The sequence below is a fragment of the Nelumbo nucifera genome, chromosome 1, assembly GCF_055504915.1.
Source record: "Nelumbo nucifera cultivar China Antique chromosome 1, China Antique-T2T, whole genome shotgun sequence".
In the NCBI taxonomy this organism is placed as follows: domain Eukaryota; kingdom Viridiplantae; phylum Streptophyta; class Magnoliopsida; order Proteales; family Nelumbonaceae; genus Nelumbo; species Nelumbo nucifera.
This window is the reverse complement of record NC_142649.1, coordinates 195,001,213-195,073,301: the sequence shown is the minus strand read 5'-3', so window position 1 is coordinate 195,073,301 and position 72,089 is coordinate 195,001,213. Positions and strand designations below refer to the sequence as shown.

General features: G+C 40.5%; 1 protein-coding gene, 2 non-coding genes and 1 pseudogene across 4 annotated transcripts; 1 reads left to right on the top strand and 3 right to left on the bottom strand.

The window, feature by feature from the left end:
- Positions 1-38,537: 38,537 nt before the first annotated feature.
- Positions 38,538-38,644, bottom strand: LOC148804316 (small nucleolar RNA R71). The gene has a single exon (XR_016081533.1). It is a non-coding gene; the product is annotated as a small nucleolar RNA R71 (small nucleolar RNA).
- Positions 38,645-48,480: 9,836 nt separating this feature from the next.
- Positions 48,481-51,299, bottom strand: LOC104590925 (subtilisin-like protease SBT1.3 pseudogene; annotated as a pseudogene). The gene has a single exon (XR_016080858.1). The product of XR_016080858.1 is annotated as a subtilisin-like protease SBT1.3 pseudogene (transcript).
- A 6,701-nt stretch (positions 51,300-58,000) lies between these two features.
- Positions 58,001-60,767, bottom strand: LOC148804315 (uncharacterized). Its single transcript, XM_088900533.1, has 3 exons — positions 59,977-60,767; positions 59,770-59,911; positions 58,001-59,500 (listed from the first exon to the last, which is right to left on the bottom strand). Exons 1-3 carry the CDS (start codon positions 60,765-60,767, stop codon positions 58,001-58,003), a joined length of 2,433 nt encoding a protein of 810 aa, XP_088756659.1.
- An 8,603-nt stretch (positions 60,768-69,370) lies between these two features.
- LOC148804314 (small nucleolar RNA R71) lies at positions 69,371-69,476 on the top strand. Its single transcript, XR_016081553.1, has one exon. It is a non-coding gene; the product is annotated as a small nucleolar RNA R71 (small nucleolar RNA).
- Positions 69,477-72,089: the final 2,613 nt, after the last annotated feature.

Here is a 72,089-nt window from a genome sequence, read left to right as displayed (position 1 = left end):
CCATAAACAGTAAAATCATCCATGAACACTTCAATGCATTTTTCAATAAAATCAGAAAATATGCTCATCATGCATCTTTGAAAAGTGCCCGGAGCGTTACACAAACCAAAGGGCATTCGTCTGTAGGCGAAGGTGCCGAATGGACAAGTGAATGTCGTTTTCTCTTGGTCCTCCTGCGCAATAACAATCTGATAATACCCAGAGAATCCATCGAGAAAACAAAAGAAAGCCTTACCTGCTAGCCTCTCTAGCATCTGATCAATGAAGGGTAGGGGAAAATGGTCCTTTTGAGTGGCCAAGTTAAGTTTTCGAAAATCTATTACCATTCGCCAACCACCTTGTACCCTCATGGGAATTAGTTCATTATTTTTATTTTTTACTACAGTCATCCCAGTTTTCTTAGGCACAACATGAATAGGACTTACCCATTTGCTGTCTGAAATTGGATAAATTATCCCTTCATCTAACAGTTTAAGCACTTCTTTCATTACCGGGTTGAATTTCCTTTGTGGTTCTCTAACCGGTTTGGCATCATCTTCCAAAAGGATCCTATGCATGCAAATTGAGGGGCTGACCCCTTTTATGTCGGCTAGGGTCCAGCCAATCGCCTCCTTATGGTCCTTTAGGACTTTGATGAGCCTCTCCTCTTGCTCCTCAGTCAACCCTTTTGCAATGATCACAGCCAGTGTCTCTTTTTCGCCGAAGTAGGCATATTTTAGGTGATCAGGTAGGGTCTTTAGTTCCAGCTCCGGAGCCTGCAAAACAGAGGGCAGCAGCCTTGTGTGAGAAACCTTTGATTGAACATCAGAAGTCCTTACCTCCTGTTCAGGTTCCGGAGTATCATAGGATGCATCGATCTCCTCCTCCCTGTCCGATTGTGCCTTATATTCTAGCTCATCATCCATGTCCTCTCCAAAGACTTCCTACACAATCGAATCGATAGTATCAATAGAGCAGATCGAATGACACTCACTAGGATATTTCATTACATAAAAAATATTAAATTTTACAATCTCTCCATCAAACTCGACGGAGAGGGTACCCTCGTCCACATCTATTTTGGTCTTGGCTGTTTTTATGAATGGACGACCTAATAGAAGTGGGGCTGAACTCGTGGTTGTGTCTTCTTCCATCTTCAGAATGTAAAAATCAGCTGGAAAGATCAAATCGTTAACCTGCACTAATACATCCTCAACAATCCCTTCTGGGTATGCATTAGAACGATCAGCCAATTGAATAACAACTCTAGTCTCTTTTAAAGGACCTAGTCTCAATGCACAGTAAATCAAGTATGGCATGACATTTATAGATGCACCTAAGTCCAGCATGGCACGCTCGATTCGTTTATTACCAATCACACAGGGTAGGGAAAACATACCTGGATCAGCACGCTTTTCTGGCAGGGTCCTCTTGATCACGGCTGAAACGTTCTTTCCCACTCTTACCTTTTCGTCAATTCGCAGCCTCCTCTTGTTAGTGCATAACTCTTTCAAAAATTTTGCATATTTAGGGATTTGTTTTATTGCATCTAGCAAGGGAATGTTGATCTCCACCTTCCTAAAGGTTTCTAACACTTCTTGTTCATATTCCTCTTTCTTTGAATTTGCCAACCTACTAGGAAAAGGTGGTACAACATTAGTAACCTTAGGGAGAGGGGGGTCCGATTTTACCTCAATGGGGCTATCGTTTGACCCTTATCCTTCCTCTTCCTTGGCTGCCTAAGATGGTGAACTTGGTTGGGACTGCAACTCTCTTCTGCTTCTCAACACAACCGCACTTGCATTCTCTTTCGGATTAACTACCGTTTGTGAGGGTAGTTTCCCGGAGTTCTGCTACTCCAACTTGCTGATGGAAGTGGCAAGTTGGCTAATTTGGTTCCCCAAATTCTGAATGCTAGCTCTTGTTTCTTGCTGAAATTGCTGAGTATTAGTATCTAGAGCCTTAACTATTTCATCGAAAGACATACCTGAATTCGGAGGTTGGCCTTGCGCTGTGATGGGTGTTGAAAACTGGGGCTGTCGACTGAAAAATTGGGGCTGATATTTCTGCTGTCCTCCTTGGGTCCCGTAGCTAAAGTTTGGATGATCTCTCCACCCCGGATTGTAATGATTGGAGTAAGGATCATACTTTCGTTGAAGCTGGCCCAGGAATCCTCCCACGACATTGACTTGCTGCATTGGGCCATCTTGTAGTGATGGACACATGTCCGTAGGATGTCCAGGGATCAAACAGATACCACACACCCTGGCAATTTGTAACTGTCCTGCTGCGAGCTGCTTAACCAAGGCAGTTAAATCAGAAATCTGGTTTTCTAAATTTGCATGGCTTACCTCGTTAACCCTTCTAATGGTACCTTCTGTCGTTGTACCAAATTGCTGAGAATTTTTGGCCATATTGGAGATTAATTCCCTGGCCGCTTCAGGTGTCTTGTTCACTAGAGCTCCTCCACTGGCTGCATCGACCATACTTCTATCCATGGGCTGAAGCCCTTCATAGAAGTATTGGATTAACAATTGTTCAGGAATTTGGTGGTGGGGACAACTAGCAACAAGTTGCTTAAACCTTTCCCAATATTCATATAATGTCTCACCACCAAACTGCCGAACTCCACATATTTCTTTTCTTATATTTGCAGCCCGGGACGCAGGAAAATATTTATCTAAAAATATCCTATTCATTTCATCCCATGTGCGTACTGAACCGGGAGGGAGAATATACAACCGATCCTTTGCTTTATCTCTTAAAGTAAATGGAAAGCCTATGAGTTTTACCTGGTCCTCGGTCATACCGTGGAGTTTCATGCTTGAACAGACGACATGAAATTCCTTTAGATGTTTGTGAGGGTCCTCACCTGGGAAACCATGAAATAGAGGCAATAATTGAATCAAACCAGATTTGAGTTCAAAGGCTACCTCAAGAGTGGGGTACGTGATGCATAAGGGCTATTGGTTCATAATTGGTGCAGCCAACTCCCTTAATGTCCTCTCTCTGTCAGCCATTCTTTCTACTTCTTCAAAGATGGGAAAATCACAAGTGGGTAGATCGAGATCCGTGTCCACCCTTTTAGGTGAGCGATCCTTCCTTTGCTTAGCCTCCTTCCTTAACCGACGGGTGGTCCTCTCAATTTCGGGGTTGTACTCGAGTTCACCTCGTTGAGAAGCACGAGTCATAAAACAAGAAGGTTAACAAAAAGAAGGTAATAGCTAAGAAATTAACGTTGCTCCCTGGCAACGGCGCCAAAATTTTGATGGGTTGTCGAACCCTCAAAATTATTACTAGTCCCACAATAAAATATTTGCAGTAAAAGTGGTTCTAGGTCAAATCCCACAGGGAGCAAATCAATAATCTCTTAGCCGAATGGGTAAAGTAATTGTGTGGGAAAATTAAATAACTAAAATTAAAAGAATAACAAACTAAACAAACAAGAGAAAATCAGTCTTACCAAATTCTAGTTCAAGGGTTCGGGTTGAATCGATTGACCATCGATCCTAGGTACACTTCAGCATTCTCACAATTCAAGTATTTAACCTTAGATTTATTAGGATAGCCATAATAAACCTTGTGTTTTCCTAATTCAGTTGACCAAACCCAGCATTCGATCAACACTTATCACCACTCAACTGGGTATGATAGCGTTCCATGTTAAACAGTGATAGCATTATGATTTGTGAAAATAGTTAAACCAAAATAACAGTAATTGAGATAGCTGCAATTACTGAATCTTGTTCCATCGATTCCTTTAGATCGAATCATGTTAAAACATTGGTCAAAGGCTGTCACGAACAATTGACCCCAAAAGATATCAACCTAATTGCTACTTGCACCATTATTCGTGACAATTACGGATCACCGAAATCATGGATAGCAGTAGGAAAATCAACATTAATTCAGTTTGTCAAACTAATTAACATCAACATCCAATAAAAATATGCACAAGAATCAATGAATACTTGAATTAAAAAGCAAGAAAATAAATTAACTACAGAACCTCACAATGACACAATCGAACCTCCCCCCTTGAACCAGAAAAAGAAGCTTAGCTACTCATGATCAGCGCAATTTCCATGCTTTTCTTCTCCATAGCCGAACTACCTTCTTGAGCTTCTTGGTCTTCTTGATGATCTCTTAGATCTGAGAGTGAGTGATGCTAGAGCTGGTTTGCCCCCCTCTTTATATAGCCAAAGGAGAGGGCTATTTTCCAACTCCTTCTAGGAGATCATCTTATCTTTAGGGAGTCTTGATCTTCTTTGAACTAATCCTATCCTATCTCTTATCTAATCCCCAACCTTCTTATCCTTATAGGATTACATTCAAAGTTTAGATCTAAAAAGACTCTCTCCCTCTTGGGAGATTACATTCGAATTAGGACTCTAGACTCTTGCATCCGAGTTGGGCTTCTCTGCTACTTGGGCTACTTCCAGGTTCTTCTGCGAGTTGGGCTTCAGTTGTTAAATGGGCCAGGCTACGAATTTGCTCCGATTTCGGGCCCGGTTTCGTACTCGATGCGGGCCGAATCAGTCAAAACCCAAAACAGTAACGTTGTGGGCCTTTCTTTCTTCTTTCTAATGCTTCTTGAATTTCCCAATTCGGAGTCCGGAACTGTGAGTTAGGCCCAGATCACTGACTGTTGCCGAAACTGTGCAAAATCACCCGAATTGGCCTGTTTCCTTCCAATTGCCTTCTTTATTGCCCTAAATCGAAATACAAGAGTAATGAGTGCATCTAAGTGCTAAAGTAGTGTAAAAGGATGAAATTAAGGGGACAAAATAAAGTTCTTCTAAGTCTCATCAAATCCTTTACCAGTCTTGTGATTCGGTCAACACCGATATGGGCAAGTCGGTAATGCCACAAGCATGTTGGACTAACTATATCATGAGTCCATTTTTGGGGATTTTGACCGACGTAGTTTCGGTTAAGTTAGTTTCTAGAGAAGGATGTAGAACATAGACACCATTCCCCAGTTCCCCGCATGCGACGGATTTATTGTTCCTTTTAATAGTAATCACATTACTAAAATAGATAGTATATCCATCAGCACACAGTTTAGAAACAGAAATCTGATTTCTTCTTAAGTTGTGTACATAAAGACAATCCTTAAGTACAAGTATTCATTCTCTAAAGACTAATTCTATGGTTCCTATCGACGTAGCTGCAACATTTACAAAAGTCCCCAAGTAAAGTGTTACTTCTCCTTCAGTCAGGCTTCTGCTTACTTTGAACCCCTGCAGTGAATTACACGCATGAGTTGAAGCCCCAAAGTCAACACACCAGGACACAGAAGCAACTAATAGATTAGTTTCCATGATACAAGTTTCGAAAGTACCTTTCTTAGATTCCAGGTAGGCAGGACAGTTCTTCTTCTAGTGGCCGGCCTACTTGTAGAAGTGACAAGCATCGGATGCCTTGTCTTTCTTTTGTTTCTTAGATTTAGTGGCCTTTTTCTAGGGTTTCCTCTTTGCCCTCCTCTTCTTGCCAGATTTGCCAGCTTCAACAAGCATGGCTATCGGCTCATCCTTCCTAATTAGTTCCTCGGCTTGTTGCAACATATTGTTGAGCTCTTGAACGCTGACATTCAGCTTGTTCATATTATAATTCATAATGAATGGATTAAAGGATGGAGGCAAGGAGTTAAGAATGGCATTTATCTGTATGACCAGATCTAGCCCGGACCCACGGGCCTCCAGCTCGTTTATGTAACCCATCATCTGAAGACAATGGTCATGAACTTGTTGCCCCTTGGTCATCTGCGCAGTCATGAACTACTTCAGGACCTTTTGATGAGTAGAACGATGCTGCTCTTCATACATAGTTTTCAGACAATCCAATATGTCTTTGGCTAGTTCGATCTGATCGAACTGCCTCTTGTTAGACAGTTTTGTATGCCCTTAGCTTCAATCAGAATGATGTACTTTATGAGTTTATTGTAAATGAATAAAGATACATATTTGATTCATGTTCCCTTGGTATGTTTCTGTGTAATACCATTAAACTGGACACTTAATGAGACTCGTGTTAGTTTAGAATGTTCACAGCCAGTGGGTCGGTCTGGGGAGACCTATCCTGACAAGGCTGACACTGTAGTGCCACCAAGTTGGTTGGGGTGGCTTGTCTCAGCTGCCAGGGTGAGACCCTAGGCACATACAGTGTAGGATTAATTGAATCTTTGAACAGGACCAGATTTCCAGTATTGCCCTGGACCTTGGAGATTGATGGGCAAAACTGGAAAGTTACACCCGACCCCTAGACTCGATTATAATACTGCACTAGGTGTCGGATTGGGCTATCTTTGATGTACCAATCAGTGAGATCCTTAGCAGGGATCAAAACCTGGGTATGTTGGGACAGTCCGAGAATTCATCTGAGTGGGTGATCATAGTGACAGGATCAGCCCCTTTGTCGGACAAAGGTAATGATCGGGGATGCACTCTCACTGATGGAAACCAAGACTGCCGGCAGCCGATTTCAATCGTTGAGATTTGTTTTGCAAAATATATTTTATATAAGATATAAAAGAATATATATGGTTTCTAAAATGTTTGCGAAAAGGTTTTAATTCCCGGGATCCATATAAGTGGAGAGTGCAACACTGTTCCTTGCAGCCGAGGGAGAGGTCCTCTCTTGTCGGGCAGTGTATGATCATTATGGGCTGAGAGGTTAAGTGTAAGACCATTGAGGATAACACCTGATGGGCTAATCTTGCATCTGCCCACAGTCCCTGGGTGTTACAAGGTGGCTTGGCCCAGGGACCACTTAGTGTAAGTGTTGGGCCCATAGAGCCCATTTGATGGGTTTCAGGGGGTACACTGTCTTCAGCAGTGCATTCGGCCAGGCCTTGTAACAAAGGCTAGGCTGAACCCATGTGGCTGATGTGTAGATCAATGCTTGGGTCCCACGCCATACAAGGAAATCCAACTGGGCAGCAATTTGGAAGGTTTTTGAGTACATAACCTTAAATGGGCCTTAAGCCCATTTCGAACTGGGCTGATTTGATCAGTCATCTAAAGGGGGCGAATTCTGAAGTGGGTCAGCTAAAAGGATTGGGCTTAGACCCTATCCACTCAGAGAGTCCAAGATCTAAATAAGATTTAGATCTGGAAACCTCCTAATTAGATTAGGAGACAGCTGATCTGATCTGCAGATAAGATAAGGATTATCCCTTATCACTAAGGGACTTCTAACCCAAATATGATTTGGATTAGCAACTCCTAATCTGATTAGGAGCTGATCCCTTTAAGATTATAAAAGGGGAAGGGGGCGGCAGCCTTGAAAAAACACAACGACAACATCAATAGCATTCTTCTCTTTAAAAGAAAGAGAGATTGAGAGATTTCCTGCATACTGCGAATTCTCTTCTGCCGCCACCTTCCTGCCATTGCCATTCCTTCAGTTCGATCTCCAGTTCTTGGGAGAAATCAAGATTGGATCTTGATTTCAATCTTTTGGGAAAAGATTGATTGGAGCTGTACTCACAAGCCATCCAGTTGATTCTTGCGAAGGGTCAAAGTTCTTTTGAAGAACGTTGCTGATTCTGCTCCATCCTGCACTGCGCCATCTTCAGTGGGAGCAGTCTTTGGATCCTTCCTTGGGCGTGAACACCTCCATTGGGAGATAGTATTTCTCCGTATCAGGTATAATCCTCTCCCACTCCTTTTGGTTCAGATCTGGTTCAGTTTATGGTTCAAGATTGATCCTTGAAAATATGATTTTCTAAATAGGGAATACGATTCCCAGTTGAAGGGAGAGAAAAATTTTTGAAATTCACCCCTTATTCCGCAATCTTTGGGCGTCCATAGGATGGATCTCTCGGTCCCTTCACCTCTATATCGGATTATCTAAAGAGGCTATGATATAGCAGCGGGCTAGGGAGTTTTTCTCCTCCCATTCTTGGTATTCCCTCCTGCGAGCTTCTGAAGCCCTGTCTCCCGGACGGTTCGGTGCAGGATTCTTTGCCACTTTATCCAACTTTTCTGAAGTCAGGACCAACATAAGGTTTCTATACCAGTCGGCATAGTTTGGGCCCTTAAGTTTGTTGTCGTCAAGCAACTTAGCAAATTGTCTGTTTTCCATTTTCTGGTAAAACAACAAAACGTTAGTCCACAACCTTAGTTTGATTCATGTTACCTACATAGATATGACTTTTAATCTATGTTCCATTTCCATTTGTTCATCTCTAAGATTTCCCTCCTATCACAGTGATGGAGATGGTGAAATATCTCTAGAAATGTAAGAAATCACATAGGGTGCGTGGAGCCAACTGTTTCAGCTACATAACCCCACTACCTTTCTGTGACGGATCATATCCACTCATTGTATGAGTTTCCCTTTGGCCTCTGTCATACAAGGTTCATAGCCATTTTAGGGTAAACCTTTCTGTCCAATGAGTGCTCACTCATCATATTCAGGTTATGCCAAGGTACCATGAGAGAGTTCCCATTTTCTGGTGAAGCCCCTCCCACATTGGTCTATGACGCCCCTATCATCTTATGAAACACTCTAACAGACCCAACAACAAATGGATAGCCTAATTTTATGGTGTGTTTCCTCATTATTGAAGGACCCATCATCGTGCTAATGACGGAAGGCCTTTAGAGAGTCCATCATATGGATCTCCCTATCACACGCACTCATATTACCAGAGGGAACAAGTAATTTTGCCCTAGTTAATTTAGGCCAAACCAAAGTGGCTCCCACTGACTTTCATAAAATCAGATTTCTGGTGGCCCAATTCGGCTAGGGTTTCCGCACGCGACCCATTTCAGGGTTGTGGGGCCTACAACGAAAGGAAGGGGTCATCCAATGACCATAAGGGACACCATGGCAATGATGTGCATTCAGCCATGGTGTGCGCAAGAGCTACTGTTGTATCATCACGGGCCAAATGCTTATGGCCCATGGTCGCAGCACATCAAACATCCACACATCGCATGTAATGGAAGAATTGTTCCAATCAATTACTTTCTGTAAAGCCCATTAACAAGCCCATTTATAATTCATAATATTAACAATTAACATTATCTAGGTATATGGGCTGAATAGCAGTTAGCAGTTCGGCCCATATATCTTTTACGCAAAAGTGGGCTTTTGCAGTTTTAACCCTTTAAAACTGGGCTTTACAAATTGGGCTGAATTGGTTCTTCCAATTAAAGATTAGTTTCAGACCTGAAAGTGGGAGAAATCAGGGCTGAGAACAGCCCCATTCAAACCCTAGATTCGATCGAAACAACTTTGGTCCAATCTGGTCCAAAACCAATTTTTAATTCAAGAAACAATTCATGAAAGATCTGAAATTAATATTTCTGATTTTAGACAATCACAAATCAGATATGGACTATTTGTACCACCTGCAAAACAGAGGTTAGTAATCAAGGGCTGCAGTTTCATAAACTACAAAACGCAGAATGCGATATTCCAATCTGCAAATCTCTAGCGCCGCCGCCATCTTCAATCAAGAAAATAAAAAAAATAGAACCCTAATTTCTATTAATTAATTACATTCTTGATTGAATCCTATACATTCAGTCTAGAAAAAAAAAATATTTTACAGACCAAATAGAATAGAAACTGCAAAAAGATTGCGCGGACTATCTGCGCCAAATTTGCACTTCGATCCCCATGTACGAACAACCCATTTAAATCAAGAAATAAATTAAGAACATTTCCGAATAAATTTGATTTAACAAAATTCATTTCAGATCAATCGCCCACATCCAGAAACAATTTCTTGGAAAAAACAACAATCTGCGCAAAACCAGGTAAAACAGCTTCTGCCCATTTGTGCAGGTTCAGATATGATTTTCTTGGTTCAAGATTCGAACCTATGGCTCTGATACCACTGAAAGGACGGAGAGATCCATCGTATGGACGCCAAGATTGCAGCGGAATAGGGAGTGCAAATTTCAAAAATTTCTCTCCTCCCTTCAAACTAGGAATCATATTCCCTGATTTTAGAATACAATATTCAATGGGCTTTAGGCCCAATAAGTATTAAGTGCTCAACAGGCTTCCAAACTGCTACCCAGTTGGGCTTCATTGTATGGCGTGGGACCCAAGCATTGATCTACACATCAGCCACATGGGTTCGGCCCAGCCTTTGTTACAAGGCCTATCCAAATTTACTAGAGAGCCCAATGAACCCCCTGAGCCCATCACATGGACTCTATGGGCCCAACACTTACACTAAGTGGTCCCTGGGCCAAGCCACCTTATAAAAACCCAAGGAATGTGGGCAGATGCAATATTAGCCCATCAGGTATTACCCTCAATGGTCTTACACTTAACCTCTCAGCCCATAATGATCAAACACTGCCCGACAATAGAGGACCTCTCCCTCGGCTGCAAGGAACAGTGTCACACTCTCTACTCACATGGATCCCAGGAATTAAAACCTTTTGCAAACAATTTGAAACCATAATATATATATATATATATATATATATTTATATCCGTATATAAAATATATTTTGCAAAACAATTTTCAACGATTGAAATCGGCTATCGGCAGTCTTGGTTTCCATCAGAGAGAGTGCATCCCCAATCATTACCTTTGTCCGACAAAGGGGCTGATCCTGTCACAATGATCACCCACTCAGATGAATTCTCAGACTGTCCCAACATACCCAAGTTTTGACCCCCGCTAAGGATCTCACTGATTGGCATATCAAAGATAGCCCAATCCGAGCCCTAGTGCAGTATCATAATCGAGTCTAGGGATCAAGTGTAACTTTACAGTTTTGCCCATCAATCTCCAAGGTTCAGGGCAATTCTGGAAATTTGGTCCTGTTCAAAGATTCAAGTAATCCTACACTGCATGTGCTTTGGGTCTCACCCTGGCAGTTGAGACAGGCCACCCCAACACTTGGCAGCACCAGTGTCAGCCTTAGCAGGATAAATCTCCCCTGACTTATCCAACAGCTGTGAACGTTCTAAACTAACACGAGTCTCATTAAGTGTCCAGTTTAAGGGTCTTACACAGAAATATACCACACAACATGAATCAAACATGCACTTTATTCATTTACATTAAATGTCAAAAGTACATCAAAACTGATTGGAGCTAAGGGCATACAAAACTGTCTAAATTCCCAATTTCAGAATTTAGGTGGCAACTCCAAACTCTATACCCAAATTTGTCCCTCCCTTTGGGTTAGGTAGCCACAATCGCCAAGGAGTTGGCTTTGACCCACTTGGTGAAGTATTTTACTACCACAACGAGGTATCTTCTATTTCCTGTGGCTAGGGGAAAGGTCCAAGGAGGTCCGTACCCCACTTTGTAAAGGGCCATGGGTTGCTAAGGGTTGAGAGGGTCGTTGTTGGCCAATGGAGGATGTTGGAACGCCTTTGGCATCGATCGCCCTTTTATACCAATTCAATAGCATCCTTTTGGATGGTCAGCCAAAAGTATCCTTGCTTGAGTGCTTTTTGTGCCAAGGCTTTGCCCTCAAGATGATTGTAGCAGATGCCTTCATAGACTTTTCTTAGTACATACTCGCCCTCGTATCGGTGGAGGCATCTGAGATAGAGTAAGGTAAAGGATCTTCTATACAACTTGCCCTCAAGTATGGTGTACTTAGCTGACTGCCATCAGACTCTCCTTGCCTCATTCTTGTCTGATAGTAATTGCTCATGTTGCAAGTAGGCGAGAATGGGATCCGTCCAACAAAGCTCAGCTTGGACGGGGCATACTTTCCTCTCTTCGATGTTAGGATATGTCAAGCTTTTGATGTGCATAATGTGGCCGAGGGCCAACCTTGAGTAGTTGGCAAGTTTTGATAGGGCATCAGCTTGTGTTTTCTCGACCTGTGGGACTTGGTGCAGAGCAAAATGTTGGAAGTGATTGGTTAGCTCTCAGACTTTGTTTAAGTACTTGGTCATATTTAGCTCTCTAGCTTTATTCTCTCCATTCACGTAGTTCATAACCAATTGTAAGTCGCTAAAGACTTCGATGTGCTTGGTTCCTAGATCTTTTGTGAGATGGAGGTTGGCTAGTAGGGCCTCATACTCGCCTTCATTGTTTGAAGCAAGGAAACCAAACTGCAATGCATATTCTAGCTCGTTGCTATCCGGGGTGAGAAGCATGAGGCCGGCTTCGCTTCTCTTGGAATTGGAAGATCTATCTACGAACAAAGTCAAGGTTAACGATTGCTCTTTCTCGTGGTTGGGGGCCTAGATGTGGTTGTGGTTAAAGGTGCATTCAACCAAGAAGTCTACCAATGCTTGTGCCTTTATAATAGGTTTCAGTTGATAGTGTAAGTCAAACTTCAACATCTCAACATATGTTTCATTGCTAAAGATCTCCATTCAACATCTCAATAGTATAAGTCTACCAATGATTTAACATTGTTTTTCTATCATTTTTTTTTCAAATTTACAAAGAAAAACAGCCATATATTTTACGATTTTATCATATATGAATGTTAAATCATTCATATATACCAAAACTCTACGAATGGATGTTTCATTGCTAAAGCTCATATAAATAAATTATTTGCATCAAAGTAGCTTCATGATGAATCTAAGGGCCCATTTGGTTTCAGAAATTCGCTGGAATCAAAATCATAGTAGTCTATTCCTCCCACCTTTTAGGTTCAAAAGGGAATTGGAATTGGAATCGGAATTAAAATTGGAATCAGGTGGAACTTCATCGTACCTTATAAGGATAAGTGATAGCTATAAATATAACCCTAACAAGTGCACTAGTTATCAAATAGTATAAAAATATCATTCCCACGAGAATTTAACAAAATAAGTATTAGAACTACAACCTTCCCTAATTATTTGGACAATCGAATTTCAGATTTGAGAATAAGAACTAATGATAAAACAGAAACAGGAAAACAAGAGCAGAAGTAACAATGCTGATGATGTGGCTCATTGTGACACTAGCAAGTGCACTAGCCGTTCAAGTAATAAAGTAGTGAGTGAAGTATCGTTCCCATGAAGATTTAGGAAATAAGTATCAATACTAAATTGAGTACTTCTTATCTGATTAACAAATAAATAAAAACTTTAATGAAAGCTAAAAATCCTAAACTAAAATCTATCTAAATCATTGGCCCAATTGCCTTCAAATCAGTTTAGAAGAGTAAGCGGTAAATGTCAATCTCAGAATTCAGCAATCTATCAATTTGGATCATTCGAATAAATCATGATTGAGCCTTGGTTTGGTGAAACCCCAAGGTCATGAACAGCCTCTCTCAAGCGCATGTTCATCCTATGCATGAGTGACGGTTCTTCTATCTCTAGCAAGAATCTAATCCCCATGCATGCATTTCTTCAAACACTTCTAAGGCATCAATTCAAATCTGAATTGATAACCAACTGAATTGTGCAAGTTATCTCTAACCTTGCACTCAATTCAGTTCTTGAATAGTAGATCTGAATTCCTAGAGTCTCTCTCAAGCACTCTAGAAATTCCAAGCGTTAGATCCATTCGGCCAATCTGAAATTTGCAGATCTGAATTCTCTTTCAAGCAATTCTGATCTTGCAATCTCAGATCTGAGTTTTGAAGGTTAATTGGCCGAATTAATCTACAATTTAACTCCTATTCAATAAACTTCAAGTACAATTCATAACCATTCGAATGAATCAAAATGAATTTGATTGTTGGACTGAAATTTTACAAGCTGAAATACAGCAAGAAAAAATGGAAGAGGAGAAAGAAGAAAGAAAATATAACAAAGAATCTGAATTCAAATTAAAGGAGAATGAAACTACAATTGAGTTGTTACAAAAGATCTTTGAATCACAAACCCCCAATTTCAAACTCACCTTCTTCTTCTTGCTTGCTTGACTTAAACTTCCTTCAGCCCTTCTTCTTCTTCTTCCTTGCGCCTAGTCTTCTTCTTTTCTCTTCTCTCAAGGTGGCTGAACCTCTTAGAGTGGGAGAGCCTTCCTCTCAAGCAATTGAACACCTCTCCCCCCTTCTAGAGGCCTCCTTATATAGTTTTTCAAGGGAGCTCTTGCCCCTTCTTGAAGCCTCTAGAATGGGGTGTATTACACCCTTTTCTTGAACTTTCTAGAGATCTCTTGAAAGGCTCCTAAGGGCTGCTATTTGGGCTGCACTTAGGCTCTCTCTTAGCACATGATAGCTATACTTTGAGCTGCTCTTTTGGGCTGAGAATGGACCTTCTTTTCTGGGCCGAATTCTACTCTTAGCTAGGCTTTCTTTTCTTGGGTTTTCTCAAGGAATCTACTTGCTCTTCTTGGGCCGAAGTGCTCTCTCTTTCTTTTACAACCGGGTTGGGCTGAATTTGGTCTTTTTGAACCTTCTTTTCTTGCCTTTTTCCTTCCTTTTCTTGGATTAATTACCCCTGAAACTTATTCTTAGCATTAAGCTAAATTAAGGCAAAAATTAATAAAACTGGCATAAAAATCCATGCTAAAGTCCTCAAAAATTATAGATAAATTGTAGGTTCATCAGTTGAAGTATGTAACGATTGGTTGAATTTGCTAGGGATTTCGGTCCACCTAACCATTCCAATGAATATTAATGGATGAGATTATCCAAGATAATTTGTCATTCCCATAAGCTGAAGTCTTTCCAATTTCATTTAATATTCTCTCTCGAGATATACTAAAACTACTTTTATTAGGTAACCCCTCGATCTCTCGACTAGAGTTCTCAAAATAGAAGCGCATTAAGTCCAAGGAAAAAACTATTATATTCAGATGAATCATGTGTATATACCCCTATATACCATTCAATTCACACCATGAATTATGTGGTCAGCTATGTGAATTCCTCTCTCGATTCATTCACATACGCCTGATCAATTAAGAGATGGTCACTCCTAATAGCATTAAACAAGATAATTCATAGACTATATGGAAATCACGACCTTGAATAAATCAGAATAAAAATATATTCATTGATATGATTAGGCTTACCACAACCCTAACTACAGATAAATTAGTTCATACTAGCAGAAATAAGACAAACAAGAGGAAAGAAAGAACTCATGGTTTTGCCCTTGGAGTTGAGATCTCCTCTTCTCCTTGCCGCCACCTCCTTCTTGCAGACTTCTTGCTTGATAGTTGGATTGCTCCTCTGCTTCTTGATGCCTCTCTAGTCCGCCCCCTACCCCTTTATATAGCTTAAGGGGAGGGGGTGGTCTCCTACTCTTTCTTGAAGTCAATCTCTCAAAAATAGAAAGTCCTAGTCTAATCCTACTCTTATCTCTTTATCTAATGAACTCAATCTCTTTATCTTTATGGGATTACATCATAAATTTAGATCTAATAAGACTCTTCTTAGTTTCTTGTTTTTGGATTCGTATTAGACCTCCTCTGCGAATTGGGCTGCTGCCAGGCTTTTCTCCAAGTTGGGCTTAAGCTGCGGATTGGGCCTTCCTACAAATTTTCCCCAACTTCGGGCTCGAATTTGACTTCTATTCAGGCCGAATCTGTGAAAGACCAAAACATAAAAGTTGTGGCTTTGTCTCTTTTCTATCCAGTGGGTCTTGAATCAACCCAATCGGAGTTTGGATTCGCGAGTTAGGCCCAGATTACTGAATGATGCCGAAATTGTGAAAAATCATCCGATTTGCCTTTCTTTGCTCCTGATGCCTTTTTTCATGCACTGAACTGAAATACAAGAAATATGAGTCCAATTAAGTACTAATTAAGTATGCAAGATATAATATTTGGGAATAAAAAATTGATAAATTCTACTCTCATCACAGCCTTTAATCATTAGATCTCAACCCTCCATTCCATCTTCTATCTCAGCCATCCACTCTAGGGTGCCACCCACTCCTTCTAATCTCCACCTTTCAACCCTAGGTGCCTCAATCTTCTCTATCCATTTCTGGGCGCCCAAATCTCAGCCCTACATAATATTGGGCACCCTCTCCTTTTCTTCTCAGCCCTATGATCACCCCAGAACCATCCTAACCCTCCATTAGAAACCCTAGGACACCCATATCTTTGCTAAAACCTAGTTGTTGCCCCCCTCTTTCTCTCTAATCCTAGTTGTGTCCACCCTTCTCTATAAAAGGGACCCAAGGGCTCCTGAGAAGGGGTTGAATTCTGCTCACAAGTAAGACAGAAGGTTGATCTCGAGAAGTTCAAGGGTAGAGGAAGAGGAGGACGCCCAGGCAAGAAGAGGGGTTCCTACTTACAGTTTGCCTAAGCCACTACTGCTACCTCTGAATTTGGATCCCAACCATTAGTCTTAGATTTAATTTATGTTCTTTCATTTTTTGTTTCGTTATTTCCTTCCTGCAATTTATTTTCATTTTGTTTGATCTTTGTTTTCTTTTTTGTAGATCTGGAATTCGTCCAGATAAGATGAAAGGCCTAGCTTGATAAGTTCAAGGGTCGAAGGAGAGATCCAGAGACTACTACCTCTAATCGGATTACAGACTTTTTTTATTTCTTTTCCTTCATTTATTTATTTTTCTACACTTTTAACTTTCAGCGATGTTTGGATTCTAGTTTTCTAGTTTAATTAATTAATTTCTATATTTTTGCAACTTCCACTTGTGTTCTCTTTCCCAGATTTAAGTAAATAATGATTTTTCCCTCGCTTCCCTGTGGATACGACCCGTTCTCACCATTTACTGCATTTGTAATTCTTTGAGAATCAGAAAAATTTTATAAATATTAAACTAGTGTTCCGAAATGCTTAACGACGTGCTTCTGGACAGACCATGTTTTTGGCGTCGTTGTTGGGGAAGCAACGGAGAAAAAATTTTATTTGCTTTATCTAGATTTATTTCATTATTATTATTTTTTTATTTTTGCTTTATTACTTAATCCATTATCTCATTTTAAGTAATACTTCTCTTTGATTGCGGGAGAGAAGAGAAGAGAAGATTAATTGGATTGCGTTTCAAGTGCAGTCATCCCATTTTATTTTTGATTTTTGGCTTTTATTTTCAAACTCTTTTTTTGGTAGAATAGTGATTTTCGAATTTTTAATTAATTTTTTTTCTAGATCTGAATTATTTTTTTGTATTATTTCTCTTTCATTTTGTTTCTAGATATATTTTTTCTTTATTTTAATTCCTTGTCCGAATTTCTATTTCATTAGGTTCATATTTTTATTTTATTTTTGGATAAAAAATTTGTTTATTTTATTTTATTTTTTTATTGTCTTATAATCATTTTTTTTATTTTATTTTCGGTTTCATCTTTTGAGTAGCTTTTTTTTTCTTTTTCTTGTTAGAATTTATTTTTGTAGTTGTTAATTTTTTATCATAATTAATTCTTTATTTTCTGTTTGCATTAATTATTTGTTGCTTTATTTAATTTTTTTTAGTTATTTAATTGAATAATTAATTGTTAATTAGGAAATTGTTTAAATTTTCGAATTTGAATTTAAATTTCAAATCTGAATTTAAATTTTAATTTTAATTCGAATTTGAATTTGAATTTGAATTTCAAATTTCGAAATTAAAAAAAAAATATAAATAAATAAATAAATAATAAAAAATAAAAAAATTAATTAATATTTTAAAAGTTTTGCATTTGCATTCCAACACTTAGGCTTTGATATTCTAGAGCATGCATCATATAGGTTTATTTAATTGCTAAAGATTATTTTGTTAGTTGTGAATGTGTTAGTTTTTCTTTTTATTTTAATTACTTCTTTTGCTTAGTTTGCTTTATTAATTTATGTTATATTGCTGAATTGCATTTTAGAAATAATTGTGCATGCATTTTAATTAGTTGCATTTGCTTTGTTTAATTTGTTTCTTTCCATTAATCTATTTTAAGGGCATCCAACTTAAATAAGATAAGGTGGGGAGGGGATTTCATCACCCTTCCTTGGCCCACAAAAATCACCACCCTTCACATGCGGTTCACCCTAAACCCTAATTTAAAATTTGGATAGCAAGATCCTTTAGGGAGCCTTACACTTGGTTCAAAGGTGTGCTGAATTTTAGGGAAGCTTGTGATTACTTACCATAACCGGTGGTTGGTGTCTAAGGAAAGAGGTTAAATGGCTACACCTAAGCGGGTTTTGTGGTTACTTAATTAGGTCCTTGCGAGAGTAAGGGGAGCCTCTCACATCCCCACCTCTTACCTGGCTAACCAAAGAAGTGGTGTAATTCCAAGTGAACGTAAAAGGATTCACATTGGTTAAACCACTAGTTAAGGAAATCCTAGGTCAGTCCTAAGTCATGTGGTTGATTTGCTTTCATTCTTTTTTATTTTTTGTGTTTTAAAAATTTAAAAATTCAAATTTGAATTTAAATTTCAAGAATTTAAATTACAAAATCTAAATTTGAATTTAAATTTCAAATAAAAAAATCCAAAAAATAAAAAAAAAATAAAAACCAAAAATAAAAAAAGAAAATCAAAATTTGAATTTAAATTTCAAATAAAAAATTAAAAATTCAAATTTGAGTTTAAAAAAAAAGAAGGAAAAGGGTGGTTAAAACAAAATAAGATAAATGAATTCAATGGCCGGAGTTTGTGGAATGAGAAACTACTTCCAACATGAGCCATAGATAGATTGGAACCATGTGTCTCGACAACTGGACAAGATTAATGGGATGGCCCATAGAATTGACCAAGTCCTTGCATATCATCAACAAAGTGGCCCATACCCAACCTTGTCATCATATCCATCATGTTTCATCTGTGCAAGCCCGACCCATCATGTTAGCTAGTGCCCTACGGCAGGCCCTTGTCAACCAGTCAGACCAAACAAAGTACATGTGGCCAACGGATTTTTCCAACCCAATGCTAATCCACTCTTTAATCCATATAACCCTGGGTGGGAAAATCAGCCCAACTTCACTTACAGAGCCAAAGCCCAAGAAACCCCCTACCAGATGTGCACTCTCAATGGTCTGAAGGCCAGACCCACTGGGAGTACAATGATTACCCTGGGACTCAACCAGCTCAACCATGTCAAACCTACACACAATCTCAACAACAATACCATCCATCTAACTCCATGGCCCAGCAATTTCAGAGGCTATAAGTGCAGAGTCAATTCCAACAGATGTACCCTAGGAATCAACCGGCCCAACCATATCAGGCTTACCCACAACCTCCTAAAACCCGTACAATAGATGACCAATTCATGCTGCTTCAATAGCTGATCCTAAATCAACAACAATCCATCAATATATTAGAGAGCCAAATAGGACAGCTAACTGAAGCCAATGCGAGGAGAAAAGTAGGGCAACTACTGAGTCAACTGGTTGCAAATCCTAGAAATCAGCCATCGGGTTTTCCTCCACAATAGATTCAACCACTTCCTAAGAACCCTCAACTTGAAAATACTAAGGCTATTACAACCTTAAGGAGTGGGAGGATTTTAGAGGGGACCTGTATGAGAAAAAAAGAGTTAGTGGAGAAGAAAAGGAGCAAGAAGACCCTAAGTTGGGGGGGAAGAAAAAGGAAAGGAAAATAAGGAAGAAGAGCCTATAGTGAACCAACCCATAGTTCCCTTTCCAATTGCACTCACAACCGGGCCACTGCAAAAGAAGAAAGAGACTCGTAATGAGGAGAGCAGGGGAGTCCATATTAACTTCCCTCTCCTCGACGCAATCCAGCATGTCCCAACCTATGCCAAGTTCTTGAAAGTTCTATGTACTCAAATGATGGAGCCATGATCGGCTCCACAAAAAATGATGCTCTCGGCAGATGTTAGTGCAGCTTTCCTAAACCAACTTCCCTAAAGAATGAAAGACCCTGGTGCTCCTCTTATAAGCTGTGTCATCTCTGGAATCACCTTCAATCGGGCCATATTGGATCTTGGGGCTAGTATAAATTGAAAGAATGGTAGGATCCATCTAATGGACGCCGTAAAGATTGCGGAATGGGTAGGCGAATTTCAAAAAAATTTTCCTACCTTCTTCCAACTGGGAATCGTATTCCCTAAATTTAGAATACAATATTCAAGAATCATACTTGTACCATGATCGAACCAGATCTGAACCAAAAGGGAAGGGTGGAATTATACCTGATCCAGAGAAGCAGTATCTCCCAAAGTTGGTGTTCATGCCCAAAGAAGACACCAAGATCCGCTCCTGCTGAAGATGACACAGCTGTAAGTGGAATAGAACCAGCAGGGTGCGTCCTACACACTGAATCCTTCGTAAGAATCCACTGGAAACTCTGAGCACCAAATCTTTTCAATCTTTTCTGCAAAACTGATGTCAAGAACCAATTTCTTGATTTCTTTCTTCTTCAAAGATCGAATCTTGTAAGAAAGAAAAGTGGCAGCTGGAGGAGAACTCCTGAAGTAAAGATGGCTGAATTGCTTCTCTTCTCTCTGGAGTGTGTATGAGATCTAATCTCAATTCGCAGGATGTTTTCTTGCCAAAAACCCTAGGTTTGAAATCTAATTATTTTTTTTCTTAGAGTTTCTCCTCTTTTCTTCTTGATTAAGAAACCTCCTAATTAGGAGTTATCCCAATCCAAATCAGTATTTGGATAGGGGATAATCTTAATCCTATCTGCAAATTAAGTTAGCTTACTCCTGATCTTATCAGGAGGCTACCAAATTCAAATCTGATTTTGAATTTGGTCTCCCAGAGTGGATAAGGTTAAAGGCCCAATCCTTTTGCTAACTTTAATTCCAAATCTGCCCCACATATGGGTGATCATATCAGCCTAGCTCAAAAGGGGCTTTTGGCCCATTAAGTGTTCAGTGCTTAACTAGTTTCCAATCTGCTGCCCAGTTGGGCTTCTTTGTATGGCTTGGGACCCAAGCATTGATCTATACACCAGCCACATGGGTTTGGCCCAGCCTTTATTACAAGGCCCAGCCGAATTCACTAAAAAGCTCAGTGAACCCCTGAGCCCATCACATGGACCCTATGGGCCCAACACTTACATTAAGTGGTCTCTGGGCCAAGCCATCTTACAAAAACCCAGGGATTGTGGGTAGGTGCAAGATTAACACATCAGGTACTATCCTAAATGGTCTAACACTTAACCTCTTAGCCCTTAATGATCAAGCACTGTCCGACAAGAGAGGACCTCTCCCTCGGCTGCAAGGAACAGTGCCGCACTCTCTACTCACATGGATCCCAGGAATTAAAACCATTTGCAAACATTTTGAAAACCGTACAAATATATATATGTATATTAATTTTGCAAAACAAAATTCCAACAATTGAAATCAACTGCCAGCAGTTTGGTTTCCATCAGAGAGAGTGCATTCCCAATCATTACCTTTGTCCGACAAAGGGGCTTATCCTGTCACTATGATCACCCACTCAGATGAATTCTCAGACTGTCCCAACATACCCAGGTTTTGATCCCCACTAAGGATCTCACTGATTAGCATATCAAAGACAGCTCAATCTGACACCTAGTGAAGTGTCATAATCGAGTCTAGGGGTCAGGTGTAACTTTCCAGTTTTGCCCATCTGTCTCCAAGGTCCAGGGCAATACTGGAAATCTGGTCCGATTCAAGGATTCGAGTAATCCCATACTGCATGTGCCTTGGGTCTTACCCTGGTGGCCGAGACTGCCATCCCAACACTTGGTGGCACACCAGTATCAGCCTTGGTAGGATAAATCTCCCCAGACTTATCCAATGGCTGTGAACATTTAAAACTAACATGAATCTAACATGCACTTTATTCATTTACACTATATATCAAAAGTACATCAAATCGGATTGAAGCTAAGGGCATACAAAACTATCTAACATAAATCTGCTTCCAGCCATTACCGGGCCCTACCCTGGTAATTCTGTAACTCACTAATTAGTCAGTCAAGACTCTTCAAGATGTTATCGAGGATGTCATTGTCAGGGTAGAGGGTTGTCATTTCCCATTAGATTTTATCATCCTAGACATGACCCCAATCGAGGAACTGAACCATATCCCGATAATCTTAAGATGTTCGTTTCTAGCAACGACCAATACAAACATCAACTGTAAATCGGGAGAAATGGACATTTCATTTGGGGAGCAGAAAGTCCAATTAAATGATTTTAGTGCCTCTAAGTATCCAAACCTAGGGGAAGATGAGTGCAAGGTAGATATAGTGGACAACCTTTTAGATGCCATACCTACCCCTTGGTTAGCCCAATCTGAGCCCTGTACGTGTGAGGAAGAAAGCGAGTCTAGGAGTATAGATAAGAACAGTGTGTGAATGTGTCCAGTTGAAGATGTTAAACTTAGCCCTAGTTAGAAAGCAACCCAACATAGTTTTTAGTGTTTCTGCTATTAGGATTTGAGTTTTTTCTGATTTGAGACCAGGTGGCATACCTTGAACCCCTCAAGAAAACCCTATTGATTGTTCCCTTTAGCCCAAGTCTTTTTTGCATCAGCCTAGTCATGCCATTGGGGACAATGGCATTTAAGTTGAGGGTGAGGAAAGAGAGAGAAAAAATGAAAAAAAAAATTAATGCTAAGCCTTTAATCATGTAGAATTAAAATTTCACTGAAATTTGAAAAAAATTTCCATTAAAAGAAATTCCCAAATTGAAAAAGTTGAGGAAACTGATAAAAGAATATTGAATTTTGTAGAAATTGGTAGCAAGTGATAGGGGTCAAAATTGGTCTTATTTGAATATTGTCGAAACCATTTAAAATTTTGAAAATACTCCCAAGTTTGCCTGGGTCTCTTCACCTAAGTCAAGTGTCGAGATTCGTGTCAAACAGAAAAGGGAATGCCAAAGACACTCACCTAACACTTAGTAACCGGGTCTCTTCACCTAAGGCAAGTGTCGAGATTCACGTAAAACAATGGAAGGTAACAATAAAAATATGTGTGCATAGTAAGTTCAGGGGTAGAAATCCTCTGTCAAAAATGATAAGAAGAATACTCGTTTGATTTTAAAATTCAATCTCAGCTTATCAAGATAGTTTGCAAATGGAAGGGTATATAAAATTTTTAAGCCAATTTTCTATAATGTTGAAAGCAAGACAATTTTACCCCTTAAATCCAATACTGATCTAGACAAAGTTTGAGAATTTTGAAATCAGGATACTTGGCTAATTTTGTCAATGATGATCTTGCAATAGAATGATCTCTCTAATCAGTGTAATTTTAAGGCTGCATTGCTAAGGGCTTTGATGAGACCAAAAAGAACCCTATTTTTATCCCCTAATATTCACTCTTTTACATTTATTTATCACTTAAAGGGACTCATTACTCTTGTATTTCGATCCAAGGTAATAAAGAAGGCAATTGGAAGAAAACAAGGCAAATCGGGTGATTTTGCACAGTTTCGGTGACAGTCAGTAATCTGGTCCTAACTCTCAATTCCGGACACTGAATTGGACAATTCAAGAAGCATTAGAAAGATGAAAGGAATGCCCACAACTTTTATGTTTTGGGTTTTGACAGATTCGGCCCGCATCGAGTACAAAAATGAGCCCGAAGATGGAGCAATTTCGCAGCCAGGCCCATTTCACAACTTAAGCCCAACTCGCAGAAGTACTTTGAAGCAGCCCAAGTTTTAAAGCAGCCCAACTCGAATTCAAGAGTCAAGAGTCCAAATCTCGAATGTAATCTCCAAAGAGAGAGCCTTATCAGATCTAAAGTCTTGAATGTAATCCTACAGAGATCAGAAGATTGAGATTAGATCATTAGATAAGAGATAGGATAGGATTAGTTCAAAGAAGATCAAGACTCCCTAAAGATAAGATGATCTCCTAGAAGGAGTTGGAAAACAGCCCTCTCCTTTGGCTATATAAAGAGGGGGGCGAACCAGCTCTAGCATCACTCACCCCCAGATCCAAGAGATCATCAAGAAGACCAAGAAGCTAAAGAAAGCAGTTCGGCTATGGAGAAACAAGGCATGGAGATTGCGCAGATCATGAGCAGCTAAGCTTCTTTTTCTGGTTCAAGGGGGGAGGTTCGATTGTGTCATTGTGAGGTTCTATAGTTAATTTATTTTCTTGCTTTTTAATTCAAGTATTCATTGGTTCTTGTGCACATTTTTATTGGATGTTAATGTTAATTAGTCTGACAAACTGAATTAATGTTGATTTTCCTACTGCTATCCATGATTTCGGTGATCCGTAATTGTCACAAATAGTGGTACAAGTAGCAATTAGGTTAATATATTTCTGAATCAATTGTTTGTGACAGCCTTTGACCAATGTATTGACATGTTTTAACCTAAAGGGAATCAATGGAACAAGATTCAATAATTGCAGCTATCTCAATTATTGTTATTTTGGTTTAATTGTTTTCACAAAGCTTAATGCTATAATTAATTAATAAGGAGCGCTATCGTACCCAGTTGATTAAAGATATGTGTTGATCGAATGTTGGGTTTGGTCAACTGATTTAGGAAAACACAAGGTTTATTATGGCTATCCTAATAAATCTAAGGTTAAATGCTTGAATTGCAAGACTGATGAATTTTACCTAGGATCGATGGCCAATTAATTCAACCCGAACCCTTGAACCAGAATTCGGTAAGACTGATTTTTTCTTGTTTGTTTAGTTTGTTATTGCTTTCTTATTCTTTTAAATTTTAGTTATTTTCCCACTCAATTACTTTATCCATTCGGCTAAGAGATTAATGATTTGCTCCCTGTGGGATTCGACCTAGTACCACTTTTACTACAAATATCTTATTGTGGAACTAGTACTAATTTTGAGGGCTTCGACAACCCATTAGGCTTAGCAATGTTTAAGTTGGGGAGTGTGGTAAATCTGAATTTTGATGCCTCAAGGGCATCATTTCAGGGGTATTTTCGGCCTTAGAATAGTCAAAGTATGCCCTTTTCCAATTAAATTCAATGTTGTGACCTTTGAAGGTCTCTGATGTAGCACGATCCAGGAACTCCTACCTGGCTGCTAACTGGCTCCTTGTTGGCAACGAATGACACCTGAGAAAATGGAAAGGAAGGATTCCCGGGGATTTTACCCGGTGGGAATACTCCGATGCTTATTTTAGACAGTTTTGTATGCCCTTAGCTTCAATCAGAATGATGTACTTTATGAGTTTATTGTAAATGAATAAAAATGCATATTTGATTCATGTTCCATTGGTATGTTTCTGTGTAATACCCTTAAACTGGACACTTAATGAGACTCGTGTTAGTTTAGAATGTTCACAGCCAGTGGGTCGGTCTGGGAGACCTATCCTGATAAGGTTGACACTATGGTGCCACCAAGTCGGTTGGGGTGGCATGTCTCAGCTGCTAGGGTGAGACCCTAGGCACATACAGTGTAGGATTAATTGAATCTATGAACTAGACCAGATTTCCAGTATTGCCCTGGACCTTGGAGATTGGTGGGCAAAACTGGAAAGTTACACCCAACCCCTAGACTCGATTATGATACTGCACTAGGTGTTGGATTGGGTTGTCTTTGATGTACCAATTAGTGAGATCCTTAGCGGGGGTCAAAACCTGGGTATGTTGGGACAGTCTGAGAATTCATCTGAGTGGGTGATCATAGTGACAGGATCAGCCCCTTTGTCGGACAAAGGTAATGATCGGGGATGCACTCTCACTGATGGAAACCAAGACTGCCAGCAGCCGATTTCAACCGTTGAGATTTGTTTTGCAAAGTATAGTTTATGTGAGATATAAAAGTATATATATATTATGGTTTCCAAAATGTTTGCAAGAAGGTTTTAATTCCCGGGATCTATATAGGTAGAGAGTGCAACACTGTTCCTTGCTGCCGAGGGAGAGGTCCTTTCTTGTCGGGTAGTGTATGATCATTATGTACTGAGAGGTTAAGTGTAAGACCATTGAGGATAGTACCTGATGGGCTAATCTTGCATCTGCCCACAGTCCCTAGGTGTTACTAGGTGGCTTGGCCCAGGGACCACTTAGGGTAAGTGTTGGGCCCATAGAGCCCATTTGATGGGTTTCAGGGGGTGCACTGTCCATAACAGTGTATTCGGCCAGGCCTTGTAACAAAGGCTGGGCCGAACCCATGTGGCTGATGCGTAGATCAATGCTTGGGTCCCACGCCATACAAGGAAGCCCAACTGGGCAGTAGTTAGGAAGGTTAAGTGAGCACATAAGCTTAATGGGCCTAAAGCCCATTCTGAACTGGCTATTTAATTAGTCAATTATGGGGTGAATTCTGAGATGGATTAGGAGATAGGATAGGGTCTTGACCCTATCCACTCAGAGAGTCCAGATCTGAATGTGATTCAGATCTAGAAACCTCCTAATGAGATTAGGAGAAAGCTAATCTAATCTGCAGATAAGATAAGGGTTTATCCTTATCTCCTAAAGAGAGGGCTGATCCAAATATGATTTGGATAAGCAACTCCTAATTGGATTAGGAGCTGATCCTTTTAGGTTAACAAAAGAAGGAGGGGGGCGGCAGCCACATTATCATCTTCTTGAGATCTGAAATCACAAAAAGAATTAAGCAACCCTGCTGAATTCCTTCTTGCCGCCTCCCTGTTCTTACCACCCTGTTTGCCAGTTCAATCTCCAGCTATGGGAGAAGTCAAGATTCGATCTTGACATCTGTTCTTTAAGAAAGAATTGATAGAAAGCTGTGCTCACATGCCATCCTGTTGATTCTTGCGAAGGGCAGAGTTCTTGGAGAAGAACACTGCTGATTCTGCTCCATCCTACACGGCGCCATCTTCAGTGGGAGCAGTCTTTGGATCCTTCCTTGGGCGTGAACACCTTCGTAGGGGGATACTGTTTCTCTGTATCAGGTATAATCCTCTACTACTCCTTTTGGTTCAGATCTGGTTCAGTTTATGGTTCAAGAATGATCCTTGAAAATATGATTTTCTAAATTGGGAATGTGATTCCCAGTTGAAGGGAGAAAATTTTTTTTTTGAAATTCGCCCCCTTATTCCGCAATCTTTGGGCGTCCATACGATGGATCTCTCATCCTTTCATTCCCAGGGATTTTACCTGGTGGGAATACTCCGATGCTTATGTTAGAATGCAAAAAGGAAGGAAAAGAAGAGCTGGTAGCTAAGAGTGTAGGTCGTGCTTTATCACTATACTTGAGAGATTAGAGGTCTCAAGAAGAAGTTTCTCTTCTACCCTAAGGGCTTTTATAGGGGCGTTCTAGTCAGATCGGGCATAACCGCCACTGGGCCCCTGCCACAGCCGTTACCTGCTAGGGCTGCGCAGGTGGCCGTTGTGACGTACTCCTCGCCCGGGTGAGTGACACGTCTCCAAAGTGACAAGAACGCCTCCGCCTGCTGAGAGACGTGGGTGCAGACTGTCGAAAGGACAGGGACTGCGCCGTTAGTAGGAGACGTGGCGCAGCCTGATCGGTATGGCTTATCAGATTGAATCTTCCTGAGGAATGCTCGTGCGGCCCATTCGCGAGCTACTTTGCAGCGAGCTCGGAATACTTCAAGAGTACCCTTAGTAGAAACTGGTCCTCAAGATGATTTGTCTGCTTGGTAGCTCGGGCGAGCTGGTCTTCTTAGCTCGCGAGCTAAAGTTGCCTCGGAATATCCCTTTAGAGGTAGCTCAGGGAACCCGGAGCTCACGCTGTGGTGAGCTCCTCCTTTTGCGCAGTACGGTGTACCGAGCTGCCTTACGGGCCCGTAACTTGGGTGTGCTGGGCCACAATGCTGAGTTGTCACTTATGCTGAGTCAGTGTCCATGTGTCACCGTTTCGTAGGTCAGGACAAATCATCCTCCATCAATTGCCCCCCACTCCTTGAGCTGAGAGTGTTGCCTTAGCGCAAGGAGTTCATGAAGCGTGATGGACTGATTTGACCGAAATTCAAACTTGATTGACTACTCACATAAAACGCATTCACGGGAATCAAGAGATTTTCTGACTTTTCTGACTTTTTGGGTTCCGAAAACGTGCTAAAGTGGCTCTTAACTCCGGACATCGTGCAGCCGCCATTACCTTAATCATGGAAGACGTGCCACCAATCACCTTCGGTTTTCAAAAGGCATGCGGTCAGTGCGCTTGCGAGCCGTTGGATCTGCTTTGACCTGGGTCGTCGATTCAGGGACGTGGGAGCTATAAATAGGAGGGCCTTTTGGGCCTCGTTTTCCTTCACGCCATCTTGCTGTCTTCAGATCCTGAGGTCGCGCACCTATCAAGTCTACTCGAGTTCCTCAACTTATTTCATCCTGTCCCCTTTTGGTGAGTCTTACTTATTGTCAATCATGTCGGGTTACCCGTACCATGCTCATCACCGGGGCAGTGAGCAGGATGATGATGCTCCCTCGAGCTCGGGGGGAGCTTGGGAGCAAGTTCCGGGGGCCAGGGAGGTCTTCGGCGAAGGAGCTTCCACTTCGCAGGGAAGGGAGCCCGATACTTTCGGCCCTTCCTCCATGATAGAGGGGAGACTTAGGTCTCTAATTAGCTATTTCCACCTTCCTATGGACCTCCTCTACTGCATCCCCACTAGTAATTTTCCATGGGAGCACGGTCCTAATGATATAGTCATTTACCAGGAACAGCTCAAGGCTGGCTTGCATCTTCCCCTACACCCCTTGATAGTGGAGGTGCTAAACCACTTCAATGTCACTATTGACCAACTGCATCCCAACGCCATCCGGAACTTGGTTGGGACAATATCCTTGTGTTGGGAATACTGTCTTCCCTTGAGTCTAGACATCTTCTCCGCCATCCTCTATATAAAGAATGCCTCCCGGGGCTCCTCTAGAGAGGCGTCTCTACTACTTCTCTCCCCATCGTGGCTACATGCTCTTGCATGATCTCCTGAAGAAAATCCCCACCTGGAAGCGGGATTATTTTTTGGTCTGCAATCTCAAAGGGTGGGCCTTCCTTACTTCTTGGAAGGGCGCCATCCAGGACTCCGGGGTCGAACTGGACCCCGAAACTCAGAAAATGATGCTGTCCTGGGCATCGGTAGGCTTCCTCTGTTCAGACTACTTGGCCGAGGAGAAGCTCGTGCAAGCCGGACTGAGCCCGGGTAGGTTGTCCTTTTAGGTCGCATGGCTTTTGTCACGACTGTGTTCATATGCATATATATCTCATTCTTACCGAACTAATACTGTGATTTCTTCTTGGCAGCCGTCATGTCTAGTATCGACTTGCGCCGCCTTCTTTCAAGCAACCAGGGGCGCAAGGTGAAGAGGTCGCGCCCCGACCGGACTCCCACCTCGGGGGTATTGAGTTCGGATCTGCCGAGCCGACTTTTTCCTTCCCTCCTCCTGAGATCCCGCCACCTCCATCCGAGGGGGCTAGTGGGGCTGTCTCGAAGGGGGCGAGCTCCCGCAGCAGGGGGTGACTCCCCGTAACCCTCTCCAACCATCCCCTTCCCCTCCGTTCCCAGTGGGGAACTGGGAAGGGATGAACGACTACATCGTGGCTCAATGGAAGAGCCGAAAGGCAATTTGCAATGACGAGGTCGCCCGTTGGGGGAATATGGAGCCCAGGGACCTTGCCGCATTTGCCTCCTCTCACTACAAGGTGGTAAGTAATTCTTTCCTTTCTTCTCTCATTTCGCTTCCCTTTGCTATCCTTTGATCCTCTTTTTGTTGGCAGGTGAATACCGCAATCCATGCTATGGCTCTCCAGACGCGCATCCACCGCATCGACGCCATCGACCAGCGGGCTACCAATCAGAAGCTCCAGGGCAAGCTCGATCGGATTCGGGGCGAGCTCAATCACACACAAGGGGAGTGAATCCCAGGAGCTGCTCGTCCGTGACCAAGAGGCTCAAATTGCCCGGCTTTCTGAAGAGAGCACGCGTTACAGGGAGGAGTCGTCGAGGGTGGCGGCAAAGAGGGAGCTCCTTCGGCAGCAGGTGCGGGACTTAGAGTCCACTCTTCTAGATCGGACTTGAAATTTTGACCAAATGGTGGAAGCCGAATGAGAGAAGGCGGTCTGGGATTTCAAGGACTCCCAAGAATATCATGACCTCCAAGTGGAATATGGCTCGAGTTCGTACCGCTCTGGGTTTAAGCTCTGCCGGTGGTTGGTTCAGAAGAAGTTCTCCGAGCTCAACCTCGACGGCATCACTATGAAGGGCCTGTCTCCCGAGACGGCGGACCAAGCGGAGGAAGAGGAGCCTAACTCTCCGAAGGACGAGGATGAGGAGGTGGATCCCTGAGGCGGTATTTTTCCTGGACTTCTGGTGGCTCCCGGGTGCCATAAACCCGGCCTTTCAAAGGATCTTTGGTTGGGCAGTTGTGCCCTTTAATTGTCCAACTTTCCCGAGCTGCTTAGCTCGGTTATTGCCTTGTTACTTTTCTTTTTCTTTCTTCTTTTGTTTTTTTTTTTTTTTGAAATGGTAATGAAAGTTCTCCCTTTTTCTTCCAAGTATGATGTGCTCTCTTTACCTTTGCTAAGGCGATCTCAACACCCATGCTATTAGAGCTACATACCCGAAGTGGGACTTCTCGATAATCGTTGTCTCAGACTGTCCCCTTAAATCATTTAAGGCATCTCTATGGCGCATGGAGAAGTGGTTACCACGTGTGCCTGAACTATGCACTCGTCGATTTTAGTTCGATCATCGTACTTGTAACAAGCTATGCTTGGCGGGGTTTTGGCTCGAGCTGCTCACGCATTTCATACTTAACCCCCATCGTTGAAATGGCTAAGTCTCTCTTGATGCCGAGGTGTTGGTTAGCTAAGCCGAGGGGTGACTTGTGGTCTGCCTTTGAAGTTCGCCCATGTCATGGGGACGGCTGGGTCTTATTGTGCTGAGGTATAGCTCAACATTTTGGCCCTTAGGCTCTAGGAGTGACTTATAGCCCACTCTTGGAGTTCACCCATGCCATAGAGGCGACTGGGTCCTATTGTCCCGCGGTCATGTTAGCTCGGCATTTTTGGCCCTTAGGCTTTGGGAGTGGCTCGTAGCCCACTCAGCTGTTACAGGTAATACTGTCTTAAGTTGACAATATTCCATGCTTGAGGTATCTATCTTCCTTCGAGAGTTTCGAGCTTGTATGTTCCTTCCCCGAGCACTCGCTTCACTCAGTAAGGTCCTTCCTAGTTGGACCCGAGCTTGCCAGCGCCGGGCTCAAGTACCATAACTTTACGTAGGACTAGGTCGCCAGCACGGAGATTCTGCTTCTTGACCCTGACATTATAGTACCGAGCTATTCTCTGCTGGTAAGCTGCAGTCCTGATGTATGCAAGGTCCCTTACTTCATCGAGGAGATCAAGGTTAGTGCGTAGTTCGTCCTCATTTGTCTTATCATTGTATGCTTCCAGTCGCAGCATGAGTACTTCGATTTCTACCAGGATAACTGCTTCGATGCCATAGGTGAGGTTGAAGGGGGTCTCTCCTGTGGCGGTTTTCTTCGTGGTTCGGTAAGTCCATAGAACACTGGGTAGCTTGTCTGCCCACAACCCTTTAGCTCAGTCAAACCGTGCTTTCAGTCCGCAGAGGATGGCTCTATTTGTGACCTTTGCTTGATCGTTTGCTTGAAGATGTGCAACTGAAGTAAAATTCTGTCGGATTCCCATGTCTTGACACCAGTTCTGGAATCTGATGTCTTCAAACTGCTTGCCGTTGTCAGAGATCAGTACCCGAGGTAACCCGAAGTGGTCACAATGTTCTTCCAAAAGAAGTTTTGGACATTCCGAGCTGTGATCGTTACAAGGGGTTCAGCTTCTACCCACTTGGTGAAGTAATCCACTACTACCACTAAAAATTTCCTCTGGCCTACTACTGGTGGGAACGGTCCAAGTATGTCAAAGCCCCATTGCGCGAAAGGCCACGGGCTAGTGAGATACTTGAGGTCGGCAGCGGGTTGGTGGTGAATATTGGCGTGCTTCTAGCATTTGTCACATTTTCTAACGAGCTCAACGGCGTCTGCCTTCATTGTTGGCCAATAATACCCTTATCGAAGTGCCTTTTGTGCGAGGGCCCTGCCCCCAAATTGTCCGCTGCACAGATCCTCATGAGTGTCGCGGAGTACGAGCTCGGCTTCGGTAGGTTGCAAGCAATGTAGGAAGGGAAGCGTGTAGGATCTCCGGTATAGTCATTCGTCTATCATGACGTATTTGGCTGCCTGGCACTGCACCCTTCTGGCTACATTGCGATCTACAGGGAGGGTCCCGTGTAGCAAGAAGCTTGCGAGCGAGTCGTTCCAACTCGGCTCTGCTTGAATGACGGGAGCGACCTCCTCTGCCCCCCCCCCCCCCCCCCCCGAGAATGCTAGGCCGAGGCAGGTCCTCTATGTACACGGTTCTCATGGTGATGTCATTGGTGCTAGCTAACCTAGATAGGGCGTCAGCCTCAGCGTTCTCCAACCTTGGGATTTTCCTGATGAAGTGTGACTGGAAGTTGAGCAGGGCCTCTCTGGCTTTGGCTAAGTAGGCAACCATGGTTAGCTCACGAGCTTCGTACTCGCCAGTGACCTGGTTGACCACGAGCTAGGAGTCATTGCAGATAACGACGTGCTTGGCTTTAACTTCTCTGGCTAAAGCTAGTCCAGCTATCAACGCCTCGTATTCCACTTCATTGTTAAATGCATGACGGGTTTGTCGAAGCCCTCAAAATTTTTACTAGTCCCACAATAAAATATTTGCAGTAAAAGTGGTACTAGGTCGAATCCCACAGGGAGCTAAACAATAATCTCTTAGCCGAATGGATAATATAATTGAGTGGGAAAATTTAATAACTAAAATTAAAAGAATAAGAAAGCAATAACAAACTAAACAAACAAGAGAAAATCAGTCTTACCGAATTCTGTTTCAAGGGTTCGGGTTGAATCGATTGGCCATCGATCCTAGGTAAATTTCACCATTCTTGCCATTCAAGCATTTAACCTTAGATTTATTAGGATAGCCATAATAAACCTTGTGTTTTCCTAATTCAGTTGACCAAACCCAACATTCGATCAACCCTTATCACCACTCAACTGGGTAAGATAGCGTTCCTTGTTAAACAGTGATAGCATTAAGATTTGTGAAAACAATTAAAACAAATAACAATAATTGAGATAGTTGCAATTACTGAATCTTGTTCCGTCGATTTCTTTAGGTTGAACCATGTTAAGACATTGGTCAAAGGCTGTCATGAACAATTGACCCAAAAAGATATCAACCTAATTGCTACTTGTACCATTATTCGTGACAATTACAGATCACCGAAATCATGGATAGCAGTAGAAAAATCAACATTAATTCAGTTTGTCAAACTAATTAACATCAACATCCAATAAAGATATGCACAAGAATCAATGAATACTTGAATTAAAAAGCAAGAAAATATATTAACTACAGAACCTCACGATGACACAATCGAACCTCCCCCCTTGAACCAGAAAAAAGAAGCTTAGCTACTCATGATATGCGCAATCTCCATGCTTTGCTTCTCCATAGCCGAACTGCCTTCTTGAGCTTCTTGGTCTTCTTGATGATCTCTTGGATCTTGGAATGAGTGATGCTAGAGTTGGTTCGCCTACCTCTTTATATAGCCAAAGGAGAGGGCTGTTTTCCAACTCCTTCTAGGAGATCATCTTATCTTTAGAGAGTCTTGATCTTCTTTGAACTAATCCTATCCTATCTCTTATCTAATGCTCTAATCTCAATCTTCTTATCTCTCTAAGATTACATTCAAGACTTTAGATCTAATAAAACTCTCTCCTTGGAGATTACATTCGAAATTCAGACTCTTTACTCTTGAATTCGAGTTGGGCTACTTTAAAACTTCGGCTGCTTCAAGGTACTTCTGCGAGTTGGGCTTAATTTGTGAAATGGGTCAGGCTACGAACTTGCTCCGACTTCGGTCTCGTTTTCATACTCGATTCGGGCCGAATCTATCAAAACTCAAAACATAAAAGTTGTGGGTCCTCCTTTCATCTTTCTAATGCTTCTTAAATTGTCCAATTCGGTGTCCGGAATTGAGAGTTAGGACCAGATTACTAACTATCGCCGAAACTGTACAAAATCACCCGATTTGCCCTGTTTTCTTCCAATTGCCTTCTTTATTGCCTTGGATCAAAATACAGGAGTAATGAGTCTATTTAAGTGCTAAATAAATATAAAAGAGTGAATATTAGAGAATAAAAATAGGGTTCTTTTTGGTCTCATCAAATCCCCCCACACTTAAACTTTGCCCGTCTTCGGGCAAGGCAAAAACTCAAGTAACACAAGAGAGACTAACTATTGATTTTCAATTTTTCTTTTTCTCTACATGAGGCCTGGTTCATTTCATGCTTTAGTTCAGACTTGGTAACCTTTCCCTTTTTATCTCTTTCTCCCCTTTTTCTTGTCCAGGAGTGATCGCAAATAGATATGAATGAGGAGTTAGAATCGAGTGCACAATTGGATACCAAGGCCCCTATTCCAGATTTGAACCCGCCCATGATTGATGGAAGGGGAGCACACCAAAAGCTGCAACCACGAGAGTTAAAGTAGCAAGGGAGAACGTCGAGCATAATGACGTTAAACAATTGCGCTTGTGGGAGGCAACCCATTGTGTTTAGTTAATTTTGTTATTTTGTTTGGTTTTGATTTTTGTGTTTAGTAGGAACCCAACAAGACAAATAGGGAAGTACCCCCAAATCTTTCTACTTTATGCATAATCACATAGATTGGGGACAATGTATAACTTAAGTGTGGGGGGATTAGGGAAATCTGATGGAAATTTGGGATACTTTACCTTCTTGAAATTTCTGCTCCCGGAAACTTATCCTTGAACAATTTCAACTTATCAGGAATCATGTGCTTAGGTTGAATAGATAAGATAGGTTGTAAGCATGACTAACTGAATCTTTCTTGGCTGCATATGGTACCTCATGATTTTAATCGATCAATAGGCAAGATGCATAAGGGTTTGATTGATTTTCACATAATTATCTACCAAACATGGGTTGATTATTCTAGAACATGTTGTGTTAGGTATATAGAGACCACGATCAATGAATTCATGGATCAGGCAGTGAAACCCTGTGGATCTTGTGAAGAAAAAAAAAAGGAGTTTGAAAATAAAATCGTGACTAATGTGAGATGGAGCATAAAATGCACTCACATCTAGAAACAAAAACAAGTGTGAGATGGAGCATAAAATGCACTCACATCTAGAAATGAAAGCAAGGGTGAGATGGAGCATAAAATGCACTCACATCTTGAAAAGAAGGCAAGGGTGAGATGGAGCATAAAATGCACTCACCCTAGAACCCCAACCCCATTCTCACCTTTAGATCCTAGGAATTCACACTAAGTGGTGGAGATGTGATACATAGCAAACTTATGGCAATAAGCACACCTTGTTTTGATTCAAAGAAAAGTAATTGCATCTAGCTGAATTGGTTTGTTAAAAGCAATGAGCACCTGTGCAGTCCAAGGAGTTTCAGCCCTGGAAGGCTTGTCTCCTTTGAAGGGATGAGAGATCCATCCTATGGACGCCCAAAGATTGCGGAATAAGGAGGCGAATTTCAAAAATTTTTCTCTTCCTTCAACTGGGAATCGCATTCCCTTTTTAGAAAATCATATTTTCAAGGATCATTCTTGAACATTAAACTGAATCAGATCTGAACCAAAAGGAGTAGGAGAGAATTAGACCTGATACGGAGAAATAGTATCTCCCAACGGAGGTGTTCACGCCCAAGGAATGATGCAAAACCTGCTCCCACTGAAGATGGCGCAGTGCAGGATGGAGCAGAATCAGCAGTGTTCTTCTCCAAGAACTCTATCCTTCGCAAGAATCAGTAGAATGGTACATGAGCACAGCTTCCTTTCAATCCTTTCTTAAAGAACTGATGTCAAGATCCAATCTTGACTTCTCCCACAACTGGAGATCGAACTGGCAAATAAGGCGGCAAGAACAGGGAGGCGGCAAGAGAGTATTCGCACGGTGCAGAATTCTCTCTTCTTGATTTCAGCACTAAAGAAAATCTGATGATATGTCTAAAGGCTGCCGCCCCCTTCTTTTGTTAACCTAGAAAGATCAGCTCCTAATCTCATTAAGAGCTGCTTATCCAAATCATATTTGGGTCAGCCTTCTCTTCAAGTGATAAGGATAAACCCTTATCTTATCTGCAGATTAGATTAGCTTTCTCCTAATCTCATTACGAGGTTTCTAAATCTGAATCACATTCAGATCTGAACTCTCTGAGTGGATAGGGTCAAGACCCTATCCTATCTGCTAATCCATCTCAGAATTCGCCCCATTATTAACTAAATAAATAGCCCAGTACGAAATGGGCTTTAGGCCCATTAAGCTTATGTGCTCACTTAACCTTCCTAACTGCTGCCCAGTTGGGCTTCCTTGTATGGCGTGGGACCCAAGCATTGATCTACACATCAGCCACATGGGTTCGGCCCAGCCTTTGTTACAAGGCCTGGTCGATTACATTGTTAAAGACAGTGCACCCCCTGAAATCCATCGAATGGGCTCTATGGGCCCAACGCTTACCCTAAGTGGTCCCTGGGCCAAGCCACCTTGTAACACCCAGGGACTGTGGGCAGATGCAAGATTAGCCCATCAGGTATTATCCTTAATGATCTTACACTTAACCTCTCAGCCCATAATGATCATACACTGCCCGACAAGAGAGGACCTCTCCCTCGGCTGCAAGGAACAGTGTTGCACTCTTCACTTATATGGATCCCGGGAATTAAAACCTTTTTGCAAACATTTGAGAACCATAATATATATATATATATATATTTATATCTCATATAAAATATACTTTGCAAAACAAATCTCAACGGTTGAAATCGGCTGCCGGTAGTCTTGGTTTCCATCAGTGAGAGTGCATCCCCGATCATTACCTTTGTCCGACAACTTTCGTGTTTTGGGCTGATTCAAGACCCATTGGAAAGATAAGAGAAAAAGCCATAACTTTCGTGTTTTGGGCTTTCGTAGATTCGGCCTGCATCAAAGTCAAATCCGGGCCCGAAGTCAGGAAAAATTTACAGGAAAGCCCAATCCGCAGCTGAAGCCCAACTTGCAGAAAAGTCTGGCAGCAACCCAATTCGCAGAGGAGGTCTAATACGAATCCAAGAACAAGAAACTGAGAAGAGTCCTTCCAGATCTAAATTCTTGATGTAATCTTAAAAGGATAAAGGGATTGAGTTCACTAGATAAAAAGATAAAAGTAGGATTAGACCAAAACATTATATTCTTGCAAGATAAACTTCAAGAGGAAGTAGGAGACCACCCCCTCCCCTTTAAGTTATATAAAGGGGGGGCGGACCAATTCTGGATTGAATCAAAAAGCAAATGAGCAATCAATCAAGAAAGGAGAAAACAAATCAAGAAACTTGGGGAAGTTGATCAAGAATTCAAGAAACCTCAAGTAGAAGGTGGCGGCAAGAAGAGGAGATCTCAGCACCATGGGCGAATTCAAGAGTTCTTTCTTTCCCTTTGTTTGCTTTAATTCTTTTATCATGAACTTATTTGTTTCTTGCTAGGGCTGTGGGAAGCCTAACCAGGTTAATGAATATATTTTTATCTTTATGATTTATCCAAGATTGTGATTTCCAAGTAGTCTATGATCTATTGTGCTTAATGCAATTAAGAGCTTGGCCACCTCTTAATTGATTTGGGTTATGTGAATGAATCGAGAGAGGAATTCACATAATCGACTGAATAGTTCATAGTGTGAATTGAATGGTATATAGAGATATATATACATGATTCATCTGAATTTAATGGTTTTCCTTGGATTTAATGCACTTCCATCTTGAGAGCACTACTCAAGAGATCGAAGGGTTACCTGATGGGCGTAGTTTTAGTATATCTCGAGAGAGAATATTAAATAAAATTGGAATGACCTCGGTTTATGGGAATTACAAGTAATCTTGGTTAATCGAATCTATTAATATTCATTACATTGGTTAGGTGGACCAAAAGCCCTAGCGATTTCATCCATTGCATATTCGGTTAGTGATCACCCTTGTTTCTATTTTCTTTTTCTAGTTTTTATTTTTAGTAGTTCTTACTCAAATCTGAATTTCAATTGTCCACATAATTAGGGAAGACTATGGTTCTAATACTTATTTTGTTAAATCCCCGTGGGAATGATATTTTTATACTACTTGATAACTAGTACACTTACTAGGGTTATAATTATAGCTATCAAGTTTTTGGCACCGTTGTCGGGGATTTAATCCTAAAATAATATTAGAACTTGTTAACCTTGATTAATTTGTACTTTTTATTTCTGTTTTTATTATTTTGTTATTATTCTCTTGTTATTATTTTACTTGTTCGAATTCTTGCTAGTTCTGATTTACTAGTGCATGGCACACACTAGAAAAGAGGGACTAGCTGAATTTGATCCAGAAATTGAGAGGACCCTTCGCTTGTTGCAAAGCGCCAACAAAGGTAAAGCGAGAGAATAGGTTGTTATTGGCGAACCAGCAATAAAGATTGAAGGAGAGATGGTAGAAGAAAATCGCAAATCTTGGACTATGCTTGTCCAAACATTGATGGGGCGACTTCTAGCATTTGCAAGCCCACCATTCATGCCAACAATTTCGAAATCAAGCCTGCAATAATTCAGATGATCCAGACAAGCATTCAGTTTAGTGTGTTACCAAGTGATGACCCTAATGCACACATTGTTAACTTCTTAGAAATATGTGATACATTTAAACATAATGGAGTTAGCGATGACGCTATTAGGCTTAGATTATTTCCTTTTCTATTGTGTGATAGAGCTAAAGATTGGCTTAACTCACTCCCTACAGGAAGTATCACTACTTGGAATGATCTAACCCAAAATTTTTGGCTAAATATTTCCCACCCTCTAAAACAGCAAAGCTAATTAATGATATTACTAGTTTTGCTCAATTTGAGAGGGAAACATTGTATGAAGCATGGGAACGATTCAAGGAGATGCTTAGGAAGTGTCCTCACCATGGGATACCAACTTGGCATCAAATTCAGACTTTTTATAATGGTATTACTCCCTCTAATCGATCTATTATTGATGTAGCTGCAGGTGGCACAATCATGAGAAAAACACCGGAGGAAGCTTATGACCTAGTAGAGGAGATGGTGTCGAATAGCTACCAATGGAGCAATGACCGAACCAATCAGAGGGGAGTAAACCACATCGATTCCCTTACAGCCCTGTCTGCGCAAATTGCTAATCTGAATAAGAAGCTTGATACTTTTAATATTTCAGCCATTAATGCATTATCTAGCATCTCATGCGATTTATGTGGACAAATAGAACATACTAATTCTAATTGTCAATTAAATAATCCTTTTATTTCCCATGAGAATGCTAATTTTATCTCTCATTCTGGCAGATCAAATTACAACCCATACTCAAATACATACAACCCAGGGTGGAGGAATCATCCAAACTTTTCATGGAGCAACAATCAGCAAAAGGCACCCATGGGATTCCAACCACAGTCGCCCCCACAAGAAAAAAAGAATAATCTAGAGGAGATGATTTCTAAGTTCATCAATACTGCTGAAGCAAAATTCCAAAGCTATGAAGCATCGATTAGAAACTTAGAAGTTCAAGTGGGGCAGATTGTAAATCTGTTGTCGGAAAGAAAAGAGGGACGGCTACCCAGCAACATGGAGAAGAATCCCAGAGAACAAGTAAACACCATAGCCTTAAGAAGTGGGAAGACAGTTGGCGAGACCGAGAAAGATGATAAGAAAGCTGATGTGGCCGATTTGCAAAAGGAGGATGAAGGAAGTACACTTAAACTGAATTTAGATGCAATTAAACTCCCTATCCCCTACCCTGGAAGAATTTTGAAGGCTAACTTAGATAGACAATTTGAGAAACTTTTAGAAGTTTTCAAAAAAATACATATTAACCTCCCCCTTCTTGATGTATTGTTACAGATGCCGAAATATGCCAAATTCCTAAAGGAGGTGATGTCGAAAAAAAGGAAATGGGAGGACGGTGAGATTGTGAAGTTAAACGAAGAGTGCTCAGCCATCCTTCAAAAGAAATTGCCCCAAAAGCTTAAGGATCCAAGGAGTTTTTCTATACCTTGCACCATAGGGAATACTGAATTTGAAAAAGCTTTATGTGATTTAGGTGCTAGTATAAATTTAATGCCTTATTCTATTTTTTAAAAACTTGGACTGCATGAACTAACATCTACAACTATTATCCTGCAATTAGCTGATCGAAGCATTAAATATCCTAGGGGAATAGTAGAAGATGTTTTAGTCAAGGTGGGTAATTTCATCATTCCTGCTGATTTCATTGTGTTGGATATGGAGGAAGATAAGACAGTGTCGTTGATTCTAGGGAGACCCTTTCTTGTTACGGGTAATGCTTTAATTGATGTGAAAGAAGGTCTACTTACTCTTAGAATCAATGGTGAAGAAGTGGTGCTTAATGTATTTAAAACCATGAAATGTCCCAACACAATTGAACATGAAATATATGCAATTGATTGCGTTGATGTTTGGGCAGCTAAAGTAGATAAATCTAAATCAGAAGACATGCTGAAAGTTGCACTTAACAATAGTCCTAATCATTTGCAACAAGCAGAGCATAAGTTTGTACTGAAATTAGAATTGCGAAATTTGACTTCTGAGCTAGACTCTTTTGAAATTACAACTCATAATGCATCTTTTATTAGTTTACCTCCATCTCACACAAAACCCCTCCCATCTATTGTGCAGGCCCCTATTCTAGGTTTAAACCCACCCATGAAGGATGAGAGGGGGAAACATCGGAAGTTGAAAACCAGGTGGAGCGGACCCTTTGCAGTGGCTAAGGTATTCCCTTATGGAACAATTGAACTACATAATGATGATGGGAGTACATTCAAGGTAAATGGGCAACGGTTGAAGCATTATATTGAAGGAGAGCAATCCATCCACTATGGGTCCATTCTCTCCTTGAAACCGCCATGAAAGAAAGGTGAAAGTCAAGCTCACGACATAAAAAGAACGCTTGTGGGAGGCAACCCATTGAGTTTAGTTGATTGTTTTGTTTAGTTTTTTTTCTTATGAGTGTGTTTTTTTTCTCATATCTCACATCTACAGGATCTCAACGAGGTATTCAGGGAAGTCCCCTTAAATCTTTTTCTCCTTGTTCTTGTTATGCATATTTCATACATTGAGGACAATGTATATCTTAAGTGTGGGAGAGGATTAAGGGGTTGATAAATTTTTTTCCGGACTCTAACATGCGTCGATTATCACTCGCTAACATTTCCTTTCAAAATTTTTGCTCCTTAGAGACTTGTTTTGAATGATTGAAAACCACCTTGAATCATGTGCTTAGGTGGGATAGACAAGAAAGGATGCAAGAAAATCTAGTTGAAATTTTTGTCTATGGAAAGTACCTCAGTAGTGGGAATGATCAATGGGCAAGATGCAATACAGATTTGACCCTTGTGAGCATTTGGTTTTTGACAAACAAACATGGTTTGATTATTCTAGAATTTGTCTTATTAAGCATGTTGAGACCACAATAATGAGTTCATGGATTGGAACATGATTTATCCAAAAAAAAAAATTATTTCCTGAATAAGTGTGAGATGGAGCATAAAATGCACTCACACTAAAAGCAATAAAAAAAAGGGTGAGATAGAGCATAAAATGCACTCATTCCTAGATCACAAACCCTACTTCACCTTTTGATGCATTGAACTCATGATAAGTGGTGGAGATGCGATACATAAGCAAGCATATAGTAATAACATTCCTGATTTCGTCCTGAAAAATCGTGAAAGGGTATTTTTGAATCTTGCTGCATGTGATTGTGAAAACAAAGAGGGCTTACTCTAGTCCTAAATTATTCATGCGAAGAGATGCTTGTTTCCTTTGATTGTCGATTTCACTTGGGGACATGAGGATTGGCAATTTAAGATTATTCTTTGACAAGTTAAAGAGGAAAAAAGTGAACGAATGGAAAGACCATTAATATTGGATCAAGGCATGCGGGAGAACAAATACCTTGTTGAGAAAACTCCAAAACAATCTTTTAGTTAGTTGGTTCCTGTTTTAATTTTGTTTTGAGTTTTGTCTTGCCCGAGGACGGGTAAAGTTTAAGTGTGGGGGGAATTGATGAGAGTAGAATTTATCATATTTTTATCCCCAAATATTCTGTCTTTCATACTGAATTAGTACTTAATTGGACTCATATTTGTTGTATTTCGGTTCAGGCTTACCATTAAATGGCCATTTCATCATCTTGCCTTGTAGGCAAGGCTCATAAGTGGGAAAATCTTCTACAGTTAGAAAATCCAAAGGACTATCCTTTACCAACCTTGTGATTCGGTCAACACCGATGTGGCCAAGTCAGTAATGCCACAGACACGTGGGATTAACTGTATCACAGGCTCTCTTCTTGGGGATTTCAGCCGACGTAGTTTCGGTTATGTTAGTTTCTAGAGAAGGATGCAGAACATAGAGACCGTTCTCCAGTTCTCCGTATGCGATGAATCTGTTATTTGTTTTAATAGTAATCGTATTACTAAAGAAGACAGAATAACCATCTGCACACAGTTTTGAGACAGAAATCAAATTTCTCCTTAAATTTTGTACATAAAGACAATCTTTCAGTACAATTATTCCTTCTCTAAAAAGTAACTCCACGGTTCCTATGGCCGCGGCTGCAACAGTTGCAGTAATCCCCAAATAGAGTGTGACTTCTACTTCACTCAGCCTTCTGCTTACCTTGAACCCCTACAGTGAGTTACACGCATGAGTTGAAGCCCCGGAGTCAATACACCAGGACGCAAAAGCTACCAATAAATTGGTTTCTATAACACAACTTTTGAAATTACCTTTCTTGGATTCCAGGTAAGTAGGATAGTTCCTTTTCCAATGGCCGCTCTTCTTGTAGAAGTGACAGGCATCCGATGCTTTGTCTTTCTTCTGCTTCTTGCCCTTAGTGGCTTTCTTCTGAGGCTTCTTTGCCTTCCTCTTTCTCTTGCCTGTCTTGCTAGATTCAACAAGCATAGCTACGGGCTCATCCTTTCTAATCAGTTCTTCAACTCTTTGCAACATATTGCTGAGCTCTTGCAAGCTGACATTCAGTTTGTTCATGTTATAGTTCATGATGAACGGATTGAAGGAAGGAGGCAAAGAATTAAGGATAGCATCTATCTGGGTCGCAAGGTCCAACCCGGATCCAAGAGCCTCCAGTTCGTTGATATATCCCATCATCCGAAAACAATGATCACGAACTTGTTGGCCCTTGGTCATTTGTGCGGTCATGAACTGTTTCAAGACCTTTTGTCGAGTAAAACGATTCTGCTCTTCATACATCATCCTGAGACTATCCAATATGTCCTTGGCAAGTTCGATCTGATCAAACTACCTCTGTATTGAGTTGTCCAAGGAGGCAATGATGTAACATTAGGCAAGAGAGTTTTTCTCCTCTCATTCCTGATAGTCTCTCCTTCGGGCCTCAGAAGCCCTATCTCCCGGACGCTCCGGGGCAAGATTCTTTGCCACTTTGTCTAGCTTTTCAGAAGCTATGACCAGCATAAGGTTCTTGTACCAGTCGGCATAGTTTGGGCCCTTCAACTTGTTGTCATCAAGTAATTTTGCAAATGATCCGTTTGCCATTTTCTGATAAAAGAGCAAACATCAATCCACAACCTAATTTGATTCATGTTCATTTCATAGATATGGATTTTAACCTACGTTCCATTTCCATTTATTCATCTCTGAGATTTCCTTCCTTTCTTAGTGACGGAGACTACGGGTTGTCTCTAGAAATGTGGGAAATCACATAGGGTGCATGGAGCCAACTGTTTCAGCTGCATAACCCCACCACCTTTCTATGAAGAATCATATCCACTCATCATATGAGCTTTCCCTTTGGCCTCTGTCAGACAAGGTTCAGAGCCGTTTTCAGGTAAACCTTTCTGTTCAGTGAGTGCTTGCCCATCATATTCGTGAATGCCAAGGTACCGTGAGAGAGTTCTCATTTTCTGGTGAAACCCCTCCCACATCGGTCTATGGCGCCCCTATCATCTTATGAAACACTCAGACAAGCCCAATAGCAAATGGATAGCCCATTTTCTAGTGTGTTTCCTCATTACTGAATGATCCAACCTCATGCTAATGATGGAAGGCCTTTAGAGAGTTCATCATATGAATCTTCCTATCACATGCACTCATATTAGTTGGAGGGAACAGTTAATTACGCCCTAGTTCTTATTTTAGGTCAAACCAAAGTGGCTCCCACTAACTTTTATGAAGCCAGATTTCGGTGGGCCTAAATCGGCTAGGGTTCCGCACGTAACCTCTTGATGAGGTGTGGAGCCCACCACTGAGGGAGGTCATCCAATGACCAAAAGGGACACCATGGCAATGATGTGCACTCAGCCATGGTGTGCGCAAGAGCCACTGTCGATTGAGTATGGGCCAAGCACTTATGGCCCATTTACGTAGCACATCACACATCCATACATCACATGCAAGGATAAATTGATCCAATCAATTAATCATCTGTAAGGCCCATTTGAAGCCCAATTTAAATCCATAATATTAACCATTAATATTATCTAGGTATATGGGCCGAATGGTTCAGCCCATATAGCTTTAAAAGTAGGCTTTTAGTAGTTTTAACCTTTTAAAACTAGGCCTTTACAGGTTGGGCCGAATTAACCATTTAATTAAATATCAATCCTCAGGCTCATTAGTGGGAAAATTAGGGCTGACTTTCAGCCTTGATTAAACCCTAGATTCGGTCCAAACATTTTGAACCAATCTTGGTTCGAATGGGTCTAGGGTTTGATCTTTAATTCAAGAAAATAATCTGAAATTAAATACTGATAAAAGAAAATCAAGAACCAGTTAATCAGGGTTATTCGCACAATCCATCCTGCAAAACAGAGGTTAGATCACAATTTGCAGTTTCATAAACTACAAATTGCAGATTGTAGTTCTCCCATCTGCAAAATCTCCTTCTCTGCGCCGCCATCTTCGATCCAAAATAAAATAAATAGAAATCCTATTTCTATTAATGATTACATCAGATCAAATACCTAATACATTGAGTCTAGAAAATAAAAAAAAATTATTTACAGACCAAATGTAATGAATAAATCAAGAAACTACAAATCTTGCAGGTTCCCTGCGCAAACCAAGAATTTGATATCCTCTTGTACGAACAACCCATAAATCAAGAAAATCATAAAGAACAGTTCTAAATAATAATCAAATTTATGTAAAATTAATTTCAGATTATTTGCCCATTAATTTTGGGAACAAATTTCCAAAACCCATATCTGTGCATATCGGGTAGAACACCTTCTGCCCATTTGCACAGGTTCAGATCTGAAACAAACTGGTTCAAGATTTGAACCATGGCTCTGATATCAGTGAAGGGATGAGAGATCCATCGTATGGATGCCCAAAGGTTGCGGAATAAGGGAGCAAATTTGAAAAATTTTTCTCTCCCATCAACTGGGAATCGCATTCCCTATTTTAGAAAATCATATTTTCAATGATCAATCTTGAACCATAAACTGAACCAGATCTGAATCAAAAGGAGTATGAGAGGATTATACCTGATACGGAGAAATAGTATCTCCCAACGAAGGTGTTCACGCTCAAGGAAGGATCCAAAAACTGCTCCCACTAAAGATGGCGCAGTGTAGGATGGAGTAGAATCAGCAGTGTTCTTCTCCAAGAACTCTGTCCTTCGCAAGAATCAGCAAAATGGCACGTGAGCACAGGGCAGCAAGAACAGGGAGGCGGCAAGAGAGTATTCGCATGGTGCAGAATTCTCTCTTCTTGTGATTTCACCATTGAAGAAAATCTAATTGTGTGTCTTCTAAAGGCTGTCGCCCCTTCCTTCTTTTGTTAACCTAAAAGATCAGCTCCTGATCCAATTAGGAGCTGCTTATCCAAATATGATTTGGATAAGACCTCTTTTAGGTGATAGGGATAAACCCTTATCTTATCTGCAGATTAGATTAGCTTTCTCCTAATCTCATTAGGAGGTTTCTAGATCTGAATCACATTCAGATCTGGACTCTATGAGTGGATAGGGTCAAGACCTTATCCTACCTGCTAATCCATCTCAGAATTCGCCCCATTATTAACTAATAAAATAGCCCAGTTCGAAATGGGGCTTTAGGCCCATTAAGCTTATGTGCTCACCTAACCTTCCTAACTGCTGCCCAGTTGGGCTTCCTTATATGGCGTGGGACCCAAGCATTGATCTACACATCAACCACATGGGTTCGGCCCAGCCTTTGTTACAAGGGTTGGCCGAATACACTGTCATGGACAGTGCACCCCCTGAAACCCATCAAATGGGCTCTATGGGCCCAACACTTACCCTAAGTGGTCCCTGGGCCAAACCACCTTGTAACACCTAGGGACTGTGGGCAGATGCAAGATTAGTCCATCAGGTATTATCCTCAATAGTCTTACACTTAACCTCTCAGCCCATAATGATCATACACTGCTCGACAAGAGAGGACCTCTCCCTCGACTGCAAGGAACAGTGTTGCACTCTCCACTTATATGGATCCTAGGAATTAAAACCTTCTTACAAACATTTTAGAAACCATAATATATATACTTTTATATCTTATATAAAATATATTTTGCAAAACAAATCTCAACGATTGAAATTGGCTGCCGGCAGTCTTGGTTTCCATCAGTGAGAGTGCATCCCCGATCATTACCTTTGTCCGACAAAGGGGCTGATCCTGTCACTATGATCACCCACTCAGATGAATTCTCGGACTGTCCCAACATACCCAGATTTTGACCCCCGCTAAGGATCCTACTGAATGGTACATCAAAGACAGCCCAATCCGACACCTAGTGTAGTATCATAATCGAGTCTAGGGGTTGGGTGTAACTTTCCAGTTTTGCCCATCAATCTCCAAGGTCTAGGGCAATATTGGAAATCTGGTTCATTTCATAGATTCAATTAATCATACACTGTATGTGCCTAGGGTCTCACCCTGGCAGCGGAGACAGGCCACCCCAACCGATTTGGTGGCACCACAGTGTCAGTAGTGGTCTTGTCCTGTTAACAAACTGGAATTATTCAGTACCCACATTTGTCCCTTAAACACAAAAAGGGGAAAGATCTTTGGTCCTGTACCAGAGCAGCAGTACTTTGGAGTTTGTGTTGTGAAAGGAATGCAAGACTTTTCGACAACAAATCAAGAGATGAAGACACCATATAAAAATGTTATGGTGAAGACAGATGACTGGATGTTAACCTGGTGCCATCCACACGGTACCACCATGGAAAGGTTACAATGAGTTTCTCAGGGCTAATTGGGACTAGAAACTCAATCAATGCTGAGATTTCTGCACTATTTTTGGGTCTGAAGTTAATTAATTTACTAGGATTGTCTAATCTGATGATTGAAGGGTCCCTGGATACTTCAACAGCTGATCCGAGAATCTATTTCAATGGCATCCAATCTGAATTGCTTGTTCAGATGGAAACCATGCTTGGCTTATTCAATAGCAGATGCTCTTTCTGAGGCAGGAGTGTCCCGGGAGCAGCACTCTAGGTCTAGGGCCGGGCATTGATGTAAACCCAACTTGATTGTAACAGAATATGGGTCTGTCAGTTTTGTTCTATTTGTACTGTCTGCTTTGTCGCATTTTTTGGATACTAAGTAGTTCTTTCTCACAAATCACAATTGATACAATTCACTGTTGCTGATAAATAAAAAGGTGATATGGTGTGCAAGATTTAGGATATTGGACAGAGAAGCGGATGAATATATTTTTCTGTTTACCAAACTTGAAGTGGAGAATATAGCTCCTTGTGTCTCAGATGCAAGATGGTGGAAGGGATACAGAAATGGCTACTTCATTGTTAAATCTTTCTTCTCCCTCTCTCCTTAATTTCCCTTTGATTTTCTCACTTAATCACTTCCAAAGCAAACACATAATACTCTTTGCAACACTTGGGTTGAAGATTAATCCTAATCTTGTAAATGAAGAGGATCATATTTTAAAGCTTAATACAATTTATTCTAAGAAAGGTTATTGTGCTTTCCTAACCAACACTGCCACCCTCCCCCCACTAACTTTCACAGAGATATGATTAATGCAGCCAACTCCACTATGCATCTTGTTGTGCCAGAAACCAAAGATAATATGAAAGAAAAATACAACAATAGAGAACACACAAGATTTAATCATGATTTGCACTTATGTCCATGGATGAATCCCTGCCATAATTCTAATGCAATAATACAATCCTGGCATAATAGCTAGTTTTTATCACTGATTAGTTTTTTTTTTTTCACGTTCCTAATTCAAGTACAACTGAGTGTATGTATTGCAAAACAAATATTGAAAATACCCTTGTATGTTGTATGACCGAATTCTGCATACCCTTTGCTTGTAAAAGAACTCTCCAATAAATTCTAGCACCGCACTCTTTTCTTTCATGCAATTTTGGCTTGTATGAGTTAGTTGGTAATGTAATTTTGAAGTTGCTTACTAAGAGGTATTCCTTTTTCTGTTTTGCCAGTCAGTGACCTGGGAACATTAGTTGCTCATGAGACTGGCAAGGCCTTCTTCTCAGGTATTAAACGGATGCTGAGATTTGTTGATCTCATTGGCCGATCTATTGTGGTATATGGAACTGAAGATAAATCAGACCACGGTACTGGAGCTGCAGTGATAGCTAGGAGTGCAGTAGGTGAAAACTATAAAGAGCATTGCACATGCCATGGCACCACCATATGGGAATCAAGTAATAATGATTAATTGTAATAAAAACTTGATGATTGTAATTTTAGATCAGATGTGTTACCTTCAATTTGTTGAATATGTGTTCTAAGTGGTCTATGCTGTATTAATTCAACTTGATTTATTATCCTTTACTGAATACTACAAGATTTCTGTTATTCTGTATGAAAAAGGAAGAAAAGCCATTCTATGTAATAAAAATGGATGAGCCGCAGAACTCTTGGATACCTTTGTTTATTCGTGTCATCTTCTAGATTCTCATCAAAACACTTATATTGGTTCTAGCCATGTGATTACTATTGGGCTCCTTACCTTGTGTATTCCATCACTCCATATCAAATTTCCGAATTCCGGCATTGATTGCCGAGATTTTGTGGTGAAGGTGATCTTGTATGCTAGTTTCCGGTGTTTGCTTGTAAATTGGAGTGTTTTTGGCTCTACTGAGACAGAAGCACCTTTGAACTGGGAGACTCTGGCATGGTAGGTTGAAACAGGGGATCCAACATTGGTGACAGTCCTGTGAAGTGTCAAGAGAGAAATAGAGTGCTGTTCTGGAAATACGGCAGAAATGGCAGGATAGTTTAGATCACCTGGGTTTGCAAGAGTGTGATGGCAGGATCTGTTCGAGGACTTGGTGAAGACTTTGAGCTGCATTGGTGTTAGCTTCTGTGTGCAGAGGAATTCAAAGTAATCCTGCACGCCCATGTCATAGATCAGGCCAGGGTCAAGAGCTTTCAGTGGGTTTAGGTGACCAGCCCCATGGCCGAATGGATTTGAAGGTTTACCAGTTGAGGCATCTTTGAGTGGGTTGCGTGTATTATCATGGATGTAAGCTGTGGTCATTAGGGATGATTTTATCGCCGCTGGACTCCATTCTGGATGCTTAGCCTTGAGCAAGGCAGCTACCCCACTGACATGCGGGCATGACATAGAAGTCCCGGACAAGATATTAAACCTCACTCTCCGACGGTCAGTTGGCAAACCTGATGGCCCTGCTTTGCCGGTCCATGCTGCAAGGATGTTCACACCAGGCGCCACTACGTCAGGCTTCAGAATTTCAAGTGTGAGGAAGTTGGGCCCTCTAGATGAGAATGCTGCCACCACAGGGGAAGGCCGTATGCTTAACTTTGTGCCAAGAATCGCTAGAGTTGCAGTTGGGCGTGAATTTGTTAGGGCATAGCGCTTGATGGCTTTTCCAGCCTCTGCTCCAACTGCAACTGCTGGAAGGAGGTGGCTGTCTGCAACCAGCTCTTCCCCATTGGCAGCAGTATTTGATAGGATCATGCCCACTCCACCTGCAGATTTCACCACTTGACCCTTCTCTACTCTTGGGTTGACACCACGATCGCAAATCACAATTTTCCCAGCCACAGTACGTGGATCTAGAGTCCCCTCAAGACACAAGGAGCTTGGATCAGGGCTACTGGAATTGCTCCCCATGTAAGCCAGAGGGTATTGCTTCTTTGCTGACAGGTTTCTCCGGCCTTTGTAGAGTGAGACCCCAGACGAAAGGTGACCATTCCCCAGTTTTACTGTAGATGGGAAATCCCTGTCCATGGTGCTGGCTCCAACTGTGATGACCCAAGGAGATACATTGGTGAGACTGATTGGATCAGGCCCTCCATTTCCAGCCGAGCAGGAAACGAATACGCCCTTCTCCATAGCCACAAAAGTGGCTATGGACAAACTATCGCGGTAATAAGAAGAGACACCGCCTCCCAGGGAGATTGACAACACGTTGACACCATCAGCCACGGCTCGGTCTACTGCAGAAAGAATATCCGAACTGAAACACCCATCAAGCCAACACACCTTGTAAGCTGCCACTCTTGCCCTGGGTGCCATTCCTCGGGCCGTCCCTCGAGCGTAGCCTAGAAGGTTTGCACCTTCTACGGGGGAGCCCGCAACTGTGGCTGCAGTATGGGTGCCGTGTCCATCCTGATCTCTCGGCGATTTGTACTCGTCCTGCTCGTTGATCTTCCCGGAAGCAGCTTCATATCCACGGTAGAAGATCCGGGCACCGATTATCTTCTTGTTGCAATTGTCTGTCGTAAAGCCTCGGCCCGTCTCACAGGCTCCCTTCCACTGTGCAGGAACCGGTTTCATGCCTGTGTCATTGAAGCTTGCACTCTCTGGCCATATTCCAGTATCCAGCACTCCCACTACGACATCATGATCGGATAAGGTATCAGACCAAACAGTACTGGTGCTGTCTTCCGTTTCGAGCCCGAGGAACATAGGACTCCTCGTGGTGTGTAGGTGGTAGACAGTTTCTGGATACACGGCCAGAACGCCATACCCCTCCTCCAGTCTCTGAGCTTCTTCTTCAATAAGCCTGGCAGCAAACCCATGAAACGCTGTTTCATAACTGTAAATTATCCGCTCGGAGGCATCCTCATCTTCTGATTGAGGTGTGGCCATTACTGACTTGACAGTAGATGAGTACCATTCGAGGTGGTCCGCGAATGACTCCGGCAGCACCGACTTATCCATATGAACGATATAAGTCTTCTTTAGTGAGGAGAGGGTAGCTGTGGAGACAGCAAAGACTACGGTTAGATACCACAGAAAAGACAGTAACAGCCATTTTACTGAATCTCTGTTAGCCATCATCGCCATGTGGATGTGGAGGAGGTGAAGGGAAGGGGAGTGGGAACGAAGACTTTTTCTCTGAATGAAAAAGAAGAAGAAGAAGAAGAAGAAGGAGAACTGATGGAATGATATTTCAGCTTCAGGGCTGAAATGTTCAGAAGCTGAGGATTTGGCACTTAGTTAATTTGTCAGGCAGTGCAGAAATAATAAAGGTGGCAGTTGTTGACGAACGTCCCGTAGATTTATCATTTAAGAAGAAGGTGGTGGGGTGAGACGTGAGAGTTGGATTGCCATGTTGCTATATTGGCACCTCGGAAGTGGTGTCCACTATTTAGTACTGCAATAATGCAAAAAAGTACATGATCTTTCAGCCGTTAGATTGAGAAGATGATGACATCATTGACATGAGCCTTGTTGTATCATAAATGAACAGCTTGGAATGGAATGGCAGTTTACCAGTCTAAGCAGATATTAATGGAGGGCCAGAGCCCAGATGGGTGGAACTCGGGAGATGATTCACGCAGAGTTCAAACCCAACCGATTCGTTAATGCAGACGACTTTGATTGTTGGTTGCTACCTACCAAGGCAAGATGCCTGTGGCACCTGATAAACTTTTTTGGGCATGGCCGATGAGTCACCTCCTGGTGTGAATTCTGTTGAGATCTTACTTTTTGTCTGTGTCAAACTTTTTTTGAGTGGAGAAGTGATTGTCGTTTCACTAATTCATATTTGACAGAATGTGGAATTTGTTTGATTGGATTGACATGAATCGAAAAAGTTGCTGAGCGAGTGACTTGTTTTTGTTCTGGATAGTTTGCATGTTTGCACCAAGATTAAGACCAGAAATTATTTAAAAACATCCAGATAAGATGGATAACAGCCATCTCCATTTCCTTTTTCAAGCCTTAACGAGTACCATTTCCTTTTTCTCTCTTTTTCTCCATTACACTCTAATTGGCCAAAAGAAGAAAAAGAATGAGGTAAAAGCTTCAACTTTAGCTGTGTAAAAATAGCAAAAGCTAGTGGAGAAGGCAACCACTTTTTATTGTTAGTGGGGTGCATATTCTAAAAAGAATCGTAAATAAAAAGAAAATCTTTGATCTCCATATCCTGTGCATGGTATCCCTTTCAACCAATTTGATTCCAACTAAGATCATGCAAATTCAATCCCTTTCCTGGGATTTCGATCTATCATTCAAATTCAATTTGTTTATAATTGGATTGGATGTGAATCCATCATTCTATGCAAAGGTTGTAATTGGTTCTTTGTTCTTATTTATTTGCACTGATCATAGATGAATTGATTAAACATATTAAATATTTTATGGTGTATGCCGTTTATTTCAATTGATAAAATTAATGAAAGATTAAATGTAAAATTAATTAAGTTTATGGAGGAATATCTTAAAATCAAGAGGTTTTAAGATTAGTAAGATTAGAACAGACATGTGTCATATAAATTTAAATAAAAGTAGTGCAAATCAAGGTATACTTAGCATTGGAGATCATAAATATAAAATTAAGTGCTTTTTTTTCAGTACCCCGGTTTGATAATTTATAACAAAAGAGATTAAGGAGGATGTTGCCAATAAAATTAGAGTAGGATGGGCAAATTGAAGTGATGCATTCAAAGTCCTACGTGATAATTGAGTACCACTTCACTAAAAGGAAATTTTTATAAAGGGTTGAATACTTAAACTACCCTTATGGTTTAGCAAATGGACACAAACATTCCTTACTGTTTAAGAAATTACTTAAAGTACTCCAAACATTTTTGATAATGGACAAAATCCTATCCTACCATTAGCATGTCGTTACAATCCATTCGCATGTGATGTCACGTGACATATATAATTTTTCTTAATTCCGAGGTTACTCTTCTATGATCAATTATGCCTGTCATTGTTCTTTAAATTTTCATCCACTCAGGAATCAAATTGATCTAAAAATTTTCATCCACTTGGACAGGCCACCACCGGTGAGGAGAGGGTTAGATTCTAAAAAAAGTCTCAACTGGATACAACAAAATGTAGGTTGATTTGGTGGGAGGATATTATGATGTTGGGGACAATGTGAAGTTGGGGTTTCCCAAGGCTTTCACGACCTCCATGCTTTCATGGAATGTTCTCGAGTTTGATGGAGTGATGAAGGCCGAGTTACAGAACGCAAGGATCACCATTCGTTGGGTTACTAATTACCTTCTCAAAGCTACCGCTCATTCTAACAACATTTACGTTTAGGTCTTTGTTTCAGTTTGTGATTATTTCCATCTTTTGTTCTCTATTTATTTCCTTGTTGGTAGAAAATCTAGTTTGGAGGTTTTATAGAGGGAGTAGTCTTATCTTTAGAAATATTTCTTCTATTTGATTGCTAGGAGAGGTATAACAGAGGAGTTGAAGGTGGTTTTGTATGTTGGAAGGAGATTCAAATTTTCAAGAATCTCTCCTCCCTCCCTTGTGTTCTTTGGGTTTTCTCTTTTCCTCTTCCCTCCTTTGAATGCATGGGAAGACTCCTTATCCCACATTGCTTGGGAAGAGAGTTGAGTTTGAGTATATCTATAGACTTGCTCTCTATGGGTAGGGACGTAGGAAGAAAGCACTATAGATGTTCACATGCATTTGGGGGGTGTTAGGGGTGCTTTTCACATGCGTGTGCCGAGCCAAGCCGAGCCGGGTTGAGGCACGGGCGTGGGTACATGTATACGCACGCTACACCAAATCATTTTGGTTTTTGACCAGTTTAAACAGTTTGACTTTTGAATTTCAAAATTTAGTTTTTAAACGTTTCCTTCTTCCTTTTTGTGTCTCTTCGAACATGTGCAATATTTTGAAGAGACATCTCACTGAAAGAACACTTCTGTGTCCATTCGGATGATAGAACACTCTATAAAAGTGTTAGACAATTTTGACTAGTTTAAACAGTTTAACTTTTGAATTTCAAAATTTATTTTTCTAAACGTTTTCTTCTTCCTTTTCGTGTCTTTTCTTCTTTGTGTCTCTTCGAACAGGTGCAATGTTTTAAAGAGACATCTCACTAAAAATGACACTTCTGTGTCCTTTCGGGTGACAAAACACTCTATAAAAGTGTTAGACAGTGCATGCCCTTAGCTCCAATCAGATTGAAGTACAAATACATACATTTATTGTAAATGAATAAAAGTATATTATTATTTCATGTTGATATTGTTATGTTTTTTGTGAAATTACCCATTAAATTGGACATTTATGAGACTCGTGTTAGTTTAGAATTGATAGCCATAAATATATAACCCTAGCAAGTGCACTAGTTATCAAATAGTATAATAATATCGTTCCCACGGGGATTTAACAAAACAAGTATTAGAACCACCGTCTTCCCTAATTATCTGGACAATCGAAATTCAGATTTGAGCAAGAACTACTGAAAATAAACACTAGAAAGAGTAAATAGAAACAAAGGTGATCATTAACCGAATATGCAATGGATGAAATCGCTAGGACTTTTAGTCCACCTAACCAATGTAATGAATATTGATGGGTTCGGTTAACCAAGATTATTTGTCATTCCCATAAGCTGAGGTCTTCCTAAATTTATTTAATATTCTCTCTCGAGATATACTAAACCTACGCCCATCAGGTAACCCTTCGATCTCTCGAGTAGAGCTCTCAAGATGGAAATGCATTAAGTCCAAGAAAAACCATTAAATTCAGATGAATCATGTATATACATCTCTATATACCATTCAATTCACTCTATGAATTATTTAGTCGATTTTGTGAATTCCTCTCTTGATTCATTCACATAACACAAATCAATTAAGAGGTGGCCAAGCTCTTAATTGCATTAAGCACAATAATTTATAGACTATATGGAAATCACAATCTTGGATAAATCATAAAGATAAAAATATATTCATTAACATGGTTAGGCTTTCCACAGCCCTAGCAAGAAATAAATCAGTTCATGATAAGAGAATTAAAGCAAACAAAGGGAAAGAAAGAACTCTTGAATTTGCCCATGGTGCTGAGATCTCCTCTCTTTGCCGCCACCTTCTTCTTGAAGTTTCTTGAATTCTTGATCATCTTCCCTCTGTTTCTTGACTTCTTTTCTCCTCTCTTGACTGATTGCTCAATGCAATTCGTGATCCCCTCCAGAGATTGAGTGATCTTAAAGCTGGTCCACCCCCTCCTTTTTATAGCTTAAAGGGGAGGGGGTGGTCTCCTACTTCCTCTTGAAGTTGATCTTACAAAAATAGAAAGTCCTATCCTAATTCTACTCTTATCTCTTTATCTAATGAACTCAATCCCTTTATCTCTCTAAGATTACATCAAGAATTTAGATCTGGGAGGACTCTTCTCAGTTTCTTGTTCTTGGATTTGTATTAGACCTCCTCTGCGAATTGGGCTTCAGCCAGGCCTTTCTGCAAGTTGGGCTTCAGCTGTGGATTGGGCCTTCCTATGAAAGGTGTGGCTTTTTCTCTTATCTTTCCAGTGGGTCTTGAATCAGCCCAATCGGAGTTCGGATACGCGAGTTAGGCCCAGATTAATTAACGATGTCGAAACTGTGAAAAATCATCCGATTTGTCTTTCTTTGCTCCTGATGCCTTCTTTCATGCCCTGAACCAAAATACAAGAAATATGAGTCCAATTAAGTACTAATTTAGTATCAAAGACAAAATAATTGGGGATAAAAAATATGATAAATTCTACTCTCATCAAGAATGTTCTTAGCCATTGGAAAGACTTACGGAGTTTATCCTGCCAAGGCTGACATTGATGTGTTATCAAAGAAGTTGGAGCATCTTGTCTCAACTGCTAGGGTTACACCCCAAAGCACATGCAGTGTGTGTTTGGATGAAACTTTGAACTCAGATCATTTTTCAGTTATATCATGGACCTTGGAGATTGATGGGAAAAATTGGAAAGTTACACATAACCCCTAAACTTGATTATGGTACTACACTAGGTGTTGGATTGGGTTGTCTTTAATATGCCAATTAGTGAGATCCATTGAGAATCAAAACATGGGTATATTGGGGCACTTTGAGATTTCACTTGAGTGGGTGATCATAGTGATAGGATCGGCCCCTTTATCGAACAAAGTGAATGATAGGGCTTACACTCTCTCTGATGGAAACCTAAACTGCTGACAATGGATTTCAACTATGTTTGAGATTTGGTTTTGCAAAATATATTTATGATATATATTTAATGTTTTATGAAAAATGTTTGCAAAAGGTTTTAATTCTCGGGATCCATCTGAGCAGAGAGCGTGACACTGTACCTTTCAACCAAGGGAGAGGCCCTTCCCTATCGGGCAGTGTTGTGATCATTATGGGTTGAGAGGTTAAGTGTAAGCGACCATTAAGGGCTGATTACCTGATGAGCTTTATCTTACTTAAGTCCATTATCCTTGGGTCTTCATAGGATGGATGAATTCAATGATTATTTAAGTATAAATGTTGGGCCCATATTGAGCCCATAGTGATGTGCTCAAGGGTTCACTGTGGTTAACAATGAATTCAATCAAGCCTTTTCACAAAAGTTGGGCTGAACCCATATGAACTTATATGAGGTCATTATGGGGTCCCACACCATACAAATCAGGCCTAAGTTGGCCATGCAACACCCTTGGATCATGAAGCTTTAGGCCCATAATTAATATGATTAATTAAGCTATCAACATGACAGCTTAAGTTGTCATGTGATGGCGTGCTGTCGTAGGCACCCAAAAATAAACCTCTACTCGTAAAGATGAAATGTAGTAGTGCGAGTAGGGATCATTCCCATAGAGAGTATCTAACCCAAATTATGTGCTATGTGAATCAAAGATGGAAAGGGGTGTATGTAACGGAAATCAGATTTAAAATAAGGAAAATCAGAATTAATAAAGAATGCAACTTAAATGATAATTTAGGTAACTTCGAGTGCTGAAATTAATCAAGGAACAAATCTTGGTCTAGGATAACATCCACCATCAGAATTACACTACTGCTCATCGATGCAAAGATAAATCAATTCAGACTCTGAATATTCATTGTAGGAATTAATTTCCTACATCTTCCTACTATCAGTTAATCGGAAAACAAGTGATCCTCTTAACCCTTACTACTGAACAACCCCTAAACAAGCATTAAAGATTTAATCCAGCAATAACATTAAACATTAGAGATCGATGAAGCTAAACCTTGCCCGTCCTCGGGCAAGACAAAATTCAATCAAAAACAAAACAAACAACTATCTTACCGATCTTTAAACTCAATCTTCCTTCCTCTTTTTCCACAAATATCCTACGTTGGTTATTGCGAACTATTAAGTCAACACAACCAAGTTATACTCAACTCATCTATCAGCCAATCCCTTCTTTACTACAACAAACCAGGTAGTAAACTAGGGAAAACATTTTTACTTGCTCTCTTTTTTTTTTCCTTGGTGGAAGTGAGTGCATTTTATGCTCCATCTCACTTTTAGGACAAAGTCAGTGGGTGCATTTTATGGTCCATCCCACTGTTAGGATTACTTGGTCAATAGGTGCTATGCTCCGTCCTACTAATTGAATTGCTGGCTAGTAGGTGCATTTTATGCTTCATCCTACTATTGAATTGCTTGGTTGGTAGGTGCATTTTATGCTCCCTCCTACCAATTGAATTGCTTGGTAAAATATTTACCATATTTACTTAAACCTGAATTTAGGACTAGCTTAAAAGGGATGGCTTCAAATGAATGGTGTACTCCTTGATCATATTTCTTTACTCATTTCACAAGAATTTTCCCAGAATACTGTTTCAATTGATTTCAAAAGAGTTGAGTTTTTTTTTTTTTTTTTAAATGCAGAAAAACACGACCTAAATCAAATTTTAAAATACAACCTAAATTCTAACCTAAATCCTAAATCCCCGCCCCCCCACAATTAAATCTTACATTGTCCCCAATGTAAGGTAAAATGCAAAGAAAGGGCAGAAACAACTAAACTATAAATGCAAAAACAAGAAAAAAAAGAAAAACAAACTTCCCTGTTTTTAATTATCATAAACTGGATCCTCTAACTCTTGTGGTTGCAACTTCTGATGCCTTCCCCTTCCATCCATCATGGGTGGGTTCAGCCTTCTTTGTGGTTGACAGGAAGGTTTTGCTTGCTCTTCAAGTAAGATGCGATGCATGCATGTAGACGTGTTGATTTCTTTGATATCTGCAATCGTACAACCGATAGCCGTCTTATGCTCCTTGAGAACCCGCACAATCTGCTCTTCTTGTGGTGTGCTAAGGCTACTAGAGATAATCACCGGTAATGTCTCTCCATCTCCAAGGAATACATGCTTGAGGTGATTAGGGAGAGGCTTCAATTCTGGAACGGGGGCTTGCAAAACAGAGGGTAAAAGTCTCCTGTTAGAAATCGGCAATATAACATAAGGAGCATTACCTGACTGTTGTAAGTCTGGAGATTCATCCAATGCTGCAACAGTTTCCTGCAAATCAGCATTCAGCATTGGCTCCTCTCTCTCAAGATGTTTACTAATGGAGACGTCTAATCCATCCTTTCCATTAAGTTCGAAGACTTCCTGTGCCAAAGAATCAATCGCATCAACAGAACAAATAGGATTATCATCAGTAGGATATTTAATGGCATCATAAATATTAAACTTAATAATCTGACCATCAAATTCCATGGTGAGTGTGCCATTATAAACATCTATCTTAGTCTTGGATGTTTTTAAGAATGGTCTTCCTAACAGAATAGGAGTGGTTTGATCATCGTTATCCATATCAAGCACATAAAAATCAGCAGGAAATACCAAATCATTTACTTTCACAAGAACATCCTCAACTACACCCTTAGGATAGGCATTAGATCTATCAGCTAATTGAATCACAACACCAGTTTTATTTAAAGGTCCAAGTTTCAAAGAAGCATATATAGAATATGGCATGACATTAATGGAAGCTCCTAAGTCTAACATGGCCTTTTCTATTCTAGTGTAACATATCATGCAGGGGATAGTGAACATACCTGGATCCTTGCACTTTGCAGGGAGTTTTTTTTGAACAACTGCAGAAACATTCTCCCCTACTCTCACCTTTTCACATCCTTTTAGTTTCTGTCTCCTCTTGTGTGTACACAATTCTTTTAGAAATTTAGCATAATCAGGTACTTGTTTAAGAGCATTAAAAAGGGGAATATTTGCCTCGCATCTACGAAAAGTTTCATAAAAATCTTTGAACTGCTCATCTTTCCAAGAACCTGCTAAAGCATTAGGAAAAGGAGGTACCGGTTTATAATCAGAAAAGGGTGGAAACTTACGCCTAGGTACTTCATCACCATCGGGAGTGATGTCTTTCTCCTTTTCTTGGTTCGACAATGCAGGGGCAGCCTTTGCTGGAATTTCAACCTCTTTACCACTTCTCAAAATGATTGCACTTACATTTTCTTTTGGATTCACAACCGTTTGAGAGGGTAATTTCCCTGAACTTTGCGCCTCTAACCGCTTAATTATGGTCTCCATCTGGCCCATCTGATTGTCCTAACGTTGGATACTAGCCCTCATCTCTTGCTGAAATTTCAAAGTGTTAGTGGCAAGAGATTTGACAATATCCTCTAAAGACATACCTGAATCAGAATTTTGGGTTGGCTGTTGTCTAGGGGGTGCGGCTAATATGGCTGAAAAGTTTGGCAGTTTTGTGGATTCCCATAGCTGAGATTGGGGTGATCCCTCCATCCCGGATTATACGTGCTCGAATAGGGATCATATTTCCTTTGCGGTTGCCCTGGAAAACCACCTGCCGCATTTACTTGCTCGACGGGCTCCTCTTGAAGAGTTGGGCACATATCCATTGGATGCCCTATTGTCGAACATATCCCACAAGCCTTCACCGTTTGCATATTACCTGCAACTAATTGACAAACAAGAGAGGCCAGACTTGAATTTGTTGTTCTAGGGAAGAGATATTTACCTCATTAGCATGCTTTGATGGAGGGTTAAGCCTATAGCCGAACTACTGAGAATTGGCCGCCATATTTGCAATCAGATTTCTCGAGGCCCCGGGAGTTTTATCTACTAAAGCCCCTCCACTAGCAGCATCGATCATGCTCCTATCAGTAGGTTGAAGTCCCTCATAAAAATATTGAATAAGCAGTTGTTCGTTGATTTGATGATGGGGACAGCTTGCACATAATTTTTTAAAGCGTTCCCAGTATTCATGTAGGGACTCCCCGTTGTATTGCCTTATACCGCATATTTCTTTTCTGATATTGGCTGCCCTTGAAGCTGGGAAGTACTTTTCTAGGAATAGCCTCTTCATCTCGCTCCATGTGGTAACACTCCCGGAAGGTAGATAATAGAGCCAATCCTTAGTCGAATCCTTCAAAGAAAACGAGAAGGCTCTCAATTTGATTTGCTCTTCAATTACCCCCATGGGTTTCATGCTCGTGCATACCACATGTAGCTCCTTCAAGTGCTTGTGAGGATCCTCACCTGCAAGACCATGAAAAGTGGGCAAGAGATGTATCAGTCCAGATTTCAATACAAAATTAGCATCAGCATCTAAAGCAGGAAAAATTATGCATAGGGATTGCTGATTCAAATCAGGTGCGGCAAGCTCTTTCAGGGTTTGGTTTCCAGCCATGATGTCCTCTTCTCTCAAATCAGATCCGCAAACAGATAGAGAATCGAAGGGTGGATGGTTCTCCTCAGAATGACTCTGAGCTTCCCTCCTTAACCTGCACAAAGTCCCTTCTATTTCTGGATCGAACTGCAAATTACCTTTCTTAGAGAATCGGGTTACAGGCATAATTTAAGCAAAACCTAATAAACCCTAAATGACATACCATAAAACAAATAAAAATAAATAAAAAAATCTAGAACAGTTAAATAAATAGATAAATGAATAAAACAGAAAACAATCTATGCTAAAACACAAACAATCAAAGTGATCTATAGAAAAAAAAAGGATTTTTTTTTGAAAATTTCAAGAACTAAACCATGATCACGAGAAGCACAAAACTGATTAGAAAAACTCCCCGACAATGGCGCCAAAATTTGGCGTGTTGTCGTAGGCACCCAAAATTAAACCTCTACTCATAAAGATGGAATGTAGTAGTGCGAGTAGGGATCATTCCAGAGTATCTAACCCAAATTATGTGCTACGTGAATCAAAGATGGAAGGGGGTGTATGTAACAAAAATCATATTTAAAATAAGGAAAATCAGAATTAATAAAGAATGCAACTTAAATGAGAATTTAGGTAACTTCGAGTGCTGAAATTAATCAAGGAATAAATCTTGATCTAGGATAACATCCACCATCAGAATTACACTATTGCTCATCGATGCAAAAATAAATCAATTCAGACTTTGAATATTCATCGTAGGAATTAATTTCCTGCATCTTCCTACTATCAGTTAATCGGAAAACAAGCGATCCTCTTAACCCTTATTACTGAACAACCCCTAAACAAACGTTAAAGATTTAATCCAGCAATAGCATTAAACATTAGAGATCAATTAAGCTAAACAACACAAGCCCAAGCGGTTGCATTTAATTTAGTCGATTGTTCTTCCTAGGATCTAACAATTTAGTCAACTGTTCTTCCTAGGATCTAACAATTTAGTCGACTGTTCTTCCTATGCCAAAGAATCAATCGCATCAATAGAATAAATAGGATTATCATCAGTAAGATATTTCATGGCATCATAAATATTAAACTTAACAATCTGACCATCAAATTCCATGGTGAGTGTGCCATTATAAACATCTATCTTAGTCTTGGATGTTTTTAAGAATGGTCTTCCTAGCAGAATAGGAGTGGTTTGATCACCATTATCCATATCAAGCACATAAAAATCAGCAGGAAATACCAAATCATTTACTTTCACAAGAACATCCTCAACTACACCCTTAGGATAGGCATTAGATCTATCAGCTAATTGAATCACAACACCAGTTTTATTTAAAGGTCCAAGTTTCAAAGAAGCATATATAGAATATGGCATGACGTTAATGGAAGCTCCTAAATCTAACATGGCCTTTTCAATTCTAGTGTTACCTATCATGCAGGGGTAGTGAACATACTTGGATCCTTGCACTTTGTAGGGAGTTTATTTTTGAATAACTGCACAAACATTCTCCCCTACTCTCACCTTTTCACGTCCTTTTAGTTTCTGTCTCCTCTTGTGTGTACACAATTCTTTTAGGAATTTAGCATAATCAGGTACTTGTTTAAGAGCATTAAAAAGGGGAATATTTGCCTTGCATCTACGAAAAGTTTCATAAAAATCTTTGAACTGCTCATCTTTCCTAGAACTTGCTAAAGCATTAGGAAAAGGAGGTACCGGTTTATAATCAGAAAAGGGTGGAAACTTACGCTTAGGTACTTCATCACCATCGGGAGTGATGTCTTTCTCCTTTTCTTGGTTTGACAATGCGGGGGCAGCCTTTGTTGGATTTTCAACCTCTTTACCACTTCTCAAAACAATTGCACTTACATTTTCTTTTGGATTCACAACCGTTTGAGAGGGTAATTTCCCTGAACTTTCTGCCTCTAACCGATTAATTGTGGTTGCTATCTGGCTCATCTGATTGTCCCAACGTTGGATACTGGCCCTCGTCTCTTGCTGAAATTGCAAAGTGTTAGTGGCAAGAGATTTGACAATATCCTCTAAAGACATACCTGAATCAGAATTTTGGGTTGGCTGTTGTCTAGGGGGTGCGATTAATATGGCTGAAAAATTAGCGGTTTTGTGGATTCCCATAGCTGAGATTGTGGTGATCCCTCCATCCCAGATTATACGTGCTCAAATAGGGATCATATTTCCTTTGCGGTTGCCCTGGAAAACCACCTGCCGCATTTACTTGCTCGATGGGCTCCTCTTGAAGAGTTGGGCACATATTAACCCTAGCAAGTGCACTAGTTATCAAGTAGTATAAAAATATCGTTCCCACGAGGATTTAACAAAATAAGTATTAGAACTACAGCCTTCCCTAATTATTTGGACAATCGAAATTTAGATTTGAGAGAGCAAGGACTACTGAAAATAAAAACTAGCAAAAGAAAATAGAAGCAAGAGTGATCACTAACCGAATATGCAATGGATGAAATCGCTAGAGCTTTTGGTCCACCTAACCAATGTAATGAATATTAATGGAGTCGATTAACCAAGATTATTTATCATTACCATAGGCTGAGGTCTTTTCAATTTTATTTAATATTCTCTTTCGAGATATACTAAAACTACACCCATCAGGTAACCCTTCGATCTCTCGAGTAGAGCTCTCAAGATGGAAGTTTATTAAGTCCGAGGAAAACCATTATATTCAGATGAATCATGTATATATATCTCTATATACCATTCAATTCACACTATAAACTATTTAGTCGATTATGTGAATTCTTTTCTCGATTCATTCACATAAACCAAATCAATTAAGAGGTGGCCAAGCTCTTAATCGCATTAAGAAAAATAATTCATAGACTATATGGAAATCACAATCTTGGATAGAATATTAGGGGATAAAAATATGATAAATTTTATTCTCATCAAATCCCTCCACACTTAAACTCTTGCCCGTTCTCGAGCAAGACAAATCTGAAGCAAAACTAAAACAAGACAAGCTGGCTAACTATTAAAATTTTGGAGGTCATTCTTCACAGGATGTTCGCCCTCTTGCATGCCTTGATCCAGTATTTAATGATCCTTCCATTCGTCCACTTCTTGTTCCTCTTTAACTTGTCAAAGAATTATCTTAAATCGCCAATCCTCATGTTCCCAAGTGAAATCAACAATAAAGGGGAGCAGGCATTTCGTCGCGTGAACAATTTTAGGACTAAAGTAAAAACTCATTGTTTTCATAATCAAAATGCAGCAAGATTTAAAGTATTCCCTCATAATAAAATATATATGTTTTTTCGAATAAGTCAAAACAGGGAATGTTATTACTATAGGCTTGCTTATGTATCACATCTCCACCACTAGCATGAGTTCATTGCATCAAAAGGTGACAAGGGGTTTGGGATCTAGGGATGAGTGTATTTTATGCTCCATCTCACCCTTTTCTTATGCTTTTAGTGTGAGTGCATTTTATGCTCCATCTCACACTTTATTTCTTCTCTTCTTCCCTTTCTCTCTTTTTCTTTTTCTTTTTTTTTTTCGAAAAAGGCATCACCATTTTCATACCAATCATTGAACTCACTATCATGGTCTCAACATTTCTACTAAAGCAAGTTCTAGAATAATCAAACCATGTTAGATGGTCATAAACCAAATGCTCATAGGGGTCAAATTTGTATTGCATCTTGCTCGTTGATCATTCCAACTACTGAGGTACCTTTCATAGCCAAAAATTTTGGCTAGATTTGCTTGCATCATTTCTTGTCTATCGCTCCTAAGCACATGATTCATGGTGGTTTGCAATCATTCAAAAACAAGTCTCTAGGGAGCAAAGATTTCGAAAGGAAAGGTTAGAGAGTGATAATCGAAGCATGCTAGAGTCCAAAAAAATTTATCAACCCTTTAATCCTCCCCCACACTTAAGATATACATTGTCCTCAATGTATGGAATATGCAAAACAAGAACAAGGAGAGAAAGATTTAAGAGGAATTCCCTAAATGCCTCGTTGAGATCCTGCAGATGCGAGATATGAAAAAAACACACTCATAAGAGAGAAAAAAAAAATTGAACAAAACAAACAACTAAACTTAATGGGCTGCCTCCCACAAGCATTCCTTTTAATTCGTGAGCTTGACTTTCACCTTTCTTTCATGGCGGTTTCAAAGAGAGAATGGACCCATGGTGGATGGGTTGCTCCCCTTCAATATAATGCTTCAATCGCTGCCCATTTACCTTGAATGTACTCTCATCATCATTATGCAGTTCAATTGCTCCATGAGGGAATACCCTAGCCACTTCAAAGGGTCCGCTCCACCTGGTTTTCAACTTCCCAGGAAATAGCTTGAGGCGAGAATTAAAGAGCAAAACCTTGTCACCTTCCTTGAATTCCTTCCCTGCAATACAAGAGTCATGCCTAGCTTTGGTCTTTTCTTTGTAAGTGCGGGCATTCTCATATGCCTAATTCCTCCATTCTTCTAGCTCGTTGGCTGAAGTTTCCTTGCATCACTTGCATTGCTTAGATCAAAATTTAAAAATTTGGTAGCCCAATAAGCTTTATGTTCCAACTCAACGGGTAGATAGCATGCTTTGCCGAAAACTAATTGGTAAGGAGACATACCAATTGGGGTTTTAAATGCAGTACGGTAAGCCCAAAGTGCATCATCTAACTTCAAGGACCAATCTCTCCTAGATGTGGTGACCGTCTTTTCTAAAATCTGCTTTAGTTCCCTATTAGAGACTTCTACTTGGCCGCTGGTCTGAGGGTGGTAAGGGGTGGCGATTCAGTGTGTAACACCATATTTGTTTAACAATTGTTCAAATTGTTTATTGCAGTAGTGCTTTCCCCCATCACTTATGATGGCTCGAGGTGTTCCAAAACAAGTAAATATGAATTTCTTTATAAATTTAATGACAACTTGAGCATCATTAGTAGGGTATGCACATGCTTCCACCCATTTGCTCACATAATCCACAGCCACAAGTATATAAGAATTATTAACAGATTTTGGAAAGGGTCCCATGAAATCGATGTCCCATACATCAAATATTTCGCAGACAAGAATGTTGCTCAAGGGCATCTCATTTCGTCGGGAGATATTACCTGTCCTTTGGAAATGATCACAAGCACTTACATATGCAAAGACATCCTTGAAGAGTGATGGCCAATAAAAACCGCTTTGGAGAATTTTTGAAGCGGTTCTTGATGCTCCATGGTGACCTCTTGCTTCTTTGTCATGGCAGAATTTTATAACACTTCACACTTCCTCCTCAGGAATACATCTCCTTATCAAACCGTCCCTGCAGATTTTGTACAAGTAAGGTTCATCCCATAAGTAATACTACACATCAGAGAAAAATTTCTTTCTCTGCTGATATGTCAGGTGAAGAGGCACCACATTCCCTGCCAAGAAATTAGCCAAAGCAGCAAACCAAGGTTCATTATTACCATTAATCGCATATAGTTGCTCATCTAGGAATTCATCAGGTAAGGCTGAATTATCAATATTTTCAACATACTTTTCATCCAGCCTTGATAAATGATCAGCTACTGTATTTTCACTACTCTTCTTGTCCTTAATTTCTAAATCAAATTCTTGCAACAACAAGATCTATCGTAGCAGCCTAGGTTTTGCATCTTTCTTAGCAAGCAGATATCTCAAGGCAGCATGATCAGTGAATATGATAACTTTAGATAAGAGCAAATAAGATTTGAATTTTTCAATAGCAAATACTACTGCAAGTAGTTCCTTTTCGGTAGTGGAATAATTTTTTTGTGCTTCATTCATGGTCCTACTTGCATAGTAAATGGTATGAAATTTCTTATTCTTTCTTTGCCCTAAAACTGCGCCCAAAGTATCATTACTTGCATCACACATGATTTCGAAGGGTAGTTACCATACAGGAGCTGATACAATTGGTGCTTGAACCAATTTCTCTTTAAGAGTGTTGAATGCATGAAAACAATCATCATTGAATTCAAAAGGTACATCCTTAACTAGCAGATTTGTCAGGGGCCTTGCAATTTTAGAAAAATCTTTAATGAACCGCCTATAAAAGCCTGCGTGTCCTAGAAAACCCCTAACATCTTTTAATGATTGAGGAGGAGGAAGCTTTTCAATCAGTTCTATTTTGGCTTTATCTACTTCGATGCCCCCGGAAGACACCTTATGCCCTAGAACGATTCCTTCCCTAACCATGAAATGGCATTTTTCCCAGTTCAAAACAAGATTAGACTCCTCACATCTTTGAAGTACCTTTTCCAAGTTATGCAAGTAGTCATCGAATGATGATTCGTAGATGGAGAAATCGTCCATGAAGACTTCCATTAAGTCATCGATGAAATCACCAAATAATGACATCATACAACGTTGGAAGGTAGTAGGCGCATTGCATAGTCCAAATGGCATTCTCCTAAATGCAAAGGTTCCATATGGGCATGTGAAAGTGGTCTTCTCCTGATCTTCAAGTGCAATAGGGACTGAAGATACCCGGAGTAGCCGTCTAGGAAGCAATAATATTCGTGCCCTGCATGTCTCTCTATCATTTGATCAATAAATGGCAGAGGGAAGCGATCTTTCCTAGTGGCCTCGTTCAGCTTTCGATAGTCTATGCATACCCTCCAGCCAATTATTGCTCTTGTGGGAGTTGATTCATTATTTCCATTTAGACTTACAGTAATCCCACCCTTTTTTGGTACGACTTGAACAGGACTTACCCATGATGAATCAGAAATCGGATAGATAATACCTGCTTTGAGCCATTTCAGAATTTCTGCCTTTACTACCTGTTGCATTTTAGGATTGAGCTTCCTTTGCGGTTGTGCCTTGGGACTGCAGCCTTCCTCCATCAAAATCTTATGTGTGCATACCAAGGGGTTAATCCCTTTCAAGTCGGCAATGCTCCATCCGATGGCTAGTATGTGCTGTTTCAGCACTCTCACCAGTTTTTCCTCTCGGAGACCTGTCAAATCAGCAGAGATAATCACGGGTAAGGTGGACTCTTCTCCCAGAAATATATATTTTAAATGAAAAGGTAAGGGTTTAAGTTCCAAAGCTGGAGGTGCTTTGATGGAAGGTAATAATTGTTTAGAGGAGGTCGGCCCATCTAGTGGTAGAAATCTCCCTTGTCTTGGCTTGCACTCTTCTTGGTCGGCCTCTAAAAAATTCATCGCCTCTTTTACCTCTTCCTCCATGACCTGTATGTCATCACAAGAAATAATAATACAGATTTCAAACAGGTCATCTAACTTTGATTTATTAATTTTGGCTGCCACCACATCAATAGAGTCGATTGCATATATCTCATGTTCTTTCGTGTTGGGATACTTTAGGGTTTGGAAAACGTTAAATATCACTTCTTCACCATTGATCCTAAGAGTAAGTTGACCCTTTTGTACATCAATTAATGCATTACCAGTAGCAAGAAAGGGTCTCCCTAGAATTAATGGCATCAATCTATCCTCCTCCATATCCAACATGATGAAATCAACAGGGATGATGACCTACTTTAACTAAGACATTTTCCACTATTCCCCTAGGGTATTTAATGCTTTGATCGGCCAACTGTAGGGTAATAGTGGTAGATGTTAGTTCATGCAATCCATGTCTTTTAAAAATAGAGTAGGGCATTAAATTTATATTGGAACCAAGGTCACATAAAGCTTTCTCAAATTCAGCGTTGCCTATGGTGCAAGGTATAGAAAAACTCCCTGGATCTTTCAGTTTTGGAGGTAGCTTATTTTGAAGAATGGTCGAACATTCTTCATTTAGCTTTACCATCTCGCAATCCTCCCACTTCCTTTTGTTGGACATCACATCCTTCAGGAATTTGGCATACTCCGACATCTGTAACAATACATCAAGAAGAGGGAGATTAATATGGATCTTTATAAACACTTCCAAAAATTTTTCAAATTGCTTATCTAATTTAGCCTTCAAGACTCTTCTTGGGTAGGGGATAGGAAGTTTAATTTCATTTAAATTCAGTTTAGGGGTGCTTCCCTCATTCTCCTTTTGCAGATCGGCCACATCAGCTTCCTTGTTGTCTTCTTGGGCTTCGCCGATTGTCTTCCCACTTCTTAAGACTATGGCATTTACCTGCTCTCTGGGATTCTTCTCCATGTTGCTGGGTAGCCGTCCCTCTTTTCTTTCCGACAACAGATTTACAATCTACCCCATTTGAACTTCTAAGTTTTTAATCGATGCTTCATGGCTTTGGAATTTTGCCTCAGCAGTATTAATGAACTTAGAAATTATCTCCTCCAAATTACTCTTTTTTTCTTGTGGGGGCGGCTGTTGTTGGAATCCCATGGGTGCCTTTTGATTGCTGTTCCATGAAAAATTTGGATGATTCCTCCACCCTGGGTTGTACGTGTTCGAATATGGGTTGAAATTTGACCTGCCAGCATGGGAGATAAAATTAGCATTCTCATGTGAAGTAAAATGACTACTTAATGGGAAATCAGAATTTGTATGTCCTATTTGACCACAAAAATCACATGGGATGCTAGATGGTGTATTAATTGCTACAATATTAAAAGTATCCAATTTCTTATTCAGATTAGCAAGTTGAGCAGATATGGCTGCAAGGGGATCGATATAGTGTACTCCCCTCTGATTGGTGCGGTCATTGCTCCACTGGTAGCTGTTTGACACCATCTCCTTCACTAGGTCATAGGCTTCCTCTGGTGTTTTTCTCATGATTGTGCCACCTGCTGCTGCATCCATAATGGAGTGATAGGATGGAGTAATACCATTATAAAAAGTTCGAATTTGACGCCAAGTTGGTATCCCATGGTGAGGACACTTCCTAAGAATCTCCTTGAATCGTTCCCATGCTTCATACAAAGATTCCCTCTCAAATTGAGCAAAAGTAGTAATATCATTGATTGGCTTTGTTGTTTTAGAGGGTGGGAAATATTTAGCCAAAAATTTTTGGGTTAGATCATTCCAAGTGGTGATACTTCCTGCAGGGAGTGAGCTAAGCCAATCTTTAGCTCTATCACGCAATGAAAATGGAAATAATCTATGCCTAATAGCATCATCACTAACTCCATTATGTTTAAATGTATCACATATTTCTAAGAAGTTAACAATGTGTGCATTAGGGTCATCACTTGGTAACCCACTAAACTGAATACTTGTCGGAATCATTTGAATTATTGCAGGCTTGGTTTCAAAATTGTTGGCCTGAATTGTGGGCTTGGAAATGCTGGAAGTCGCCCCACCAATGGTTGGACAGGCGTAGTCCAAGAGGGTGCGATTTGCTTCTGCCATCTCTTCTTCAATCTCTATTGCTGGTTCGCCAATATCAAACTCCTCTCTTGTTCTACTTCTGTTGGCCCTTTGTAGTAAGCGAAGGGTCCTCTCAATTTCAGGATCGAATCCTGCTAGTCCTTCCTGTCTAGTGCGTGTCATACACTAGTAAATCGAATAAAGCAAAAATTCGAGCAAAATAAAAATAAATTAAAAAAGTAAACAAAATAAAATAATAAATAAAAGTAGAAATAAAAATCCAAATTAATCAAGGTTAACAAGTTCTAATATTATTTTAGGATTAAATCCCCGGCAACGGCGCCAAAAACTTGATAGCTATGAATATAACCCTAGCAAGTGCACTAGTTATCAAGTAGTATAAAAATATTGTTCCTACGAGGATTTAACAAAATAAGTATGCAATGGATGAAATCACTAGAACTTTTGGTCCACCTAACCAATGTAATGAATATTAATGGAGTCGATTAACCAAGATTATTTGTCATTCCCATAAGCTGAGGTCTTTCCAATTTTATTTAATATTTTCTCTCGAGATATACTAAAACTATGCCCATCAGGTAACCTTTCGATCTCTCGAATAGAGCTCTCAAGATGGAAGTGCATTAAGTCCGAGGAAAACCATTATATTCAGATGAATCATGTATATATATCTCTATATACCATTCAATTCACACTATGAACTATTCAGTCGATTATGTGAATTCCTCTCTCGATTCATTCACATAAACCAAATCAATTAAGAGGTGGCCAACCTCTTAATCACATTAAGCAAAATAATTCATAGAGGTGGCCAATTCGTGATCCCCTAGGGTTGGTATGCCCAGCTCTCATATAACTTACAATTACTTGGAGTTATCTCAAGAATGGATAATCCAGCCTTGATCCAAACTCCTCCTATCCTATCCTATCTTCTCTCCTATCTCATGATCTAAATCTTTCCTAATCTTTCTGGAATTACATTTAAAATTTAAATCTAAGAGGACTCTCAAATTCTTGAATTCGAATGGGTTGCTTTAATAACATGGGCCGCTTCAAGGTTCTTCTGCGAAATGGGCTTCATCTGTGAACTGGGCTTCATTGCGAAATTGATCCATCTTCGGGCCCGGATTTTACTGTTAGACAGTTTTGTATGCCCTTAGCTTCAATCAGAATGATGTACTTTATAAGTTTATTGTAAATGAATAAAGATACATATTTGATTCATGTTCCCTTGGTATGTTTCTGTGTAATACCCTTAAACTGGACACTTAATGAGACTCGTGTTAGTTTAGAATGTTCATAGCCAGTGGGTCGGTCTGGGGAGACCTATCCTGACAAGGCTGACACTGTAGTGCCACCAAGTCGGTTGGGGTGGCTTGTCTCAGCTGCCAGGGTGAGACCCTAGGCACATACAGTGTAGGATTAATTGAATCTTTGAACTGGACCAGATTTCCAGTATTGCCCTGGACCTTGGAGATTGATGGGCAAAACTGGAAAGTTACACCCGACCCCTAGACTCGGTTATGATACTGCACTAGGTGTCGGATTAGGCTGTCTTTTATGTACCAATCAGTGAGATCCTTAGCGGGGGTCAAAATCTGGGTATGTTGGGACAGTCCGAGAATTCATCTGAGTGGGTGATCATAGTGACAGGATCAGCCCCTTTGTCGGACAAAGGTAATGATCGGGGATGCACTCTCACTGATGGAAACCAAGACTGCCGGCAGCCGATTTCAACCGTTGAGATTTGTTTTGCAAAATATATTTTATATAAGATATAAAAGTATATATATATGGTTTCTAAATTGTTTGCAAAAAGGTTTTAATTCCCGGGATCCATATAAGTGGAGAGTGCAACACTGTTCCTTGCAGCCGAGGGAGAGGTCCTCTCTTGTCGGGCAGTGTATGATCATTATGGGCTGAGAGGTTAAGTGTAAGACAATTGAGGTTAATACCTGATGGGCTAATCTTGCATCTGCCCATAGTCCCTGGGTGTTACAAGGTGGCTTGGCCCAGGGATCTCTTAGGGTAAGTGTTGGGCCCGTAGAGCCCATTTGATGGGTTTCAGGGGGGGCACTGTCTTTAACAGTGTATTCGGCCAGGCCTTGTAACAAAGGCTGGGCCGAACCCGTGTGGCTGATATGTAGATCAATGCTTGGGTCCCACGCCATACAAGGAAGCCCAACTGGGCAGCAGTTAAGAGGGTTAAGTGAGCACATAAGCTTAATGGGCCTAAAGCCCATTTCGAACTG

Bases quoted from the DNA above. Each gene is read 5' to 3' on its own strand.
- LOC148804315 (XM_088900533.1), bottom strand. From the start codon at position 60,767: ATGCCTGTAACCCGATTCTCTAAGAAAGGTAATTTGCAGTTCGATCCA. The intron at 59,912-59,976 runs GTAGTTCGGCTA...TCTCTTCCCTAG, and splicing joins AATATGGCGGCCAATTCTCA to AACAACAAATTCAAGTCTGG. The intron at 59,501-59,769 runs GTAAATGCGGCA...ATCCAACGTTAG, and splicing joins AAGAGGAGCCCGTCGAGCAA to GACAATCAGATGGGCCAGAT.